Source organism: Telopea speciosissima, chromosome 1 (genome assembly GCF_018873765.1).
Source record: "Telopea speciosissima isolate NSW1024214 ecotype Mountain lineage chromosome 1, Tspe_v1, whole genome shotgun sequence".
Classification (NCBI taxonomy): domain Eukaryota; kingdom Viridiplantae; phylum Streptophyta; class Magnoliopsida; order Proteales; family Proteaceae; genus Telopea; species Telopea speciosissima.
The window spans coordinates 68169607-68225429 of record NC_057916.1 but is presented as its reverse complement, the minus strand read 5'-3'; the positions used below and the strand labels follow the sequence as shown (position 1 = coordinate 68225429).

At 39.7% G+C, this 55823-nt stretch overlaps 4 protein-coding genes and 1 long non-coding RNA gene across 5 annotated transcripts; 4 read left to right on the top strand and 1 right to left on the bottom strand.

The window, feature by feature from the left end:
• The first annotated feature begins 11013 nt into the window (after positions 1-11013).
• Positions 11014-17702, top strand: LOC122643846 (MADS-box protein GGM13-like). Its single transcript, XM_043837423.1, has 8 exons — positions 11014-11051; positions 11363-11580; positions 15662-15728; positions 15824-15985; positions 16166-16207; positions 16287-16328; positions 17332-17543; positions 17641-17702. Coding segments are annotated over exons 2-8 (714 nt in total). The 5' UTR covers positions 11014-11051; positions 11363-11392; the 3' UTR covers positions 17642-17702.
• Positions 17703-29405: 11703 nt separating this feature from the next.
• LOC122653556 (transcription factor MYB86-like) lies at positions 29406-30847 on the top strand. The gene is made up of 3 exons (XM_043847427.1): positions 29406-29538; positions 29615-29744; positions 30376-30847. Exons 1-3 carry the CDS (start codon positions 29406-29408, stop codon positions 30845-30847), a joined length of 735 nt encoding a protein of 244 aa, XP_043703362.1.
• Positions 30848-34345: 3498 nt separating this feature from the next.
• Positions 34346-44559, bottom strand: LOC122653550 (pentatricopeptide repeat-containing protein At3g09040, mitochondrial-like). The gene is made up of 3 exons (XM_043847413.1): positions 44194-44559; positions 37541-37720; positions 34346-34879 (listed from the first exon to the last, which is right to left on the bottom strand). Exons 1-3 carry the CDS (start codon positions 44557-44559, stop codon positions 34346-34348), a joined length of 1080 nt encoding a protein of 359 aa, XP_043703348.1.
• A 2055-nt stretch (positions 44560-46614) lies between these two features.
• LOC122658352 lies at positions 46615-47381 on the top strand. Its single transcript, XR_006332428.1, has 3 exons — positions 46615-46743; positions 47025-47123; positions 47370-47381. It is a non-coding gene; the product is annotated as an uncharacterized LOC122658352 (long non-coding RNA).
• Positions 47382-52603: 5222 nt separating this feature from the next.
• Positions 52604-55431, top strand: LOC122642167 (derlin-1.1-like). The gene is made up of 7 exons (XM_043835596.1): positions 52604-52662; positions 53335-53470; positions 53694-53767; positions 53936-54029; positions 54257-54385; positions 54894-55054; positions 55281-55431. Exons 1-7 carry the CDS (start codon positions 52646-52648, stop codon positions 55393-55395), a joined length of 726 nt encoding a protein of 241 aa, XP_043691531.1. The 5' UTR covers positions 52604-52645; the 3' UTR covers positions 55396-55431.
• The last annotated feature ends 392 nt before the right edge of the window (positions 55432-55823 follow it).

Below are 55823 nucleotides of genomic sequence, written 5' to 3'. Positions count from 1 at the left end.
AAAGATCCTCTTCTTCGTCAGACCAGGGAGGTATGCCTACTATTTTGGAAAGTGGATTGGCGTTAGTTTTGTATGGGGAGAGATTAGAGGAGTTTATGGCTGAAGATGATCACATGAATCTTAGGAGGGAATCTCATCAGCGTGGCCTTCCATCTTTGGATGCTAGCATGGGTCGCTCCATTAGGCGAATTGGTGGGGGAAGTAGTGATCATTCAGGTGGCACCCACAGAACCCGTTTCTCTCCCTCTTTGGGCCGTGGTACAGCAATGTTGCCCCTTCCCGAGGGGAACCTGGAGGTTGTGCTTCCTGTGGGTGACACCCACGTTGTTGATTCTATAGCAGAATTGACCTTCAACAATGGCAGGCTGGTGATTCATGCTGCGGCTCCTCACCATGAGGTTGAGGTAGCAGAGATTGATCATGGGGCTTTAGCAGCAGAAAAAGAGGACGCTCAGGTGTGTCATAAGCAGCGTAAAAGCTAGAAGGCCCCGGAGGGGGAGCCAAGTGTACGGAAGAGGTCAGACCGCTTAGCTTCTAAAAATATTAGTTTTTAATGAAGGTCCTCTTTTGGAACATTAGAGGGATTAGAAAGAAGGCTGGCCATCTGGCATTGGCATCTTTAATTAGGAGTCACAGCCCTGAAGTGGTGTGTATCGCTGCACCTAAAGTGGAATTGAGCAGCTTCCCCTCTCTTTTTTTCAATAAATTAGGCTTTGCTGCTGATTTGATCCATAACGACTGGGTGGGGTCTGTCCCTAACTTGTGGGTGGTTTGGAAGCTTGGTTTGTAGAAGCCTGGTGTGCTCTCTTCGTCAGATCAGCAGATTTCTCTCTCCTTGATTTGGAATGGCCAGTGGTGGTTGTTTTTTTCGTTCATGCCAGTTGCTTTCAAGCTTTGCGCAGGAACCTTTGGCTTGAGCTAACAGGTTTGAATGTGGTTTCGGAGCCGTGGTTGGTGGTAGGTGATTTAACGCCACTCTTTTATCTTCTGCGAAGCGGGGACCGGGTGCCTTCTCTATGGGCTCGGGTCTAGAGTTTGGAGCAATGATTGACACTTACTCTTTGTTGCCTATTGACTCGTCAGGCAGTAAGTTTACTTGGTCCAATAATAGGAGAAGGGGTAGGGTGGATGCAGTTTTGGATAGGAGCTTGTGTAATTCCAAGTGTCCAAGCTTGCTCTCAAAGTGTTCTCCAGAGGGTGGCTTCTGATCATTCTCCGCTACTCATCTCTTCTGGTCAGTTGGGTCGTCCCAATAATGCCCCGTTCAGATTTCATAAATTTTGGGTTGAAAGTCCAAATTTTTTGGAGGTGGTTAAGCACTCTTGGGCTATCCCGATCAGTGGCACCCCCTTGTTTATTCTTTGCCAGAAGCTTAAACATCTCAAGCCTGTGCTTCGGTCTTGGGCTTGTAAGGAGTTTCCAAATTTGGATGTTGCTCTCAAAGAGGCCAAGGTGGTTCTTGAGGATGCTCAGGAGGCTTTGGAGATCATTGGTGAAAATGATGTTTTGTTTGGGTTGGAAGAGGATGCCAAGACTGCTTATCTCAATGCCTTGAAAAATTCTGAAAAATTGTGGTGCAAAAAATCTAGAAACAAATGGTTGAGGGAAGGCGATCGGAACTCAATTCTTTCATGTCTCAACTTTGATTAAGAGATCGAAGGCGCTTATTTGTGCTCTTAAGGACTCTGAGAGTGCTTGGGTTTCGGACCCGGGGGAGGTTGCAAATTTGATCTCGAGTTTCTTCGAGAATTTCCATAAAGTTGTTCCCTTGGAGGAGCACTTGGACCTGCTTGACGTCATTCCACAGCTGATTGAAGACAGGGACCTAGTTTTTTTGGACGCAGTGCCGGACTCTAGAGAGATTAAATTGGCTGTGTGGGATCTTGATCCTAATAGCTCGCCTGGTCCTGATGGTTTTTAGGGTTTCTTCTTCAGGCAATGTTGGGATATCATTGAGAGGGATGTCTGCCGGGCTATTTCCAGCTTTTTCAAAGAAGGTATCATTCCTAAAGGGGTAAACAACTGCTTTATTTCCTTGATTCCTAAGGTGGAGGGGGCAGTGTCTCTTGAGAAGTTTCGCCCTATCTGCATGGGGAACTTTGTCTGTAAAATCATTTCAAAGATCCTTGCCTCTAGACTTGGTGTTTTGCTTCCTCGCCTGATCTCTGAAGAACAGGGGGCCTTTCAGAAAGGGAAAGTTATTTTTTCCAACATCGATCTTGCTTCGGAGTTGGCTAATTTGATGCACAAATCTGTTAGAGGCGGTGGCATTGGCGTGAAGATAGATATCTCTAAAGCTTACGATTCCCTCTCTTGGGGTTTCCTTTTCAAAGTGTTGAAGAAGTTTGGCTTTAGTGATCGGTGGGTGTTTTGGATTCATCAGCTGCTCTCCTCTACTCGCATCTCAGTGTTGGTTAACGGGGGGCCTGTTGGTTTCTTTGGTGTGGAAAGGGGTCTTCGTCAGGGTGACCCCCTCTCCCCCCCTCTTTTCATACTTGCCAAGGAGGTCTTGTGTAGAGGCTTGAAAAGAATGGTGGACTTGCTGCAGATTCTTCCCCTGAGAGGTCCTAGGGAGGTGGCTACCCCTGGACACTTATTATTTGCTGACGATATTTTTATTTTCTGTAATGGCTCTCTCAGGTATGTTCGGGTGTTGAGGGAGTTCCTGGAAAAGTACCAAAATTTTTCAGGCCTGAAAATTAATCTTGAGAAAAGTAAACTTTTTTGCGGTGCAGTAGCCCCCTCGAGAAGGCGTAGAATTTTTGAAGTGCTGAATATTTCGCTTTGTTCCCTCCCTACAAAGTACTTGGGTGTTGATATCTTCAAAGGGAGAGTTACATCGGCCATAGTCCTTCCTTTAGTGGATAAATTCAAAAGCAGGTTGTTAGGGTGGAAGGGGAAACTCCTCTCTCGTGCAGGTAGGGTGCAGCTGATGAAGTCGGTCGTGCTTAGCATCCCGATCCACAATTTCTCTATTTATTAGTGGCTTTCTTCCTTGGTATCGCTTATGGAAAAATGGATCAGAAACTTTATTTGGTCAGGTGATATTGAGTCGAGGAAGCTTGTGACGATCAAGTGGGATTTGATGTGCAGACCGAATCAGGAAGGTGGTCTGGGGATCAAGAAATTGAGAGATGTGAATTTAGCCCTGCTCTACAAATTGGTGTGATCCATCAATCATGAAAACTCCCTAGTGAGTAAGTTCTTGTGTGGTAGGTTTTTAGATGGTGATGGGAACCTTAAAACCCCTTCCTCTCCCTCTTCTATTTGGCTGGGAGTTAGAAGAGCTTGGTCTGTTGTATAGTGCCATGAAAGGTGGATTGTGGGTGATGGTACCTCCATTAACTTTTGGAATGATCACTGGTTTGGGAGTTCTTCGATTGCTGAGGCCTCAGGGTTGCCAGAGGACTGGTTTATTAACAAGAAGGCTAGAGTCTCTGACTTCATTAAGAATTCTTCTAGGTCTCTCCCCCGGTCCAATCTGAGGTTCTTACGAAAATTTTTGATGATGTCCGTAAAGTGGCCATCCCTACCTTCTTTGTCGCTGACAAGTGCTGCTGGGGTCCCTCCATCTCAGGCAAGTTTAGCTCTTGGTCTGCTTGGGATTGTGTTCGCAGTATTAATCCAGTTGTCCCTTGGGGTAAGGTGATTTGGAACAATTCTTTGCTTCCTCGACATTCTATCTTTGCTTGGAGATTGGTCCTCCAAAAGATCCAAACCCAAGAGACGCTGCGCTTGAAGGGCCTTCGTCTCGCTTCCAGATGTGTCTTTTGCTGTAGTGCTTCTGACTCTCTCTCCCACTTGTTCTTGAGGTGCGACTTCTCTATTGGCCTGTGGAAGTTCTTTTTGAATTTTTTTGTTGTTGGTTGGCCGAATTTCTCCTCGTTTGAGGATTTGCTTGCCTGGTGGTCTTCTAAAAGCAAGGGGGTGCCTATGCCGGATGCTTGGGCAGTTGGAGTGGTGCTTATTCCTTTTTTAATTTGGAGGGAGTGTAATTGTAGACTGTTTGAGGCTATAGAGAGACAGCCTGCTGCTTCCTTCCATGCCTTGCTCTCCTCCATCAAGGCGATCTCCTTCTCCTTCAAGCGGCCGGTGAGAAATCAAGTTGATCTACTCTGTGCCCATCTCCTTCATATCCCTATTCTTCCTTGTCCTAGGCAGGTTGTTCAGGAGGTGTGGTGGAGTAGACCTCCTGTTGGCTAGGTCAAGCTAAATTCGGATGAGTGTTCTCTTGGAAACCCAGGCAGGGCAGGGGCAGGTGGGATTTTGCGTGATTATACCGCAGTTCCTATTGGGGCTTTTGGTATTTTTTTGGGGATTTCGTCTAATTTCTTGGCTGAGTTCTCCGCTGTTCTCCATGGCATCCTCCTTGCCAAGGAGAAGGGTGTCACCCGCTTGTGGATTGAATGTGACTTGACTGCTGTTTGGATGGCTTTTCAAGGGAGGTCCATTCCATGGCGGGTGCGTCAGTTGTGGCTATCTATTTGGCCTTTCTTGGACTCCATTGAGTGGAAGATCAGCCATTGTTTCCGTGAAGCAAACCATGTGGCTGATTTCCTTGCGAAATACGCGGCTAAAGGTGCTTTTTCAGGTTTAGGGCGGCAGAGATTCAGATTTTGCTAGCCAGTTAGGTGGCTGTTGGTTAAGTTGTATGTAAGGTTTCGGTCCTCTCCTTGTTGCTGTATCCGACTGAGTTTGCCTGGTCTTTTCTCTTGTATCTTCTTTTTTCTTTTTAATACAATTCTTGTTGATCTTTAGCAAAAAAAGAACAGAGATGAAAAACATGAATGGAATGGGGACAGTCGACGGCTAGGGTTCGAAGAGAAGAAGACCAAAATCATATTATGCAAGGGTTTTGTTATGCGTTTTTTCTTCTTTGAGTTTTGAGTTTTTTTTATTTTACAAATGCCCACTGAAAATGCCCATTTGTTCAAATGCCCCCTTACAACTTTTCTAATTGCAAAATCCTCCCTACTTTCAAAACATTGTAGCACTTTGGTCCAATCCATTAGTCTGGGACGTTAGATGTTAGTTTTAGGGGATTTAATGACCAAAATACCCTTATGATAAAAATCAACAAAAATTAAAGAGTAAAGTGACCAAATTGCCCTCATCTTCCCCAAATAGTTTAGGTTTGAAATTGCAAATCGAAAAAACCCTAAATGGTTTCTAGACCTCTATGAAATTCAATCTTCTTCTTCAACAATTAGGTCTGCTGTTCAGGTAGTGGTTTTGATAAAGATTTGGTACATTGCTTTCCCTTTCTTCTTTTTACCTGAATTTACGTTTTTGAATTGATTTATCTATTTTGAATGAAGACCGAAATTTAGAACCTTTAGGAAGTTTGGATCTTTCCAGGCATAGTTAAGATCGTGATAAGGAATTGCAGATTTTAGGTTTTTCCTCATTTTCTTCTCTTTCTCAGTGTCAATAGTCCTCTTTGGTGGTATTTTTTTGTCACACTTGAGATTTTTTCAGAATTGGATCGAGTAGTGTGAAATTTTTGAAATTTGGGTTGCAGGAGTAAATGATTGATCTAAAGATATTAGGGCATGTTCTGTACTCCAGAATTGTCCATAAGTACAAATGCAGGTGGAAGCTTTCAGGTCTTCATGTTCTCTCAAGAAACCAAATTCGATCACTCAACCCTCTCCCAAGCTTAGACCTGGTTCCATGTCCGATCTTTAAAAACTGGAAAAGGTGACCCGTACGAGTGGGAACCACAATTATACTTTTTTTCTAATCCCTGGAGAGGAAAAACAACAATGGTACATTTTACAGTGGAAGAGGCCGAGCCACTTAAGGCGGGTGTCGATATCGTCTTTGGAAAGCGTGGATTTCTCGATATCTTCAAGAGAAAGCTGTGACAGCTCGTTGATTCCATCTTCCATGAAAAGCTTCATGGGTTCCTTCACCAGCTTCTTCTTCTCCTGTGCGTTTATCCTTTCCCTAAACTTCTCCTTCAACACCCAATACCCTTCCCTCTCTTCCACTCTCGCTTCCAGCCTTGATTAATCTACAGGTGATACAACCTTCTCTTTCTCCTTTGTAATTTGGACCGTCGATGCTCGAAATGGTGTTACCCTCCGCCAATCGGTGGATCGAGGCAGAGAAGGAACTGTATGCCGAAAATTGCAGCGATGAAGAAGACATTTCGATATGATGAACAAACAACTGTGAAACAAAGCAAAGAAAAGATGTGTGGTGTAGAGAAGGGTAAACTAACACAAGCAATGTACCAAATCTTTGTCAAAACTAGTACCTGAAACGTAGACCTAAAGATTGGATTTCAAAGAGGTTTGAAATCGTTTAGGGTTTTTCAATTTCAAACCTAAACTATTTGGGGAAGATGAGGGCAATTTGGTCACTTTACTCTTTATTTTTTTTTTTGTTGGTTTTATCATAAAGGCATTTTGGTCATTAAATCCCCTAAAACTAACTTCTAATGTCTCAAACTAACGGATTGGACCAAAGTGCTACACTGTTTTGAAAGTAGGGGGGATTTTGCAATTAGAAAAATTGTAAGGGGGCATTTGGACAAATGGACATTTTCAGGGGGGCATTTATAAAAAAGCCCATTTTTTTTTAACAAAACTAAACTGAAATTAAAAAATATTATACGCGTTTAATTCGTGTTTAATACGTGTATAATACAAGTGCACTTAAAAAATGAGTATTTTACCATATATACGAAAATATACGATAAAATATGTTTCTTTAAATTAAACGTTCAGATACGAATATTATACGTGAACTTACTAACTAAGCTTCCAACTAATAAAAAAAGGGAGAAAGAATGCCACCTGATCGTGCCACACATGCCGCCCTGATACAGGAGTGCATAAAATGATCGTCGCACTCCCGGTCATTTCTGGGGTTCCAGGGGAGTGCAATGGCCATTTCGTGCTTTCCTGTGTCAGGGCATATGGATGGCGTGTCTGGCACGACTGGGTGGCATTTTTTTCTCCCTTTTTTGGAAAGAGAATGCCACCCAGTCATGCAACGCACACTACCCCTGTGCCCTAACACAAGGGTGCAGTACAACCGCCATCCGATCGAGCAATGTCCGTCGCCCCTATGCCCTGATAGTTTGATACAAGGGCGTAACGCACACCACCACCCGGTCGCACATACCCTTGATCATTTCTGAGGTTCGGGGGGTGCAACGATCATTTCACACGCCCCTATGTCAAGGCACTAGGCAGCATGCGCTGCTGCGAGGGTGGTAGTTCTCTTTCCAAAAAAAAAAAAACATATCTCCCACTTTAATCTTCTTTTGTGGAAGACTTTTCTACGCAATAATTGGGGTTATTAACGTTTAAACATACATATAAAACACCCAACAAACCAATGCTCTCCCTCTCTCTCTCATACAAAAGCCTTCACAGGTTTATGTTCACATCTTTTGTAATAATGAGAAAAAACAGATCGATATGGATTCCCTAATCTGAAAGAGGTGCAGGAGCCATGAGCCCATTGCAACCAAAATGGTGGATGGAAGGGGACGTAAAACTGTAATAGGACCACTCAGATCCCCATTTATAGCAAAATACTGCTTTCTCTTATCTTGGTAGTGCCAGGATATATAATCATCATGCTCAGCTTCACCCAATTATAGGTGTCTCACTTGTCTCGATCGTGACCCAAAACGTCTGATTTGCTCCTTTTGGAGATAAAATCCTCCATCACATTTCTCACCTCCTTAATTTCTTTTGAGATTTTAGTTTCTAGCTAGCTAATCCCTCTCTCCTCTACAAAACCATTACATTCAACTAGAAGTTCATACATCTTCATTGTGAATCTCTCATCTTCTTCTGCTATTCTTTTCTTATGATGTCTTAATTAATGTCAATAAAGTAGGAGGGTAAGTGGGATTCCATTAGGTTGAGAAAGAAAGGTGGTAGATGAGGGGACCAAACATAATTAACCCTAAATTTTCTTCTTTAAGTAAGTCCTTCACATGTTACTTACTTTTCTAAGCAATGAAAAGAATCATGGAATTCTCAAAATATAACCTGTCACAAACAAATGATACCCTTGGCTTGCACTTGTTTTTGCAATTTCACCAATAAATGGTAGAGACAAAATACATAGAACCATTAAAAGGTTAAATTTTGTTTTTAAAGGAAAACCTTCACCAGGAACCTTAAAGAGACAAGAAAGACCTTCAGAAGTTCCTTAATTGCAGGTACACATTTTATACTGATCTACTAGGCTTCGTACTAGGCATGGATAGAAGCATAGGCCTTATAGTTAGTTAGGCTTGACTTAGTTCTTAATCTAATTGGATTTCCCTAGTTAATCCAATAATTTGAATCAACATAGTCTGTTATTCCTCTATAGTGGAAGGCAAAAGGGTCTTTAAGTTTCCCCTAGATAGGGCTTCCCATACGATCCTAATATCTTTCTCCCAGGTGGACAGATGATGTGAAATTTTGATTATATTTAGATAGAAATGACATGGTATAGAGGGTGGGCCTCGGCGCAACGATAAGGTTGCTCCATTGCTACCTAGTGGTCATAGGTTCGAGTAAAAATCATCTCGATCTTAGCGAAGTGGGGGTAGGGCTCCGTAAATTATGACCCTCGATTCCTAGATTCCGCAATAGCGGGAGTCTCGTGCACTGGATACACCCGTATCAAATTCCATACTTAAACTAAATCAAATATCCTCCCTAGCTTGTATTGTCATGCATCCCATATGTATAAATTAAGGGCAAGAGAACACTAACCCGTTGTGTAGCCCCTGCACTAGTGCGCAGGGGGGCAATGAGAGTACGCATAGAGGCATTTTTTTAATGGGAATATTTCCATTTTCATTGGGGCTGAATAATCTTTTCGCGGACCAGTTGTGTGACCTCTGCACTAGCGCGGAGGCCAATGAGGGTACGCATAGAAGCATTGTCTTGAATGGGATTTTTGGTTTCATTGGGGCTGGATAATCTTTTCGCGGACTAGTCGTGCAACCTCTGCACTAGTGCGGAGGCCAATGAGAGTGCGCATAGAAGCATTGTCTTGAATGGGATTTCTGATTTCACTGGGCTGAACAGTCTTTTTGCGCACTCCTATGTCTAGGCTCAGGAACTATGTGGCTTGTTAGCATTCTTTTTCTCATAAATTAATTCAAATATCCTCCCGTATATTGGTATGCATCCCATATGTATATATGCATGCCTACTACAGCACTCAATCTGATATTATTTTGCATTCTCCAACAACGACGAAATTTTCAAAGCTCTATTTTATCACTTGAAAAACTCCGCTTTATCAGAAATTTGACACGTGAGCAGAAGACCTTGGGGTTTACCACCCCCACAAAATTAAGCCACATCCGACTTGCCACATGGCAGATATTTTTAATAAGTTACATAATTTGTACCCACAATTATTAGTAAAATGATATATTGAGTAATTTGACATTAAGGATGATAACCCAAAATCTGATTCAGGGTTTGCTGGGTCTGGTTTAGCAAAATCAAAAAATGGTTTCAGATGCTGGTTGGCCCTGGGTTTACATTTTTTATTCCAGTCCAGATCAAACCACTATGCTATATATGGACCCTACTTTGTTATTTTACATTTTAAGTAAAAATAGAAATCAAAATATTGCCCCCTCAACCTAATGGTTAGGATCTACCAAAAAAAAAAAAAAAAACCTAATTGTTAGGATACTAAACATAAGTATATAGGAAGTAAGTACAAGAAATTATCCATTATGGACATATATGATGATCCATCCATTTAACCATCTTTTATGTACTTTTAATATAATTTCAATTCTATATCATAGTTGGAACACAAGGTTTTTTTACATGACTCGTATTTCAGAAAAACCTAGTGACTCGATCTTTTCAAATTCAATCAAGGTGAGTCACGTCTTTTAAATTTTTTATATAATAAATTTGTATAAATTAGTAAAAAAGTAAAAAAAATACAGAAAATATGGAAAAATCAGGAAAAATAATCAAGGAATCACATATCAATGCATTTTGAGTTTATACCATTGAACAAGAGAAGAGAACTGAGGAATTGAGAGTTTCTTTCTGTTTTAGAATATGGATTTACTATTTTACTCAACTATCTCTTACCTTGGCCTAGTCTACACTACTCTTGATCATGTTTTCCAAAATTTTGACTCGACTTGGGTGACTTGCCCCAATCAAAACCCGATTTTCCAACTATGCTCTATATACGATCAAGACCAAAAAAAACTCATGCACTTAAGTGAAACCAACAAGAAGTCAAGTGCTAGCAAAACCCTATTTCGTATGAACATGAAGGGTAGCTTTTGATTCTGAGTACCTCTTTTAATTAAAGCCGAATCATTTGACTAATTCAAAGCTTACCTAAATACTAATGTAGGTAATCTTGTAAAACAAGTTTGTTTAGTGGTGCATGCCATATGGTCTTTGTTGATTTACAATCAAAGCAATTAAGGACTGTAGAATAATACTCTCTCTCTCTCTCTCTCTCTCTCTCTCTAGTCATACACGTAAAAGGATATAAATGCTCTTAGAAGACCTCATGAAGAACCAAAATTCTCAAAAGGGAAGAAACTAATGGATGTGACACTCTGTCTCTTCCCATTTGAATCAATTTCTGCCAACTCCTCTTATACCCAATATGGAAAATTCTGATTTCCTACTCTCTGCAAAACTTACTATAATTAGGAAAGCCCATGAAGCTACTTGGCAACAACAGTGGCAGTTACCTTTTATTTGTGTTGAAATAATTGGACTAGTTCTCATTGTAAATTTACAGAAATGCCACTACTGCAAATGAAAATGAAATTGAACTAATTTCATTCTCTCTCTTTCTCTCTATACAATTTGGTAATTATATGGAAAGAAATGGGTTGGGTGAAGTGGGCATGTCTGGGTGGAAAATCTTCCTTTTAAACTTTGCTCTACAAATATCAAACCCTTTCATTCCACTCTCTCTACTACTCCAACAAGCAAAACCAGGCAAGAAGAGGTAAATTAACAGAGGCTGAAGAGTGAAGAAGAGGCCATATATCTTCACTTCCTTTCTTTTCTCTTCTCTTCTCTGGTGTCTATCTATCCTTTCATCTCCTCCTATATTACAAGCTAAACAAATATTAAAAGATGGTCTATCAATTCTATTGTGTTTTTAAATACTAGGTTTCCATTTTTTATTACAGTTCTTCTTTGAGCCTATTAATCCTTTATTTAAACTTCCTCCTAATTAAGCTTTCTTGCCAAAAACCAAAACCTCCATCTTTGTGCTTTTCTTTCTAGCTTTGATCGATGTTTGGTTTTCATGACTTAAACCAAGAAATTCAAGCATAATAAAAGAAGTAAAAAATTCCATTTTTTCTTGTGTCTTTCCCTATCAGGAAGAGAGAGAGATAAAGCTGCAGTGTTGGATAATAATGGGGAGAGGAAAGATAGAGATCAAAAGGATTGAGAATTCAACAAACAGGCAAGTAACCTTCTCAAAGCGCAGAGGAGGATTGTTGAAGAAGGCTCATGAGCTTTCTGTTCTATGTGATGCCCAGTTGGGGCTTATTGTTTTCTCTACCACTGGAAAGATGTATGAATACTGCAGCTCCCATTCTAGGTCTGTAAGCAGCTTCTCAATTTTCTCTTTTTTTTTTTTTTTTCTTTTTCTTTGGTGGATTAAGTCTATTATTCTTGTTGAAGTGAGATCTAGATCTTTTGCAGTATTAATGGGTGCAATTTTGAGCTTTAAAGGTTCATGGGTTCATATGGTCCAACCTTTCATTTTGATTTTTCTTTTCTTGTAAAACCTACTCTAAGACTTACCCTGTACCTTCTGCTTAGCATTGCCTAGGCTTGGTTGCAGGGTCTGATCTGGTAGACCAGTGATGATTATTTTGCAGTCTTACTGTTGAACTTACAAATTAAAGCACTGTAGCTACTTAAGCTAGGGTATATTTCATTGGGAAGTTTTTTTTTTTTTTTTTTTTTTAAATATATTCTCTCCTATTTTTTAGTGCCTTTTTGACTCCCAAGTGTTGCTACAATTACCGATCTTGATCTTCCAGTGACCCCTTTTTTTTTTTTTTTTTGTTGGGGGGGGGGGGGGTTGGAAGGTAGGGAGGAAGGATGGCTAGTTTGGAAATCATTTGATATCTTAAAGCCCTGGAACAACTGAATCCTGTGATCTGTAATCCAGGAATATTGAGTCTCCCATTTTTAATACATATTTTCAAGTCTGGGTCAGTCAACCAGAATTTCACCCATTCCTGTCCTCATAAATTGTTATAAAAAGAAGAAGAAGAAACACCATCAGATGTTGCGATATTGCTTTAATCTTCTTTTGTTTTTCCATTATAAGGTTATTTATTGGGTTAATGGAGAATGAATTGAGACAATTTTCATAGTATAATGGATGAATCTAATTATTAAACATTCCATCCCGAAGAAGGATGAAACTAAATATTTTATGCATCTTATTACATCAAACTTTTTTTTTTTTGCGGGTGGGGGGGGGGTAATTATATTACATCTATTTGGTGAATGATCAAATTTTGGTTTATGACACAAAATTATGTATATGTAATCACATACTATAGTAGCATTATGTGGCATGGTCTTGTTCTGTGCTGTTGAAACAAGCTTATATATGTGCATGGGAGGGGTATCAAGAGGGTATTTTGGGGAACATATTAAAACCATATAGGGGTTTGTGAACCCTAAGATGGTATGGTGAATATTCACCGTGTGGTGAAGGAAAACTTTCTCCAAGACTATACATGAAAAACCTCACAACTTGTGACGACATTGATCGATCACAATATATTTAGAGTATATATAAGATCCTTACTACGAAATACTAGCATTTGGCAAGACTACATTACATAGATTGTCACTCCAAATAGGATTAAGCTTAACTGACATTACCATGGAAGGATTAATATGGTTTACCCCCTCTCCCCCCCCCCCTCCAAAAAGGAAAAAAAATAAAGTGGTAAATTGAACTACTTATGAAAGAAAATTGAAAAATTAAGTTTCCCATTGTGTAATTTGAAAATGCAAGTCGATTATTTGATGCACTAATTTTGTAATGCTCATTATAGTCATCTTGAGTTCATATTTAAGAAGAAATTATAATGATTTGAACTAATAACTGTTATTATAGGCAAACTAAGCCAATGATAAGTGTTTATTAATGTGCTCTACAATTGTAGAGGTATATAAAGATACAAGACTTTGATTTCTCTTCCAACACATGAAGTAGAGCTGTATTTTACATATGAGATAGATCAAGAAACTGAAATCGTATGAGCCGACTATAGGACTCCTAATAGGATTGGGAATCCTATAGTCGGTTGATACGCCCCCTCAGGATGGGGATTCGATGCTTCGAATGCGCAGCTTGTCTTGAAGTTTCTTCATCTATCAACTTGTCAATGTTTAGATCTGCTCCTAGCTTACAAGTGACATCCTTTTTGGGTCATTTTGCTAAACTTATAAATAGATTTCTGACAGGACCCTTGATAGCCAGTGTGGAGAAGGATTTTTGTTTTTTCAATTTAGTAGTACCTCTTGCTCCTTTTGATCTCATATTCATGTTCTTTGTGTGTAGGCTAAATCAAAGGCTAATGAATTTCATAAAATTGAAAAATTAAATAAAATAAAACAAAGTATCTATTAACTGATAAACGAATTCACTTGATTCATGAACCAAGTTTACAGCCTTTCAATTCCCATGAGTCTTGCTCATCATTTTTAAAGTGAAATTGGACTTAATAGTACCTTCTTTTGCATCACAATCATTGGCAACATGTGAATTACTCTTAAATCAGTGTCTATGTTATATATTCAAATATGAATTGCTAAGGGTTTCCTCTTGTGTGGCATAGCATGCATTAAGTAGTGCAGTATAGTTGATTGTAAAACTTTGTTGATGCCTGTTATTTATTCTAAACCTCATATTGCATGAACCATAGTCTTTGTTTCTCTATAGTACATATTTGCCACCAAAATATCCAACCAGATTTTGGTTATTTACTAAGTAATGAAACCTCATTAAATTATTAATATTATTAATTTATTTTTTTGGAACTGGAGGTGTCCGGCCTTTGGCCGACTAATTCCCCCAAGGCTCGTGCACGACCCCGCAACACACACGAACCGGGAGATACTGGGGCCCCCATGTTCACCAGGGAGTTTTCCTCTCAGGTAGGTGGCCCCAAGGGGGGAGGCGGAGTCGAACTCAGGACCTTCAGCTTCCTTAGGCCTTGTCCCTTGGGGTTTAATTAAATTAATTTTGATAATTGTAAGTCAGTGTATATATACTACCAACAATTAAGGTTGCTCCATTGTGACCAAGAGGTCACGGGTTCGAGTCTGGAAACAACCTCTTTGTACATTATGACCCTCCCCAGACTCCGCAGTGGCTGGAGCCGTATGCCCTTTTTTTTTTTTGTATACTACGTATGGCTGATAAGTAGGCTTTAGACTTTATCTTTTTTTTTTTTTTTTTCTCGTGATTAGAAAATAAATGAAGGCAAAAGAGCAAAGTACAACATCAAAAACAAACGACGAGCCTAAGGGGTATCGATTCACAAGAAAATCAATTGTTCATTAAATCAACTCTACAATGGTAGAGGTTTATATAAATACAAAAGTTTGATTCCTATACTTACTAGGACCGGAACTAGGACTCTTAATACATGAAGTATAGTTGTACTATACATATGATATAGAGTATTAGATAAGATCATGGAATTAGAAGGCCGACTATAGGAAACAACCGACTATATGACTCTTAAGAGGATTGGGATCTTATGGTCGGTTGATATGCCCCTTCAAGATGGGGATTCGATGCTTCGAATGTGTAGCTTGTCGCGAAGAAACTGAAATCGAGCAGTAGCAAGGCCTTTAGTCATAATATCAACAAGTTGATCTTTGGTAGAGATGAACTTAACCTGCATTTTCTTTTTTGCAACCTTATCACGGATAAAGTGAAAATCAATTTCAATGTGCTTTGTTTAGGCATGAAAAACTGGATTGGTAGAGAGATAAGTTGCGCCACTATTGTCATACCAGAGAATCAAAGGTGCCTATTGAAGAACCATGAGTTCATGTAAGAGGGATTGGAGCCAAGTGGACTACAAACAGAAGACCAAAAACAGTTAACCAAAGGGAGATACACCAAAAACTAGGGGGGAAACAACTTACAAAAATGATGATACAGCAATACCAGAGGGGGAAGAAACAGAATAAATCAGTACAAGGAGAGGAAATATACTCTAGAAGTCCATTCAACAGGTTTCCCGTAATGATATGTAGAAGTAATATCCATATTTTAGCAATCTCATTGTTTTTCATATGAGATTCTATAATTGATCACTTTCTGGTCTTGAATGTATGAATGTCTGGTTCCACATGATTTAACATATTTGGCAAATGGTAGTTCTTAGTGTTTCATTCTCCATTCTATATCTTCATCTTTTATAACAATTCTTCATGACAAGATCATAGCACTTATCTAGGGACTTGTTAGTCACTGAATTTTCAAAATCACCAAGGGACAGTTACCTTCCTCTATATAACTGGCCTCTACTTGGGGTGCAAGATTTATGAATTAGTGAATAAAATGGAGATCCAATGAAAGAAACTCACCTGTTGGTAAATCTGACTAACATTTTGATTTCATTCCAATGTTATAGTATGCAGCAAATCATAGAAAGGTTCCAAAAAGTCTCAGGAACTCGTATTCAAGAGTATGATAACAAGGTAAAGTCAATCTCTAAACCCTATACCCAAAACCCTAAACCCTAAACCCTCTTATAGATTATTTGAAGTTTTTGATTATTTGTGAAATGTTGCAGCAAATATATAATGAGCTGACAAAGATGAGAACTGACACTGATAAGCTTCAGGCAAGCATGAGACATTTCTATGGAGAAGATTTGGCATCTTTACCATATAATGACTTGCATCAGCTTGAAGAAACACTAGAGAACTCTGTTAGCAAAATTCGAGCCAGGAAGGTAATATTTCTTAATTGCCTCCCTCAACTTAATTAATCTCCTTATATACAATTGCACTCACTTTCTGATCTCATAAGGAGGTTGGGTTTTCTCTCTCTCTCTCTCTCTCTCTCTCTCTCTCTTTGGATGAATTTTTGGGTTGAAGTCAGATTTTAATCCTCTTTGTTTCACACCTCACAGAACCAGCTATTGCAACAACAGCTTGACAACCTTCGTAGAAAGGTACGGATCTCTCTCTCTCTCTCTCTCTCTCTCTCTCTCTCTCTGTTGTTTGAAACTGATTAGTCTCTGTTATTTGCAGGAGCAAATCTTACAGGATCAGAACAGCCACTTGTACCGTTGTGTAAGTATAGCTATACTGTGATGCTTTCTATACTTTAATTATATTGGAAAAAAACATGAATAAAGGGAGAAAGAACGCCTTCTGGTCGCACCAGACACGCCGATCCTGTGCTGCACCCTTGGTCATTTTCGGGGTTGCATGGGGTGGCAGTCATTTTGCACACCACTGTGTTAAGGCGTAGGGCAGTGTACGCTGCACGACCAGATGACATTTTCTTTCCCATAAATAAAATAAGGTGTTGCCACGCCTAAACACAAAAAACCGCTTTGGGTGCCTGGAAATTACCGTTTTTAAATGGATGTAAGGTGGTAATTCTCAGGCACCCAAGGTGATTTTTGTGTCTAGGCATAGTCGCCAAGCCTTGCCCATAACCCGGTAGCATTCTTTTTCCCATAAAATAAAAACTAGTCTCCTAGCTTGTAGTCTATGGGCCCATCCAATATTATTATTTCACAATCTTATCCAATAGGCTCATTTAAGGTAGTGTTTAGTATGCATTCTTGGAATGCATTCCAAGCCGATTTCACATTCTCGGATGATAAAAGTAGTTGTTTTTATTGTCCAAGAATGTGAAATCAACAAAGAATGCATTCCAATAATGCATACCAAACATTGTCTTAATAAACCCCATTATAGAAAATCTTCTATGCTGTTTCTCGAATTGTTATCCCCTCCAATTTGCTGCCCCCTCCAATTCCTCACATGGGGGCGGAAATGACCATCCTAACCCCTGCCTGAAAACATTGCCCAAGGTAGGGTCCACTCCCCCTATTAGAGGAATTGGAGCAATTGGAGGTGCCCGCGAATTGGAGGTGATAATTACTCGCTGTTTCAGATTGGCCTCCAATCTCACAGATGTTCAGAACCCATTTATGATAAAGTTGATTTTAGAATAGTGTGTATCATTAGCAATGTTTTAAGGTAGGTTTTCATTGAAGTTTGAAGATGGAATTATGCAATTAATTATAGTGTTGGGCTGTGATGGTTAATAATAATCAATTAGATTCAAGATCTGGAGCAGCACCAACAAGCAGTGATGGAACAACAGAAGAGCATGGAGCAGCCATTATTAGATATGGGGCTTTATGGAGATGATTTGGGGAGAAACATGCTTCATCTCTCCCCTCTTTCCCCTCAGTTTCACCCTAACCGTCTTCAGCCCACTCAGCCTAATCTGCAGGAAGTTAGTCTCCCACGCCATGGTTTGCAGCTTTGGTACTCACCAGCTCCTTTCTTCTCATTCTTTCTCTTCTTCATAATCATCATCATTTATAAGCTTATCACAATTTGATTTTACTGCTTATTTTCGCAGAAACTTGAGATCCCATGTAAAGGGCTTTATCAGATCTTGAAGAAGGAACTTATGATGAGGAGTTTGTTTGTCAGATGGAACCTCCAATTGAACTAAATATTTGTCAAAGTACTATATATTTGGGCTGATTATTACTAGGTTTGTGTTGTGGAGTTTATGAACTAATATCTTATGTAGCATTGAAAGCATATAATTATGAGTAATTCTCCATATAGCTTAGTTATAGGGATCACTATACCAATCCAGATGTAAGTCTTACATCTTAACGCAGCAGAATGGCGATTTTGCAGAGGAAATGCATAGGGAAAGAGAAATCATACACACACACAAGACAAGATTTTACGTGGTTCCCCAAGAAGGAAGGCTACATCCATGACCATACGAATCCATTATTTTTGTGAAGCAAATATAAACCCTCACTCTCACATATCTTTCAAAGAGATAACAAAAATATGTAAGAAAACCCTAATCCAGAAAGTACAAAACTGTCCTTAGAGACTCACTCGGTCTGGTTTGGACCTAAACCAACATAAGGCCCCCACTTTTTTGCCATTCTGGCGCATTTCAAAACCGAAACGACTCGCCAAAGAATCACCACAGTACTTTCTGAATTGATATCAGACTTCACCAATAACACCACTTTATCCAAAAAAATAAAAAAACAGCAAGCACCCCCGACCCAACCTACCTGCAGGATTTTGGGGCTTAGGGCTGGGCAACCAAGGTTCTTTCTGGTTTAGGTAGCCAGGTCTTAAGGGTATTTAATCTTACGCAACTCAAATCCAGGCTAACCTGGTTGAATTGATCAAAAAAGGTAGGGAATTAATTGAACTTCTGTGGGGACTTTCTAAGCCCCTTATTCGATCACTACACATGTAGTACTGTGGGAAAACCTGTCTCCATCTATAGTATTAAAAACACTAAAATGCAAAGCAAATAATAATTTCTTGGTAAGTAGAAGAAGAAGAAGAAGACCTTCTGTGATAAGTACCAGTACTCCACTATAAAACTACATGAACTGACAAGCCTACTGATCAGACAGTTAAATTAAACTTGCAAAAAAAAGATAGAGAAATGGAAACAATACTCTCCAACTAAGGATTCTTTTTCCCTTGACTTGACAACTGAATCGAACTGGGTTAGATCTATGTCAACTAACATTCTTTCATTATGATATGGTTCCAAACACATCCGCATATAGAGGGTCCATGTTACCATTGACCGGGGGGGAGGGGGGGGGCTATGAGACAGGATCTTTATCTCCTTTAGTTCCCTGGCCGGCCCAGTTTCCCAGTTCCTCTAACAAGGGGGGCTGGAATGATCACCTTACCCCTGCCCGAACACTCTGTCCGGGTGAGGTCCACCACCCCTTATTTGAGGAACTGGGGAACTGGGCGGGACAGGGAACTGGAGGAGATAATTTTCCCTATGAGACATGCACGGTCATATACTATACGATAGAACCGGGTCAAAACCTATTCACACATTATTGCATCACCCAAGGTGTACAAGTTCTAGCTGGTTTTCTCTACTTGATGCATGAGGTAGGCTTGGGTCATGAGGTTTTACCCTTAGCGAGGAAGCATTGAAGATACCATCTTGTCTGACTTCGTGTAACGATCAAGCAAATACATTAGTGCTTCCATTTGATCTACCCGAAGATACGAGACTAAAGGGTGTGGTTTCACCATCGGGTTAACCATGTGCCTTTGCATCGATCGGTCCCATAGTTACCGCATGTGTGTTAAGTGAGACATGCAAGAATGTTGTGTACATGATGACATGATGATGAGTTTTTTTTTTTTTTTTTTGGTAAATAAAATTTCATAAGAAAAGATGCATGAGAAACACAAGGTTTGGGTACGAAGTATCCAAAACCAAGGAATGGAATATGACCAATCTGTCGTACATGCACTTGACAGGGTCCTCTAGGCTAGGGTATGGGCAAGCCCAACAATTTCCCTAGATAACACGCTATAAACACAGCTTACATTACAATTCCATACATGATTCTTGTGAGTGGTGATGGGCATGGCAGACAACACCATGTGATTACCCATCATGATTAACGATGCCCTATCTGTTCTCCACTTTCCAAAAACAGGCCTGGCAGACAAAGCACATTTTCCAACCCATTGTCGGTGACAGCATTTTCCGGCCTGATATCAGTAGCGGCGGTGTTGGCGAGCCAGCTACGGTTAGCAGAGTCCTTGAGAAAGACTGGCATGAGCGCACAAACCTCCCATCTCCGGGATCCAGTGACACACATCTTGGCAACCACGAAGATGCACCTACTACCAGCAACAATGAAGTGAAAGCTGAGGCGAGCGACGATGAGGTCGTGATGTGCTTCCAAATGGTGCCAAGTGAGGAGGAGGGCTTCCAAATAGTATATGACATAACAATACATATGATAATAAAACAACAGGACTTAGAATAAATTATTATACACTAGAATGGAAGCCAAGTTTGGGGAATGGGTGCCCACACAAGGAGAAGTGTGGGAAAGGAGTCACCACCTAAATTTAGGGGATCTAGGTCCCACGTGATGTGATCAGTATCTTATCTTAATAACAGACTTTGTTCTTGGTTTACTCCAAAAAAAAATGGTATGGTCCATCAGATTGAGGGTAATTAGTATCAAGTTACGGTTGAGGAGAGTGGGTTGGTATGGCCATGGAAGTGGAAGAAGAAGCATCTCAGAGGCACGCCGATGCATGTGGTGAAGCACTGTCTAAGAGAGATTTTGGACTGCTCTCGCATCAAAGGGGTGCAAGTCAAATCAGTCCAAGACCTGGTGTTGGCAAGAAGATTCCATGTTGTGACCTCCAGACCATAGGCAAAATCAATCATGGAAGTAAGGTGGTGGCATCCTCCACTGGGTTGGATCAAACTAAATATCGACGGATCATCCCTAGGAAATCCAGGGTCTTCAAGAGCAGGGGAAACCTTTCGGGATCATCTTGGCACTGTAATCAGGAGTTTCGCGACCTACCAAGGAGTGGGGACAAACTTTAATGCTGAATTAGCAGCCTTCTTTGAGGGGATTAAGGTTGCGAAGGATCTTCATATTGGCTATCTATGGGTGGAATGTGATTCGACATCAGTGGTCTCGTCTATTCTATCAGCTAAATTGCCTTGGAAATATGTGCAACAATGGTGGGCGATGGTAGCTTATCTTGATTCAATTCAGTGCATGGCGTATAACGCATTGTTACTGAGAAGTCAATACAATAGCTGATGCGCTAGCCAAGAAGGCAGCAATCCTTAAAGAGTCATGCATTTGGGTCTCAGTCCCGAAATTTATAGCCCATGCAGCTGTATGGGAAGCTATGAAACGCCCATATTACAGATTCTAACCAATGTTGGGGCAAGGTGGGTCTCTTATTTTTTGAACTAAGGGTGATTTTGTAACTTTATTTTATCATTAATATACATTGCTGATCTTTAGCAAAAAAAGAAGAAGAAGCATCTCCAGGCATGGCGAAAATGAGGAACCCAAAATCGTTTAGGCTGATACCATGTTAAGGTAATAACCCAGAAATATGTGATTTTGAATTGATTTGTTTCTTCATTGATGTAAGGATCAATAGATACAAGGAATACAAGGGTCAATCATCCCATAATTAGTCCCTAATTACCTCCCATGATCGAGTAATGTAAAGGAAAGAATATATTACCTAAGATAATATCCTAATCTATCCCTATGATTATGTTACAGAATAAATTATCCTAGTCATGAGATGACTATGAAAACTAATATGGTAAGAGTGGGGTATATTTTACCAAAAAAAAAAAAGGAGTGGGGAATCCCCAATTTTGAGTTATAGGAATTTAATGACATTATAAGTAATTTTAATAATTTTGGTTCCTAATGGGAAACACTATGAATTTATTTTGAGTGAGACAAGGGATGCACAAATTTTATTAATAAGGGCAATCTCATAATTTTAGGAATGTTCTATGATGTGAAATGATTGAAATAATGTATGGAATAAAATATTATTATTTATGGTATAGACCCTATTGTTTATTTGGTTTAAATGTAATACTATATATTATGGTCAAGTGAGTAAGTTGATAGTAATGCATAAGCACTAAATGAATAGTGAAATCACTTCAAAGTCATAAGCCAGGGGATTTAATTTGGGGTCATGATTGAACTATATATGGGTTGGTTCAACTTGGTTTAAGAGAAGAGTCAGATATGGGTTGAGTTGAGAATTGGTTATAAATGTTCCAACTCTTGTTTAGAGAGGAAAGAGAGAAAGAAAAATAGAAGGGAAAGGGGGAGAGGAGGAGCTATGCTTAGAAAGGAGGAATGAACCATGGAAGAACGAAGATTTCAGTCTAAAATTGAAAAAGAAAATGTTGTCTACCACTTTGGTGAGTGATTCAAACCATGTGTCTTCAACCGATTCATTTTTTTTTTAACCCGAATATTAACTGGGACCCGGGGAAGCCCCTAGATTTTATTTATTGAAAGGGAAGCCAACAAAAACAATACAAGGGGGGGGACATAGCTGCCTTAGCCAAACCCAAAGGAGAAACATCTCTCCAAAACACTCAAAAAAAATCGCACCCTTACAAAAGAGCAAAATATAAATATATAAACAAGCAAAAATAAAAACTACTTTCTAAGGACCGGAAGACCGGTCTTAACCTTCCAAAGAATTTGTCGAAACTCCCTTAGAGGTTCTTCCCCAAATTGGATAACCTTATTGGCATTTGTTTCACATGCTAACTTTGCCAGCCAATCTGCCGCTCGGTTACTTTCTCTAAATGCAAACGTGACGCATGATCTAGTAGAATTACATAATTCCATGATCTCCTGAAACCAGTACCACCCTTTCCAAAAATTGCACTTACCCTGATTGACCATTCTAACAGTCATTTCCAAATCCGAGTTTACAACCAAATCCAACAACTGAAGCTCAAAACATATTTTCAACCCATCCTGCAAGGCCCTTAATTCCGCAATAGAGTTGGTGCAGTCCCCATAAAAATTAGCGAAAGCCATCGAGACCACCCCCTCCTGGTTTCTAACAACTCCACCTCCACTGCCAAGGCTAGCGTTACCTTTGCAGGCACCATCAACATTATGTTTGACAGTGCCAAAAGGAGGGCACCAATAAACAGGGATGGGGGGTTTCCACTTCTGCTGAGTGGGCTGCAACCCAAAGCAATCAAGAATTAAAACTTGTCTTGAAGTGGCCGAGAGTTTAAACTTGACCGGGTGAGGAATGCCTCTCACCCAATCTTTTATCTTTTCAATAATCATACCCGCAGTATAATAAGCCTCATCATGCCTTCTATTATTCCTTTAAACCAATTCATATTGAAGGGGTTTTAGAGGTAAAAAATCATCTTGGAGATGAGTTGGTCTTCGGTGTTAGGTGTTAGGGGTTGAGTTCGACGATTTTATTTAGTGATTTAGTGGTTAATGTGTCTTGTTGTAGCCATGGAATCAAAAGAAACGAAAGGAATGTGAGATCCATGGTTAGGGTTGTGCCTATGATGTACTCTATTTATATAGGAGAGCTACCCCTTGAATACGATTCAGTTGTCCAAAGGAGCCCAAGAGATGTGTCTATCAAAGAGAAAAGACACAGAAAACTAGCGATTACCTACGTCCAAAGCATTTTGGATGGCAAGCAATAAAGGATTGCCGATGTCAACGACACACCGGATGACATCATATAATGCCCATCCAACGCTAGAAAAATCTCATTCAACGTTGGACAGAGAGTAGTGTATGCAATAAGGTTCCTGACAAACCTGACCTTTAGCACTCTTTGGCCGACGTCTAATGGCAAATCACCGGCGTAGAGAAAGCCACAACCGACATCAAAAAATCCCTATTTGACGTTGGCAAAAGGAAATCCGGGAATCAAGTCTAATACAGAGCAAAAAGAAACTTCACACATACCTAGGCCTCGCCACAACCCAACCTACCCTACCCGACTTTCCTCGACTCGATACATATGTGTGTAACAACCAACTCTGGATCCCCTCAAAGAAAAGAGAAGAGAGAGAGTTTTCTCCCCAAGGAACCCTACCCTTGTGAAAGAGAGAGTATCAGTGCCATTGTTTGCCTTAGCTCCCAGCGCCCTTCTCCACTCCGGCTTGCTATGTAACGACCCAACCCCTCCCTTGGCATGACATTGTCTGCTTTGGCCCAATGGGCCTCATAGCTTTAAAAAGAGTCATACCATGTAGAAGATGCTACTATTTATCAATAGCTCAGGATCTCCTTCCATAAATGATGTGAGAATAAGTTTGCACCCACTCACCGATCTCCCAAACCCCCTGGTACTAAGTTGTCTGTTGGTAGAGACACCTCACCGATCTCCTAGGCGAGCTGGTACTATGTCGTCTTCTTGGGGCATTATATTCTACCCCATACAAGCATAGTGTCCTAGCTGTGGCCCCACCACCAGTGTCAAGAGTGTGCTCTGATACTACTGTAACGACCCAACCCCCTCTTGGCATGATATTGTTCATTTTGGCCCATGGGCCTCACGGCTTTAAAATGCATCATACCAAGTAGAGGAGGGTACTCTTTATCAATAGCTCAGGATCTCCCTCTTTAGCCAATGTGGGACTAAGTTTGCATCCCCTCACCAATATCCCAAACCCCCTAATACTAAGCCATCTCATGGTGGAGACCCTCAATGATCTCCTAAGCGGTCTGTTATTATGCCATCTTCTTGAGTGTCACGTTCATGATATTGCTCTTCTAGATCCTCCATTAAAGGATGCATATGTCTAGTCCCTATCTCCTTTAGGTAGCTTTATAGTTAAATCAGCGTGGGAGTCTCTTAGAAGGCTGATATTAATTTTTTTTACTGCTAGCCTATGAAGAAGAGAGTAATTTTTTTCCACTAAAAGGGTCAATTGTATTAAGGAAAAAAAGAATGTAGAACAAGGAAGAAAATAAAAAATTATAAAAAGGACAAAGCCAGACACAACTACTAAAAATAGCTAAAAAAAACCTCCTCCCACCTTCGACATTCCCATCAGCAAGAAGAGGAAACAAAGCTAACAACTGAAAAAGCTAGAAGAACCAATATCTTGGTCTATGTTGGGTGTAGACAAACATATCATCCTTGATTGAGGGAGGGAAGTCCACCATCATGGAGGAGTACTCTCTCTACTTAGCAGCTGATTTTGCCAGGAAATCGGCTATTGGATTTTCTTCTCTGAAACAATGAATAATCTTTCACTGAATGGTCATTATAAATGATAGAAGTGCAGCAAATCATCTTTGACGCACGAACCATGGGACATTTCCTTTAGAAACAAGGGCTGACACACCAGCTGAATCATACTCGATCCATAGACTAGTAACACCCAACAACCTTCCATGTCTGGTCCCAATGTGATTTTCTCTTTCTGGAATTTCTAGGGCATCAAAACTAATTTCGAAGCGGAGTTCTTGGCATTGGTTTTGGGCCTCGAACATGGAAGGTTGTTGGGTGTTACTAATCTGTGGATCGAGTGTGATTCAGCTGGTGTGTTAGTCCTTGTTTCTAAAGGAAATGTCCCCTGGTTCATGCGTCAAAGGTGGTTTGTTGCACTTCAATCATTTGTAATGACCATTCAGTGAAAGATTATTCATTTTTTCAGAGAAGCAAACTCAATAGCCAATTTCCTGGCAAAATCAACGGCTAAGTAGAGAGAGTACTCCTCCATGATGGTGGACTTCCCTCCCTCAATCAAGGATAATATATTTGTCAACGCCCAACAAAGACCAAGATAGTGGTTCCCTTAGTTTTTTCAGTTGTTAGATTTGTTTCCTCTTCTTGCTGATGGCAATGCCGAAGGTGGAGGAGATTTTTTTTAGCTATTTTTTGTAGTTGTGTCTGGCTCTATCCTATTTTTATTTATTTATTTATTTTCTTCCTATTCTCCATTCTTTTTTCCCTTAATACAATTGACCCTTTTAGCAAAAAAAAAATAAATTTACTCTCTTCTTCAAAGGATAGCAGTAAAAATTATCAATATCAGCCTCGTCCAACTTTGGATGATGTATTCTTCCTTCTTCATTAATACTTTATTTTTGTTTTCCCATTTAAAAAAAATGCAAAGCATCAAGAACAACCTCGGTGTCTTCCCTTTTTTACAAGGTGATTGGTGGGGCCATATGTCTGAGATGGCAAATTTTCATCCTCTCAAGTGCGGTGCACTGCCCAGTGCACCATACTTGAGAATCCAACCGTAAAAACATGGGCGGTGGCATCTTTTTATCCTCTCAAGTGTGGTGCATTGGTCAGTGCACTACACTTAAGAGGATAAAAATCCCTAAGATTACCTACTAAATCTTTTACTATGTGGCTATCGAAGAAACTTTCCAACTATCCTGAAGTCAAAGTCATCTCCATGTGGCAAAAAGAGACAACATGCCATAATGATTTCGAGTACTGGGAACTGACTTTTTCTTTTTTCCTTTCCCTTCAAAAGGTGCATCGAACTCGTAATGTCTTTTGCTTTCACCATTGATGATTTTGGTGTAGCTGAAGCTGCTTGATAGCTAAAATTTTTGTTCGATGGCTTCAGGTCTGATTTAATCATTGTGAAACAATTTAAAGTCAGTATTCTTCGGTCTTTTCTTTTTGGATTTAGTTTTCTTCTTCTTTGGCCGCTAATCACTTCCATTCTTAGCTTGCAATACGTCCAAGCAAAAGTCACCCTTCATCTTCACATTAAGGGTGATTGATTTGTATCAATCAACAGACGCCCTCATTTTCACCTCCACCATCCATCAATTTCCTTCATTTTCTTTATTATTTATATCTCTATACATATATAAAACCTTGCAATGGTACCATTTGTAGAGATATCAATAAGAAATACTCTATTTCTATATTCCCCAACTTAGTCATCACCTATCAACAATGTATTTGGCCCTATCTTTGTGAGCATTTCAATATGAAAGCAATCTTCATCTTCAATGAAGCTAGGGCCAGCTACTGAAGTTAATATTAATGGCTTCCATGTGTATGAGAAACTAATAGAAATATAACTCTTACTGTTGGGGTTTTGATGATGTCTTGTAGTTCATTGCTTGCACAAATGTGCTAATTCCTGTTAGGGAAAGATTTTCCTTGCATTCATTAATCTCCTCAAGGAGAGTTTAAATAGATTACGTGCATGTATAATCCTAGAGTATCACACTTACTAGGAAAGAAGAGATTGAATCCAATATTAGTTTTCCAACTATAGGAGGATTGATATGGTTACTATACAAGATAAATGCAATATTAGGTTTCCAATTATAGGAGGATTGATATGGCAATAGCATGTGCGTCAATAGACCCCTCAAGGTGGAGAATCAGAACTACGAATCTTCAGCTTGTCTCATAGTAACTTTAACTGCGAAGTGCCAAGGGGCTTTGTGAGTATGTCAGCAAGTTGGTCTTGGGCTAGGATGAATTACACAAAAAGTTGACATTGCGCAACTCGTTCATACTCAAAATGAAAATCAATCTCCACGTGCTTCTTGCGAGAGTGGAAGACGAGGTACCATGGTGGGAGGCACCCGTATCAGGGTACCATGTGAGGGTGGTGGAGGGATGAGGGCTGAGGAGAAGTGGTGGATTGGGATTGGGGTAGGCATGAGATTGAGCAGGGTAATGAGAGTGTGAAAAATTGGCATTAGGAGGGTAAGAAGGGTGATGAGGATAGGGTTGTTGGGGGCGATAAAAGCAAGTGGTAGTTGAATGATTGTTACGATTGTAGATTGAACACCATTGATAACCACAACCACCATAAAGTCCAAAGCATCCACCATGACCACGGGCAAATCTGCCACACCCCCCACGCTCCCGAGATGAACCACGACCAGAAGAAGAGCTGATCTCACCAAGGGAGTAGGGGGATTGTTGAACGGTAATGTTAGTGGGAGTTGAAGGAGTAGCATCAACAACAGACAGTTTCCGAAAGTCACACATACTTTCATGGCTAAGCAAAAGGCCATGAAGTTCAATATAAGATGGAGGAGTGGGACGATAGACCATGTCCTGTAGGTCATCACAAAGAGCCCGTAGGACTACAAGTTCATAAAAAATTGTCTTGGCACGTCGGAGATGAGAAGTAACAGACTCATCAGGCATTTGATGGGTTTTGCAATTCCAGATATAAAGATATGAGTCTGGTCGAAGAAGCGAAACCATCCGCTTCATGAATGGTACTCCAACATTTATAATTGGTTTCTTTATCAAAGAGAAGTGGAACTAGGTCTTTAGAGAGGGAGGCAACGAGGAGGCTGACGCGTTGTGCATCTTGCTTTTGCCAGGTGGCAATAGTAGTGGGATCGATAGGTTGTTGGTGAGAGCCACCGAGAAAACTGAATAAGCCTTGACCCTTTAAAACGGGAATAATTTGTTTCTTCCAAACGAGAAAGTTGGATGTAGTGAGCTTGATCGAAAGAAAATACTACGCGATGGGAACATAAGCAGAGTGGCGAAAGAAGGAGAAATATAAGTGGACGGTGTACGTAGAGGTGATAGAATTGTCGTCGGCCATGAAGATGGATAGAGGGTGCTCGTTGGAGTAGAGAAAAAAGAAAAGAAAAAAAAAATGCTTGGTGGATCTTCAAGCTCTTGATACCATGTTAGGGAGAGATTTTCCTTGCATTCATTAGTCTCCTCAAGGAGAGTTTAAATAGATTACATGCATATAAAATCCTAGAGTATCACACTGACTAGGAAAGAAGAGATTGGATCCAATATTAGATTTCCAGCTATAGGAGGATTGATATGGTTACTATACAAGATAAATGCAATATTGGGTTTCCAACTATAGGAGGATTGATATGGTAATAGCATGTGCGTCAATAATTCTCATCTCAAAGGTTGTAGCATTTTTAGGGTTATATTGGTATTTTGGTAAAATTTCTATTTAGGGTTTTGCTATAAATTTGTAGCGCCGATTCTTTCTCTATAACCAATCTGAGAGAAGTGTGAGGGGGCTGTAGCATTTTTAGCATTATATGGGTATTTTGGTAAAATTCTTGTTTAGGGTTTTGCTATAAATTTGTAGCTATCCTAGTTCTTCCTCTATAATCAATCTGAGAGAAGTGTGAGGACGAGCCATTGTAACCCTATGAGCCATTGATAGTGAAGTAGATCTCATCTCACCATGGACGTAGGTCTGCTATAACCCTATTCTCCATTGATAGCAGATCTCATTTCACCATAGACTTAGGTAATCTTACCAAACCACATCCTCAAATCCTTGTGTGCATTCTGTGATCATAGTTGTTTGTGATTTAAATTCTTTTCAGCATCATTTTGGGTTTAATTTTTCTACAATCTAATTGGCAGACTCTTGGGCAGTTCTATCTAGTTTTATCCAATTTTCTTCACTTGCTTTCTCTTGTTCGTTAAGGATTAATACATATCAACTATATAAGAAATGTCTGCTATTTTATCTCTGTTGTGTTGTGGTGGGTTTCAGGAGAGAGAGTGTGTAAGTTGATATGTTGAGCATAAGATTCCCCTATAATTATGCCTACAAGTATGCGTGTGAAGAGTGAACCTTATTGATTGGGTCTAGTTTTCAACAGCAAGAAGGAATTGCTGGTGAAGCTTCAATGGAGGATTGACTTTCTGACATAGTTGGGTACGTGAAGTGTGATTGTCGGATTCTTTTTAAAGAGAGAAAGAAGGGCTAGGGTTTTCTTCCCCTTCTCATCTTAAGCTCAGTGCAGCAGCAGAGGCTCAGCTCTACAAACAAAAGGCAAGAAAAGGGCTAACGAAGATATGGGTCACCATTCTTGCTGCAACCAGGAGAAGGGGAAGAAGGTCTACTGGTCCCCTGAGGAAGATGAAAAGCTAGCTGAGTACATAAAAGTCCATGGATCTGGTTGTTGGAGTGAAGTCCCAGAGAAAGCAGGTCCTCTCTCTCTCTCTTTCTCTCTCTTGGGTGTGTGTGTGTGTCAAATATTAACAGATATGCTTTTGTGGTGTAGGGCTTCAAAGATGTGGTCAAAGCTGTCGCTTGAGATGGGTCAACTATTTGAGGCCAAATATCAAGAGAGACAGGTTTACCCCAGAGGAGGAGAAGCTCATTATCAGCCTGCATGGTGTTGTAGGAAACAGGTTTAAGGCACTTTTTCTTCCATCTTGTTTGCAATTAGTTTGATACTAGATTGACTATAGTTGATATTGCATCCTTATAATGACTAGTTTAAGGCTAGTGACCATTACACTTTGATCACAACCATTTCAATGTGTGTGTGAGTGAGTGCCACCTGATCATGACTAATCTTCTTTTAGGGCAAGAGCTACAAACCTTACTTAACCAAGCATAGAACTAGGAGGGTCCTTCAATGCCAAAAAAATAAGGTAGCTACAACTACTAGGGACCTACAACTCTTGTGTCCAACGGAAAATTATCCCCTCCAGTTCCCTGCCCGGCTCAATTCCTCTAAAAAGGGGGGAGTGGGGTGGACCCCACCCAGGCAGAGTGTTCGGGAAGGAGTAGAGTGGTCATTGCACCCCCTTGTTAGGTGCACTGGGGGGGCTGGGCAGGGAACTGGAGGGGATAAATACACATGTCAAACACCTACTGAACAACCCAAAACAATGGCCGGGTTTATAGATGATTGCCCTAGAATATAGCACAGGCTAGCTTGAGTATCCATTTAATCTTGTAATGCATGAAAATGGTTGTTTCATGCTTGCTGGTCTTTGAAGGTCTGAACTTATAATCTGCATTTGGGGTTTGTAGGTGGGCTGACATTGCAAAACACTTACCTGGGAGAACAAACAATGACATAAAGAACCACTGGAACGCATGGACGAAGAAGAAAATAAGGAAGCCACCAACAAACCAAGCAGCAGCCATGGCAACACTTGTAGCATCGAATCCAGAGCTAACGCAACCGGGTTACGCCTCAAATCCACTCAACTTAGTGAATCAAGAACTGATGACAAAGGCACCAATTCAAGAAACACTATTTTCTTCTCAACTTCCTCCACCTCCTCCACCTGCCCCTCCTTCGACATTTACAGATCCTACCATGTACTCAAGTTCTTTGACAGCTTCGGAGAACATGGAAGAGGATGATGAACTGGGGTTGGAATTCTTGCTTGAGCCTCACTCATGCCCAAGCTTACTATTTTGGGACCAACCCTTTGAACCACAGATGTGTGGGGAAAGAATTGCACCTGCATCTTCAAATGCTGCTTCTATGCTATGAGGCACCGTTTTTATGTATCGATACTCTCTCTCTCTCTCTCTCTTGTAAGCCTTTGGGCAGTTGTCTCTTGAGGGGTCCTCCAGTTTTTTCTGGAATTGGATCTCCCTTCCCTGTACATTCTGTTTTTTGCTTCTTTTCAATAAAGGATCTTACTTATCTCAAAAAAAAAAAAAACTCTCTCTTTCTCATATTCATTTTCATATTGAACTATAAATGATTGGTGATTTAAAGGGTTTGTGTATCAAATGTGTGTGTGGTTGGAAGAGAGATGAAATGTGGAGAATGTAATGAATCCAAGCATGCAATGTTTGATGGAGTTTGGAACAAAAGGGTGAGGAAATAAATGGGTCAAGCAAGCCCAACAAGTGACTTCAAATTTGGTTTAACGATACTGATATAACGTTTTGCCTTCCTCTTCTTTTTTTTTTTTTTTTTGGAGATAGGAGGGGTATCCGATTTTAGGCCGACTAAATCCCCCCTGGGCTCGTACATGACCCCCGCGCCACGCACAAACCGGGAGCTTCTGGGCCCAAGTGAGCCTCAAGCGGGTGGCCCCAAGAAATTATGCAGCGGCGAAGGTTTGATCACGAGACCTCGCTTCCTTTTGCCTTCCTCTTTATGTTGTATTAATTGAGATTCCCATTTTTCAAATGGGTTGCTCCTTTTCCTTTTTGTGCAGTTTGACCCCGTCTCGCTGTGCAGCACCATCCTGCCAGGCAGTTGGGCAGTAGAGGATCCAAATTGCCCCCTCCTCAGGCTTTTTCCCAAGCCATGATTGGGTGATGGAAGCAGTAGAGAAGAAACCCCTCTAGCAAGCTCTAGGTATTAGCTTACATTTGCTTAGGATACAAGATGTTTATTATGCACTGTGTGTGTGTGCGTGTGTGTGTGTGTGTGTGTGTGTGCATGAGAGAGAGAGATTTGATGAGGATGACACCATCAGAGCGCTTGAGAAAATTTTCTGGTTCCAACTTTGATGAACTAGTAATATTGAACCTTTCGACCTAACATCGATTGCCAATTTAAAATCCAAAGCCTTTTTGTTAGGTTATTTTCTGTCTTTTGGAAGGTTGAGATAGAAAGGAAATTAATTACCTTAGCAATCAGTGAGCACTGATATAGTGATCCAGCAACGAGGTTCATAAAAAATTATGGAATTACTATAGAAAATCTGCAAGCGATGATCCCTACTCCTCTAACCAGAAGAAAATGATTTATACTAGCTAGCCTCAGTGTTATGCCATTTATGATCAAGTCAGGAGAGGATAAACAGCTTCTTAATTATTTGGTTCTTCTCAGTGTTTATCATTACTTGTTATTTTATATGGCTTCATCGGAACAAAGTTATTTATCGATCTGTAAATATTGGCTCAATAAGGATCCTAACTAACTGCTGTAGATGGCTGTGGCCTGTCGAATCTTAGGATTTATCCCCTACCCCTTCTATATGCTATGATGCATCCCCCCATGATGTTGTTGATAAGATCGATCCCGTTATATTTGTTCTCTTCTTTCCCTGTTTTAAATTATCCCGTATTAATTTTCACGGGATCCGCTAACTCAGCCAGGACATAGTGGATTGGACATACTAGATTTTGTTAGATGGACAAATTGTTTTGACTGATACAGGTTTTCTAGAACCAGCTAAGGATTTTGAAGCTGAGGCGTACAGCTTCAAGAAGGGCTTGGATCATGCGGCTCATATTAATTAATATGGAAATTAGAGAAATTTGGTGCTGCAATTCATGAGGACTTTATTTCTTTTTTGCCTTCTCCCATGACTCCTTGGCCGTGGGATTTAGTGCCTCATTTTTTGGATATCTCTAATTTAATTATATCAAGCTGCAAAATCAAAGTGAACTAGGATCCTTCCACTCTTATCCTCTCAAACTTTCTAGCTCGTTTTGCCTGTACAGAAACTCTATATTTTTTAAGTTTTCTCCTAATAAATTTTTTTTCATTATTATCAGAAAAAAAAAAAAAAAAATAAAAAAAAAAAGTCAAGAGTGGATAAGACAATTTAGATGGTAAATGAAAATACCAATTGGTGTCTTATTTGAAAACCTTTTTTTTTTTTTTTTTTTTTTCCCAAAGGGTTGAGTTTCCCTCCATCCATAGTAATCAAGTGGGAATTTTCACGTCTAAGGATATCTGATCCTTTGGATTAGCATAGGGAAAGATATTTTCGATACTGTAATCAAGTGGGAATTTTCATGTCAAGAGATTTCTATGATTAAAAGTCCAATCCATAGATAAGGCAATGATAAGTGAAGGTTGTTTAGTTTTAAGGAGTATATTAAAGTTCCAAATTTTAGAACAAAACTGATTCCTTGATGATGAGCTACCTAGCTAGGTGAGGTCTAGATCTGGTCTCAAAGGCGCTATAGTAAGCATATTTTGGTGGCTATCCTTCCACCAAAATAGCCGGAGGAGTTTGTCTAACTTGTTACAAAATGTGGGTTAGGATTTGAAATATCGACATTGTGTAGATTGGGATAGAGGAGATAGACTAATTTTTTGAGAACCTCATTCGATCAGGTAGCTAGGGAAAAGGAGGTTTTTCTTCTATCCTGACAACTTTGCTAGAACCTTCTCAATGATGCTATAGAAAGACAATTTCTTTGATCTATCTAATTAAGGTTGTTAGGATGCCAAGGTATTTTCCAAGATCACTAACCACATTGAAACTCGAAATGGAGGAGATTTCATTTTTTAATTACCCCAAGGTATTCGGGCTAAAAAGAATGCAAGACTTGCTGAAGTTTACCTCCTGGCCTAGAAATAGACAATATTCCCCTAGAATATCCGTAATGGCAGCTCTATAAGTAATCACATCTGCCTTGGAAAATATTAAACAATCATCAGCAAAAAATAGATGGGAAATCTTTGGTCCAAATCTGTTTGCACTTAGGCCAGGGAGACTACTTAGGGATTCATTCCGAATGAAATGATGCGTCAGAAGTTCTTTTCACATGATAAAAAAAAAGTATGGATTAAGGGGGAAACAACACTCTCTTAGGGCGAAATATGCCAATAATGGAGCCATTAACTTTAAGGTAGTGATGCATGTATGACCGGAATAGAAGAAGGGGGAGTCGAGACAGAGGAAGAAGAAGAAGAAGAAGAAGAAGAAGCGAGAAAGAGTTTGATTAATTCTAGATGCTCCTTTTACAAACATCCCCTACATTTTATAAAGCCCTATCTACAATTAATTACCCATTTACCCCTAACATGCTAATTACCTATCTACCCCAAACAGATTAACCCAACACAAATTATCCATCTATCTATGATCATAACATTGCCAACCCCTTGAGATGAACCTTGTCCTCAAGGTTCTATTGAGAAACGGATATCCATGGACAACTAGAGCTGAAACTCCTCAAGGTTCTGCTGCAAAAGTTTGTAAATGGATCCCCGGATCAAACACTAAACGTACTCTAATTGGCAGCTAAGTGATAGCACCCTCACGGGAGAGATGATTGCCCTTGCCGATCTTCATTGTTGCGTCAATAATAACCCAATTGCTAGAAGGGAATTTGAGAACATGACAAGCACAAGCTCCAAGTAGAGTCTTCCAATCAACAGCATTGGGTTCCAGTGGCATATTTGAATGAAATCATGTGCTTCTTGTACCAACCCATCCCTTCCAAACAAATCAACAATGCAACCATAATGTTCTATCTTAGGCATGATCCTATATACTTCCCTCATCCTCTTGAAGTACTCAAATCCTTGATCCACCATTCCATAATGACTGCCAGCATACCAGACCCCAACGAAGGTAATCTCAGTGGGAACCAATGCCTCCCTATCCAACTGCACAAGGAGCTCAATTGCTTCCTTATCAAACCCATTAACGGCCAAGCCAAAAATCAAATAAGTCCAAGATATAACATTCCTTCTCTCCATCTCAAAAAGTACTGTATGTGCCTTTTTAACGCTCCCACATTTTGCATAAAGGTCTACAAGGGCATTCCCGGTATGCAAGTTACTATTTAAACCAACCTTCGAATGTACAAATGAGCCCTCCTACCCAAAGCCAAATCTCCAAGCTTAGCACAAGCGGTGAGCAAACTAGCCATGGTGAAACCATCGGTGCAACACCCTCCAAGCCCATATCCCCGAAAAGTGTCGAGCCTCATTGGGCCTCCCATTAAGAGTAAACCCATTAATCATAGAGTTCCCTGTCACGAGGGTTCCTTCAGGCATTAACTCAAACAACTTGTGCGTGCGCTCATAAAACCCACAGGCAGATACATGTGAACTAAAGTGTTCTAACAAAGACCAATGCCTCAAACCCATACCCATTTCTTATGGCGGTGTAGTGTATCTTCTCACCTTCTCGAGGGTAAGCAACTTTGCGTAGGCCTTGAGAAGAAAAGAGTAGGGGTGGGTGTCGAGTCTAGTGGAGGAAATCGCATTTGACGGTACAATTGAATGGCTGGTGCGAGTTTTCACTCTCGGCATACTCCAAAATGGTCGGTGGTAGCACAACAGTGAGGACGATGAGCATCACGCCTTCAAGAGATTGCTTGGCAGAGAGGTGTACGCCGAAAGTGGCGAAGTGTGTTCAGCCATGAGCCAAGCGGCGTACCACGGCCAATGCGCTTTCAATTTGGCCGAGGGTCTTTGGTCGAGCATCGTGTGTACTCGCTTTCCGATTTGGACGACGTTGCTCTTTTCCTCCATACCGAGAAGGTTCTGGAGTGGAGAACCAAAGTGTATATCCGTGAGCGGCAACCAAAACATACAAGACTCGCTGTAGGGATTTGATCGAACGCAATCCTCGCCTATGGGTGAATAAATTCAGGAAGCTTGAAAAAGAGATTTGAACAGGAGATGAAGACGATGCGAGGGTTGGAGTAGAGCAAACAGTCACCATTGTCTTCGACGTCACACATTCCGTCTTTCCTCGATCAAACACTAATCGATCCAAGTCGGTGGCGGTTGATGAAAATCTCACGGTGGTGGTCATCTAAACCAATGCCGAACCTGGTGGCTTGTGGGCCGGTTCGTTCTCCATTCGATGTCACGCCTACAGCAAAATATTGTTGTGGCTTGCGAAAATTAATTCGAAATCGTAAAAAAGCAGAGGGTATTTGCCACAACTTGGCGAGTAATCCGTTGATCTTCATATTCAGATTTGCAAAGAGTGACGAGGGTTTCGGTGGGAGTCGTGGTTGAGGTCGATCATCAAGCGGGGCAGAGAAGTGGATGAAGCGGAGGTTGGAGAAGGAGGAGAATGATGGAAACTAGTTGTGAGAGCTTCGGTGAAGGTGGACCAGGTGGTGAACGGTGTGGAACGATGTACTGCTTGGAACCATTGGCGAGCCGGTCCATCCATGTGAACAGTAAGATACAAAGAAACGCAGATCGTCGGGAGTGCAATGAAAATCAAAAACCTTTCGGCTTTGAATATCCAACCAATCGGATCGGTGCCGGCGAAGCGAGGAAACTCGAGATGCACGGTGCGGGCCTCGAATTGGCGGAGCAATGGTAAGATCGGGGTGGTGGATGATCCTGGAGTGAGTTTGATGCCGAGCGCAGATCCGGCGACGCCGAGGCAAGGCGTAAGACCTGGTCGAACTGGCCGGTGATAGCGGCGAGCGCGCGAGATATCGGCATAGCATAGCTGCTGGCCAACGATTGTCGCACGCAATTCCTGGAGAATGGCACCGTGAGCGGTAGATCGCTCCTGCAAAGCTTTGACAGACTCGTCAAGTTGGCACAAACGGGTACCCTCTCGCCATGCTAGAAGAGCCGAGAGCAGGTTGGACCAATGATGCATGTACGACTGGAATAGAAGAAGGGGGGAGTCAGAGACAGAGGAAGAAGAAGAAGAAGAAGAAGAAGAAGCAGAAGAACAGAGTTTGATTAATTCTAGATGCTCCTTTTACAAACATCCCCTACATTTCATAAAGCCCTATCTACAATTAATTACCCATTTAACCCTAACATGCTAATTACCTATCTACCCCAAACAGATTAACCCAACACAAATTATCCATCTATCTATGATCATAACAAACTCGACAGTGGTTATGAATTATTGCATAATCCACTGAACCCAAGTGTATGAAAAACCAAATCTAACAAGGATACTTCTAAGAAAACCCCTCTCGATCTTGTCATAGGCCTTGCTAAAGTGAAGTTAAATTTCCATACACCCTTTTTGCCCTTTTCTTTATATTTCATTGTATGTAAGATTTCATAGGCCACATAGATGTTGTTTGATATGGACCTATTACGGAAAAATGCACTCTGATAAGGATGAGAATACAGTTAAGTAAAGGCTTCATCCTGTTAACAAGGCATTAATTGGCAATTATTTTATTAAACAATGAGTAAAGGCTAATTGGTCGAAAATGGCTCGTGGTTTCTAGATGCTTTGAATCAAAGAGCAAAGGTTACTCATAACGAATTGTCAAGGGTCGACCACTCCTTTGACAATTCTAGCACAAAAGACTTATGTGAAATGGGGGGAGCTGATAAAGGGAAACCGTCCACACCCTTTCTGAATCTGGTTCAGTCACTGGTGTATCAGTATAGTAAATGTCGATGTCGTGCTTGCGCTTTCATTAGTTCTTGGCTTTGGGGGATGCCAAGTTAGAAGAGCGGGTGGGTGAAAACCAGGATTGAAGCGTGAGGAGGTGTGCAATCTCTGGAATTTTTTAATATAGGGCTTGATACCGGAGATCCTTCCCTTTTAGTGGCTATGTTGCAAGCTGGAGAGGGATGCTCTGACTCTAACTCCTCAATAACCACTAAGGAAGACCCTATATTCTCACTAGGAGCAGGAGATGTAGTTAACAATACAATCTTTGTAGCAGGGGCCAGAGCAAAGCTATCTTGAGCATTCAAGAAAGGTGCCTAATACAAGCTCCACAAAGAGTCAATACTTATAGGGATGGGGAAATTAAAGCCAGCAAAAGGATTGCTACGGTAGTTGGATATTAAAGTGCCTATAACAGTCTCATATAATACTAACCATGGAATAAAAACTCGACCGAAACCACCAAGTTAACTCGGTTTCCCAGGTTTTCGAGACGAGTTGAAGGGGGATTTTATAAAATCCCTGGATTCGATCGGATTTCGATGGTTTCGATCAGTTTCGACTGGTTTTGACCATATTTTGATGGTTTCGACACATATGCCAATCAAAACTAAGGGAAACTTGGCTCGAAACTAGGACAAATAGGTATTTATGCCAGAAACTACCAGAAACCAGGATAAACACTTAGTTATTATTTCATTTACCTAAGATATTATTCATAAATAAACAAATACTCCCTATTTGAATCCAATAAAAATAGTTACAAAATCAAATTCCAAAAGGAAAAAAAGTCTGGTCCTCAGTTTAAGAACAAAACCTGGATTTTTTACGGTAGGTGCAATTTTCAACTTTCAAATGCTAGGGTTTTTCTCAATTCTAAAAATTCCATAAATCTTAATACGGTAAACCATTACTAAAAACCAAAGGTGCAGTAAAATATTCATTTGTTTTGATGTCCAAAAAAATATTTTCATTCAAAGCGATTATGACAGCATTTCCACACACCAAATTAAGTTTGACCGGTACATAACTCCTTCAATATAAATCAGATTTAAGCAATCTTAGACTTATTGAAAAGCTATCAAAATAAAGCTCTCTAACAAATCCAAGAGTGCTTAAATCTCATTTATGTTGAAGGAGTTATGTTTCGGTCAAACCTTATTTGATACCATGTCCAAGTACAATATACAGTATCAAACTTGAATTAAAACCACAAGTAATATTTTTAGTGTTCTCTATGTGAAAGTAATACATGGATTGAGTTTAAAATGTAAAAAATAAGCAGCACAACAAGAATCAAGGCAAAAAAAAAAAAACAACTTCTGGGCCTCCAAAACCAAGGTTCGAGTTAGCCTGGAGAAAATCCCAAGTTTCAGCCGAGATACGATCGAAATCGAGACGAACTCGTTTTCTGGCTAGACGAAACCTAGTCGAAACCCGAGTTTTAAAACCTTGATACTAACAAAGTGTTACTATGCACCTGAATAAGATTGTGTAAGGTCGAAGGTTGTGCCACAAAAGGGGAATTTCCCCCGAGAGGTCACTTACTAATATCCATTGTAGAGGAGGAAACTAGTTAAATCAATACTTGGAGTTCCACCAAGAAGTGTAGATGGTCTATGAGATGGGTAGAAATCACACTAGGTACAATTGAGTCACCAAAAGTGCCTACAGGTGCCACCTGTTCAAAAGGAGGTGGAGATGTTGTAGGATTCACCAGTAGTGAATAACCTCTAGCATTGTTTTCTCCTGAGGGGGCGGTGTGAGGGAAAATGACATGGCGAGGGATTGCCACGTATCCTTCACCTCTCTTTTCTTTTGGAAAGAAGAAGAGAGAGGTGAATTGTATGTACGAGTCGCCACCTAGAGGAGGGTTTAGGATCCAAGATTGTAAATGTAATGATTCTCATGCAATGCTCTTTTCAGGACAAATGATCCGTCAGTCTGGGTACGGATCAAGTTACGATACGGGGAAGGTATTAGGCACCCCAGTTCGCCCGGACCTGCCGGTCTTTCTATTACTTGGTAGGATATAGGGTTATTACATGCTTTTGGGGTGAGAATATAAAATGCAAAGAGAAGTAAAGAAAGAATAATATACAAGGGAAGGTTGTGGGACATACCTGAAGTTTTGGCTACATGGTAAGAGTTAGTATACATGAAAGTAAAGGTACATAACGACAGAGACAGAAAATAGAGGGATAATATATGAGGATCATGACATGTGAGTAAGAACCATGAGTGGTCAAGACATGACAAAGATAAAATGACCTAAAAGATGAAGTATAAATAGCCTGACAAAATTTTAAAGAAATGACGGAGAAAAACCTAATCAAGGTGCATGCATGCAAAGGGTTAAAACATGGAATAAAAAAAGATGTTATGGGGGGTGCAACATAATGCGTGAAATGTGACATATGAAAGATGTAATTCTAAGCATTCAAACCTTGCTTATGTTCTCACATACTCTCTCAAACTCCTACTCTCTTTCTGCCTCCAGTTTTTGTTGTTCTGAGAAAGTGTTCTTATCACTACAAGAAAAAGCCTTTTTGGCTACGGTTAAAAATTTTACCGTAGCCGAATATATATTTATAGCAATGGTAATATACCATTCGTCGCCTTATGTAATTTATAGCCACGGTAATATATAATTTGTCGTCTTATTTAATTTATAGCAACGGTAATATATAATCCGTCGCCCAATATGATTTATAGCAACGTGCACCAATATAGAGTCGCCAAATTTCATTTAAGGCGACAGAAAATATATTTGCGTCGTAAAAAAATATTTAATACGACGGCTATAAAATGTTGCGGAAAATACGATTTGTTGCCACAACATACTACAAAACGTCGCCAAATATAAAATGCAAATATACACGAGCGTTTCTAGGAGAGAATATCAAATTGTCCCACTATTTATAGCAACGGTAGTATATCATTTGTCGCCTTATTTAATTTATAGCAACGGTAATATATAATCTGTCGGCCTAAAATATTTAATACAACGCTTATAAAATAATCGTAGCGGAAAATACGATTTGTAGCAACGACATAATGCAAATCGTCGCTAAATATGAAGTGTAAATATACACGAGTGTTTCTATGGCAACGGTAAAAGTATTACCGTAGCCAAATATTGTTTTATAGCAACACTAAAACACAAATTGGCGTGGATGGTTATTTAGGGTAACTAGATATTATTAACCGTAGGAGCAATTTTTGTTTTTGGCGCCATTTCCCTTTCCCGCTTTGTCTTCCCCATTCCCGCACGAAACCCATTTTCTCTCAAAATCTCTCTCACAATATCTCAATCCAGGCATTCTTCTCTCGCTCTCCTAGCTCTTGGAAACCTATTTTGTTCAACCCCAAACCTAACCCCTCCTCTACAGCTCGCCTCCACCCTCTGAGCTACGCACACAATGCAGCGTACGGACAGTCGAACCCCTTTTCTCTACAGCCCCTCTACACGCACGACGCAACGTCTGTGGAAGGTGGACAGTCGAGTCCCTTTTCTCTACAACCCCTCTCCCACCCTTGTGCGTAAACAACAGAGATTTGAAAAAATTAGGAGCAGACGATGATTCCAGATTAGGAGAGGTGTTTTAGACTTGAGAAAATCAGAGGTAGGTTTGGTTCTCTCTCGCACAATATTTCTCTCTCTCGCTAAGGCTGACTACAAGTTTTTGATTTCAGGGTTTATCTAGTTTCTTCCACTGGGTTTTTGTATTGATTGAGATTTTTGCTAGGTATCTGTCTCTCTCTCTCTCTCTCTCTCTCTCTCTCTCACACACACACACACACACACACAGTCTGAATCTTTAATTCCGGACAAGCATCGTTTGGGATTTTTCTATCTTTACAAGCTATGACTCTGTTGTTGCATTGCTCTGTGAATGGCGTGGGATAATAAGGATGCTTTCACTTTATATATTTTTTTCCTGTTTTATAATGATAAATCTGAGATGCTCTGAGGCACCATATATCTTGTTAATTTGATTTTTAATATTTGTATATGAGATGGGGACTGAGGCACTATATATCTCCTTTAGGTTATTAAAATCCAATAAGGTGTTAGACTAAGTTGAAGTGATTAAGAAGTATGGTATTATGATAGTATATATAGATTAATTGAGGTAAGAATATGTGTTAATTACTCAACACATCAGAACCAATTCTACACTTGGAAAGGAAAAAGAAAAGAAGAGGTAAAGGAATTGATTGGGAGTGAAGAGGAGCTGCTGTATTGGTGAGGAAATTGTATGACATTGGGTATTTTGGATGCCAAACTACAAGAATTGAAGATAAATTGAAAGTTAAAAAGGAGCAATGCTCAGTTGTTGGACAAAGAATGGAATAGGGAAGAGGATAGAGAACTGAAATCAAGTTTTGAGCTGGGATTCTAAGTTAGGTAGAGAATCAGACTTATGTTTTGAATTTGGTAGGAAGTCGTAAAAAGATTTGTTTGTAATTAGAGAAACTAGGGTGCATGGTTGAAGGTCTGTGCGCATTAAGGGAGGAATTGGGATTTGGGACTGCTAAAGAACAAAGAACTTATAATATGAAGAATACTAAAATTTTCATCTACATAAGAAGAAATTTATGCAGAATATATTAGATATTTCATACACGGATGGAAATAATATGCGGAACAGAGTAAATTACTTAAGAATATTGTATATCCATTTTCACATACTTGAATTTGAATACACATTTTTGTTTCTTCAATGTCTTTGTGTTGGGCAACCCCTAAATCTCTTCTATTGCAATATGTGTATGTGTGTGTGGGGGGGGGGGGGAGGATTGATAGGAAACCTACTACAGAATTGAAGCAAGCCTATGAAACTGTAGCTGTTAATATGTAGGAGAAGCCCTCTCCATTAAATTGCTTATCAAGCCATCCCTAGGTTTTGATGAATGAGAAGGGGAATAAAGTATTCCATTGCACTTGCTACTATCTTTTCATGAAGTGATTATTTGAATGGAACTTCTATAGGTGTGTTTAAGATATCAAACTTCTTTCAAAATCCCATTGTCTTATTCCCAAAAGTTCATTAAGTTGGGGTAAAAGAGAGTTTTCAAAGTTATTAAAAGTGACTAATCATTATATTGTTTTCAAGAGTTGTCATTTTCTTGTCTGTGCTAAATTGTTGTAGTTGGGTAATATAATATGCCTTTCAGTGTTTAGGGGAAGAACTTTGGTCTGCTATATGGGGTTTTTTTAGCTGGTCTAGCGAAATAAATTATACTGTTTTGTTTTGATTTTGTAAGTTTTTGTTTAAATTTGAAATGAAGCTGGATTCCATTTTCAGTCTTATATAGAGGGATATTTTGGGTACCATTGTATGTACTCTGTTAGGTTTTGAAAGAGAAGGATGGGGGTGGGGGATTGCATACAGCTGTGCCAATTTTTGGGGAATGGGAAGAGGAGTAGAAAAGCTCTTTATGTAATTGGGGCTCAGCTTGACTTGGAAATGGGACCCTAATAAAATCTGTAGGAACTGCAAGGCATGACTATGACCCACCCCTCAGAGTGGTTTTGAGCTTGAAATTCCCCACAACACCCTTCCCTTCTCTTTTGTCTCTTCTCTCTTCCCCATGATAGTAGTGAAAAGCAAAAAATTATTAATTACTTGGCTTCCTCTCTTTACCAGTGCCTTTGTTTGGTTAGTGAGTTCACACAGATATTGATAATAGCTCTAAAGTTTGAGTTTGTAAACTCTATTTAAACACTATGGACTTGATTGCTCTAATTAACTATAGAATTCAATTGCAATATTGCATCCTGACTAGATGGTTTATGAAAAAGAGGTTTGCATTATATGTGCTTGTGATTAGGAAGTAAAGGTGAGTGAATAGGGGGTGGGTTTGGGAGCTGGTAAATAAATCATAGATGGGGTTAGAGACTTTAGAAAGGAAATAAAAGCAATTCTGTCCTCCACTCTTCTTCACAGAGTTTCTAGGTTATTTAACTTGTAACACAGTTACAAGATCCAAGAAGCTATATTAGACTGGGAGCGTGGTCCAAGTTAATTGATTTTGCAAGTCAAATCCATTTCATGGGTTGGCATGCTCCATCGCCCACACCCTTGTTGTTGAAGGTTGACACCTCCATACTAATCTCTTGTGTATGATTTTATTTCCGAAGGACCCATCTAGTTCAACTTGTATTCCCCCCTCTCTCTCACTGAGTCACTGCACCTTGCCCTCTTAAATTTTCAAAGAAGAAAACAATGGTCCACATAACCTACAGCAATGTTTGAACAGTCATCACAAAGGCTACAGCTATTTTTGTACCATTTTCATACTATAGCTTTCACAAGAGGACACAAGTCACACAACCAATGCACTTGTCCCATTATTTTAATTAACTCTTCTGCTCTTTCTCCTTCTTCTACAGTAATACTGAGCATGGAAGTCAAAAGTAGGTGAAATTTTGGAAGTGATTGAACACCAATATATGGTGACAAGTTTGTGCCCTTTTCCTTGACAATGATCTACTTTATAAGGACTCTTAAAGAGTCATAACAGTTCTCCAAAACATTTATATGTGACAAAAGACAACCTTTAAGGGAAAGGAGTTTTTTGCAATTGAACAAACTTGGATGATGACTTGACAACATGGACCATGATTATTTGTTGAGGTTCCAAAAATGCTAGAGGGTGATAGGGTGGTAATGAAGAAAAGTGGAATTTTATAGTACTACAAAAAAAAAAAAAAAAAAAAATTCAAAACTATAACTTGTAAACATTTTTTTCTTTTTTCTCCCTTTCAGGGCTTGCAGATTACCACAAAGCAAGGAAGAAGAGCTCTAGGGCTGAGTAAGTATAGCTCCTCAATATTTGAATAAAGACCAACTTTTCCAACCAATGAATCAAACCCTGTTTGCCCTGCTAGTCCTTGGATGCTCTCCAAAGGCTTATGTACCCTTCCTGCAATCACTCTACAGACTATTAAAGCCTTCCTCACAAATGGGGTTTCTTCATAGAGTTCAATAGATTCAAAGACTCTTCCACTTGTTGAAGTTGTGAAAACACCAATTCCTCCCTTGATCTCTTTCTTTATGGAGAACCCATGTCTTATAATACGACAAACGCTGCACTTATCAGAAATACACATATTGGAGGAACCATTCATTCCAAGGGAACATGTCATAGTAGTGCCATAGAATTTCACCTATTTTTTGTACTTGTTAAAGCCACTTTCTTATACTTCAACATGTAGTAATCAATATTTGGTAGTAGATCACCCCCATTTTCTTGGCTCTTTTTTTCTTATTGAGCTACCATGCCCAAGAGCTTCCAACATGTTCTGACAGTGATTGTTTATTGTAAAACAGGTTTAAACAATGAGCGATACCGAAGTACATGGCAGTACTAGTGCAAGTGGTTCAGGTTGGTTAATAGACTATGTTATTCTTCAAAATTTATGTCAAATATTGTTGTTCTCAATATATACTAATGGTTTTTTTATCTTGAACCATTAGTGATTCATGTCACAACAACCCCATTGTTGTACCTTGTTGCATTCATATGGTTTAACCATTGATTATCGGGTTTAAAGCAAAATATCTTTCTTTTTTTTTTTTATTTGTGTCGTTTTACCGATTTCCTCTTCATTTGTGGGGTGGTCAATCTAGTCTAGATTTGGGCAGATCTATTTTCAGTCAAAATTCTTTAATGGCTTCTTTCTCCTTCAAAATGTATTTTTCAATAAAAACAAAAGATTTTCCTTTTTCTTTCCTTTTTCTTTCTTAGCCATGGATCTTAAAGTTGAATCATTTCTTGATTTTCAACAATAGGTCATTTGGCTTACATTAAAGTGGCCCTTAGGTCTGTAAATCGAGTTTGTGGATGGGTACAATGTCAGTCCATTAGCCCGGAGGTCATATCCTCCACACATCGTTTTGAGTCAAGGGTTCGAACACCAACCCTTGGGGCTTATAAGCAAAGCCCATTACTTTCGCTTGGGTCCACACACGAACTTGACTGATTTATTTCAAAACATTGTCTTTCTTTCTTCAAAAAATACGGCATTCCATCATTGGGTTGAGATAACAATGGACTAGGGTTACTCCTTGATAACGGAACGAGTTTGGCGTTAAGCCAAGGGTAGGTAGTCTAAGTCTAGGTTGTTTGGATATTAACTAGTTTGGTATTCCAACAAGACTAAGGGCCTACATTCAAAAAGAAACATATACTCTTCTCTCTTTTTTGTGGGTACTGTCATGTCTTTCTCTACTGGCCTTGCCAACAATATCAACCTAAAGCATAATAGGTAAGATACTGAAGAAACATATACTCTTCTGTTTCCTCTACTGATTTTTTTCTTTTTCTGTTCCTTAATTATTTCTTTCCTACTGCTGTGTCTACATGCAGTGTTGGTTTCTACCAGATGGCTAAGATTTTGGTCACTCCAACCATTGTCTTGGCCGAGTTCATTCTCTTCAAGAAAAAGGTTTCCTTCAATAAGGTGGGAGTGAACTTTGTCCATTTAAATGTGTTGAGTGTAAACTAGTATCTAAAAGAGGAGGGAGGGGAAGTAAAAATTTGTTTTTGGTGAAAGAACATAAAGAAAACAATGTTCAAAAGTCCTGCAGATGATGTGCATTTCTTACTTCCATAAATGTCTTAAATCCCCAAAGTTCTTACTTATAGGCTGTTTATTGGACTGCTCTAGCTTAAATAACCATATTTCTTTTGATAGAAATCAAAGCCATAAAATCTCAAGGGCAGCAAGGGGTGGGGAATGTGTGCTCAGGTATAGGGCAGGAAGGGGGGGTGTGTGCTCAGTTGTAGGACAGCAAGGGGGGTGCGTGCTTAGGTATTGGGCAGCAAGAGGGGTGTGTCCTCAGGTGTAGGGCAGCAAGGGGGGGTGTGTGCTGAGGTATTGGGCAGCAAGAGGGGGTGTGTGCTCAGGTATTGGGCAGCAAGGGGGGTGTGTGCTCAGTTGTAGGGCAACAAGGGGGGGTTGTGTGCTCAGGTATTGGACAGCAAGGGGGGTGTGTGCTTAGGTGTAGGGCAGCAAGGGGGTGTGTGTGTGCTCAGGTATTGGGCAGCAAGGGGGGGTGTGCTCAGCTGTAGCGCAGCAAAGGGGGTGTGTGTGCTCAGGTATTGGACAGCAAGGGGGGGGTGTGTGCTCAGGTGTAGGGCAGCAAAGGGGGGGTTTGCTCTGCTTTGCTACACTCTCTCATAAAAAATATTGCTTGTCTGTACCTTTCTCTGTAGAGGGCCAGAGGTCTTGTAGGTCAATAATGATTTTGGAGTGCAACAGAAGTCCTCAATGGGCCAAAAAGGGTAAAGATTTTTTCCATCTATTCACAAAATAAAAGTGAAGATGGTGGAGATAGAATGCGAACTGATTTTTATCCATATACGAATTCGTATACTTTTTTTTTTTGTTTTCCTCTTCTGTTCTTTGGTTTGTGATTTGATGGGAGTGGAGGTAGTTTTAATTTTTAATGGAGTTTCTTTGAAGGGATATTGTTGTTAAGTTCTTGTCATCCTCGTATTGATGAGGGGTGATTGTCCTTCCTTCGGAATGCTATTTTTTTCATGTTCATTGCACTGGACTCCTGGGTTTGTTATCCTTGGCTTGTAACTCCTCTGTACTATTTGCAGGTTTTGTGGGTCAGGGAGCTACTAGGGAATAAGCTTTCACTTCTCTCTTTTACTCTGTTTCCAGAACGAGTGGTAAAATATGCAGATGCCGAAAGGAAGGTAATTCCAGCATTTTCTCTTCTACTGTCCTTTCCTAAGTTGCTTGGATTCTTATTCTTATTCTTCTTGTAGTAGTCAAGAGGTAGGAAATATGATGATATACTGTGTTCTTTTCATTTCTTGGCATCCAAACATAGCCTTAATGTTGTTGCTTTGCTGCTGATTTATTGTAGCTGGATCTCATTGAATTCTGGATTCTTTTGTTCCTCTTAATGGTTATGAAAATTTCCTGGGCAATGGATGTAGAAGTTCATCTTCATAAGTGCCTCAAAGGACATCTCCAGGGACACCACGAGCTCCTCATCAGCTCAAAACACCTGCCTATTGTTATGATTGTGAACAGTTTTTTTTTCTTGGACACAGGCTGCCTATGTGCCTTGTTATTCAACTTACCAGTCATCCATTTTCAACCTACTGCTCATAACAAATACTGAGAACATCTGGAATCAAATACACTTTCTTTAGAATTCTTGAAGGCTATGTTTTATGGAATATCTGAATTTTCTTTCAATTTGTAAAATTACATAGTCAGTCAAGGTCTAAAGTAGCTTCGGGAATAATTACTGTTTATGTAGGAAGCACTTCTGCTTTGATCGCTCTAGCTGGAAATTCTTGTTGTAGTTGACGTATGCTATGCTGTTGTCTTTCTTTATTTATTTTAGTCATATGTATACTACCTTGTTAAGGCCTCACTTTGAGAGTTCCTTGTCAATACTCGAATTTGTGGTTTCTTTGGAATTCTTGAAGGCTATGTATGGACCAGTATACTGATGTAATTACAGGAAATATACTGATTTTATTTTTTTTTTTTTTTTGTTATTTCAGTTTTGGCGACGGTTATTTTTAAACCGTTGCCAAAAAGACTAACTTTATTGCTCTTAGCGACGGAGTTTTTAATATTTACAACGGTTAATTCTGTTGCTAAAAATATAGCTTTTCTGCAACGGTAAACTTTGTTCCGTTGCCATAATATTATCTTCCTAAAAACCAAAATTAGGCAACGGTATTATTTTAACCGTCGCCAAATATATTTTTCCCAACGGAACCCCTTATTCCATCGCCTAATTTTGGCTGCGCCATTTCTGCCAACGGTGATTGCAACGGCTTAGAAAACCGTCACCAAAAATGAGTTTTCTTGTAGTGTATACTCCTATCCTGATTGATTGAGCACAATCCGAGTGTATCCCAACGTGGCCCAATAAGTGAGTGTAACAATTATTGGAAGGGGCTGTTTCATCTTGGAGGCTGATTCACATTACCTAGACTATACCATAGATGGTGTCTATAGTCTTAAGGAGAGTGACTAGTGGCATGACTCAGTCCCACTGTCTTCTCCTAACATCTTCAAATTTATGGTTGAAGTAGACATGCACAAGACAGTTCATGAAGCATCACTATGCTGCAGTAATTTCTATTAGTGGCCATTTAGTAAAAGATAAGTCTCTCTCATAATATTATTGTTAAATTTTACACCACCTCCCTACCCCCAGAACAAGGGTTCAAGGTCCTAGCCATGTCCATGACAAACGAGAAACAAGGAACACCCTTCTCCTATCTATGCAACCCTTTCCTACCTTCTCTCTCTCTCTCTCTCTCTCTCTCTCTCTCTCTCTCTAGGCATTCCAATCCTCTCCAACGACTTGCCCTCCTACAACCCTCCTACCAGACACAAATAGGGGTGAAATGACTGCTCTACGCCCTACCTTGGTGGGGTCCACCCCTGTTTGTCTGGTAGGAGGGAGGGAGGTGGGGCAGGTCATAGGAGAGGAGCCGGATCCCTCTCTACAGTGTCGTTCTTACCCCCCCCCCACTATCCTCATTAGGGGTGTCAATCAATTAGTTCGGACCGGTTTCGGATCTAATTGAGTCGTTTTCAATTTGGGAATGGTGAATTAGAAACCAAACTACTTAGGTCTTATTTTGTATGATTTCTATTTCTATTTCTATTTCTATTTCATGGGGTGATTTCTATTTCAGAAATTGTTTGGTTTGATTTTTTTTCACCTTATTTCAGTGAAATAGAAATTTTGAAGTAGGTTGAGACCTATTTTAGAATTTCTATTTCATTTGATTTCTATCTTGCTCTTTAATGAGCACATGGTTAATATGATGGGTAAACAAATAATTTCATATAAAAAATTAGAACACCACCCTTATTCTCCTAATACAAATATAGAGAATCTATTCTCAGAAATTGAACTACCAAATGGATTTCTTATTCTTGCAAATTTTCAGATTGATGCAACCAAAACAATCTCGATTTTTTACCAAAAATCTATTTGTTAACTATTTTCATGAAATCAATCTGAAATTGAAATAGAAATCATACCAAATGAGCCCTTAGGAAAGTTCGGTTTCATTTTAGTTCTAGTTTTTTTTTTTTCGGGTTTGTACAGGTTTCTTGAATCGGTTTGTTATTGGGTTGGTTTCGGTTTTGGTTCGATCCGGTTTGGGTTTAATTTAACATATATATTTGATACAAATTATGGAAACAAATTGCCTTTTAAATGGGTTTCGGACTGTTATCGGTTTCTTATCAAGATAGTCAGTTTGGTTTCGATTTTGGTCTGGGCTTTGAGTCAGTTTTGGTTTCGGTGTCAGGCTCTTTCGGGTTCCAAGGCAGTTCGGTTTCGAGGCACAATAACCCAATCTGAATCTGGCCCGATAAGGCCTCAATTCGATCCAAGCAATTTTTTGGTTCGATTTGGATCGAATTACCTTGTTTGGTCCCAATTTTGGCACCCCTAGTCCTCTTAGGCAACCTGGACCTTTATCCTCTCAGGTTCCCTGCCCGGTACAGTTCCCTAGTGTCTCTAATAAGAGGGGATGGACTCCACCCGAGCAATGTGTTCAGGTAGGGGATAAGGTGGTTAGTTCTGCCCCCCTATCAGAGGACTGTACGAACTGTACCGGATATGGAACCTGAGAGGATAATTTTCTTAGGCAACCCCATCCTTCAAACACCTGGATCTTTATCCTCGTAGATTCCCTGCCAGGTATAGTTCTTACAATTCCTCTCATTGGGGGATGGAAATGACCACCTTATCCATTACCCGAATACACTACTCGGGTGGGGTCCACCCCCCCTTTATTAGAGGCACTCGGATTTGTACCGAGCAGGAAACCTGAGAGGACAATTTTCCTCAAAGACCCTGTCTGGCTGCCTCTCATTATACGCTTGGAAGTCTGCAGGAGCAGTTGGGGGTCAAACGCGTAGCAGACGTTAAAAGGGTCAATAGAGGAACCTTCCTATTTTATTTTAGAGTTCATTTTTTTAGGTGATTTTTTTTAAGACTTCGAGACTCCGCAGTAGGGGTGTCAACGCCAGGCCCGCACCGCGGACCCGATCCCACCCGGCCGTTTAAAGACCGAACCGCCCGACCATTAATAAACGTGTCGGGCTTCAGCCCGACAGTTTATAAACGGTCGCTCCGCCGGAAGTAACACCGCTGCGGTGCCCGACCGACCCGCCCGTTTAAAGGCCCGACCGAGCCCGACCCCCTTTGCCCCGTTTAAACCCGACCCCTAAGCCCGATTATTATTACCTATTCTACCCCCAACCCCGGAGAAAATTCCCAAACGTATACACGTTCCAACTTCCAACTCCCTAACAAGTAACAACCCGTAACCTAACCTTCCTAAATGACTAACCATTAACCCTAATTATTTACCAAAAAAAACCATTAACCCTAACTAACCTTCCAAATTCCACCTCTTTTTTTTTTTTTTTTTCTATTCAATCTCACAAAATCAAAATTTCAGTCTTTGAGTCTCACACACCACACGGCAAAATTGCACTTCTTTTTTCTTTTTTTCTTATTTTTTTAAATAGGACATGGGACATGGGACATGGGACGTTATAGTTTGTGGACATGGGAAATGGGACTGATATTACTTTTCACACCGTTTAGTGCCCGTTTAGAGTTAAATAGGGCATTAGCCCGACCGAGGCCCGTTTAAGACCGTTTACCTTGAATAAGGCTGTCCCGATTAAAGACCGAACACCGACCGACCGACCGAAATTAAACAAGTACCATGTCCGCCCAATGCAAGCCCGAACACCTAAACGGTCGGACACGGTGCAGCCTATAAAATTGGTGAGGCCCGTCTAGGCCCGACCGAGACCGACCAACCCGACCGGTTGCACCCTACTCCAGAGTCGAGACGCGAGTAGGTGGTGATCAAGATTCTTTAAGATTCAGCAACAACCGATCCTTTCACGGACCATTGGACCACGCAGTCAGAACATGGTCGGACCATCCAGCTCCCAACCGTCTATTTGCCAAAGATTCCATCCATATATGTTTGAACCGGATTATGGAATTGTTCAGAATCATAATTAGTAAATACCCGTATTATTCGCGTATCAAAACATTTGAATGAAAAAGACATATATTTGTGTATTAAACTTCAGATACGGTAAAAAATGTGATTTTTTTTGAAATTCTGGATTCACTCCATCTGATGCGAAATTCAAGAATGGAGATCGCCCATGATTTTCAGAATTGGGGAATTGATCTTCAAAGAGGGTTATGTTAATAGAGAGAGAGAGAGAGAGAGTTGCAAAGAAAAATTAAAAAAAAAAATAACAAATAATAAATGGAATGGAAAGGGCGGCGGCTTAGGTTGGGTTAGAGAGAAAGATATAGAGAAAAAAAGAAGGTTGAAAATCTTGCATAAAAAATAAAAAGAAAAGAAAACATTATTCTAGCTACTTGAATTAATTAAAAAAAATGAATTAAATAATCTAACTACTTAGATTCATTTGGGGTCCTCTCCCATGTTTGATCATGTAGAAATATTTTTTCAATGATGTATTATTTATCATAAAATTAGTTTCAGCTATGAGATAAACTTGTTTACCAAAAAAAAAAAATCAAATAAATTTCTTTAAAGCCTTATTTTGAGCTTTGACTTGAAATCCCAATGATACATACATTGTAAGTAAATTTATAACCATGTTTTTTATTTAGAGAAAACCATATTAAACACGTATTGTATCATTGCCATATGTTTTTTATTATGTCGGATATTAGAAAATACTATTATCATCCAGTCTGTTTAATTGCCATATGTATCTATACCCGTTCAATTGCCGTTCCGAACTTACCAACTATGGTTGAGACCATCCACGTTGTTGGGTCATTGACTTGTGATTTTGGTGTGGAGACCAGAGAAGTAGACAAGTGAGAAGGAAAATCAAATGCAGAAGAAAAAAAAAAAAGAGCTTTTAATTTGTGATGAACAAGAAGGAATTGAGAAAGAAATGTCTTCTTCTTCTTATTTAATGACTTGTTTGAATTGTAAGAATTAGAACAGGAAGAAGATTCCTCGAAGTCTCTCAATGACCCAGAAGTCAAAGTCTTCCTCCTTAGTGGGTTTATGGATTTCCATGATTAATATTCCAACCAATCACAATATTTCAAATTACCATTACAAATATTAGTGATTGATTAACTCTATTCTTCCACTCCTCCAATACCAATTACCATCACCATAACCATCTCCACTAGCTGACTGCAATGTCTACACCAGGGGAGTAAGTACTCTCCCCTTCTCTCTACTCTCTAGTGTTTAATCTTCTAGTTTTGGTTTTTGGGCTAATTTGATGAGTTTCTTTCCTTACTTTCTGATAGTTATTGATGCAGTCATTAGTTGAATGTTCCATGAACAGATTCTTATTTCCTAGAATTTCTGTGATTTCAATGTGTGGGATGAGTTTTTGCTTCTGGGTTCTTAAGCATTTTTCCCTTCTCTTCCTCCTTGGTGAACAGAATACACAATTGACCAATTAGGAAGGAGGGAGGGGAGGAAAGAAAATCAAAATAAAACAAAAAAATTACACCAAGGAAACCCCTATAAACTTTTGTTTTGGAATCAAAATTCCAAAAAAAAACAAATGCTTTTCACCTTCTGAGTTACTGATCTCTTTGGAAACAGGGTTACCCAGAAACAACCATAGTTCAAGCTTGTTTGCTTCATCCCTGTGTAAATTAGCTCTGATCATATTTGTTCATCCATTTGATATTCTCCATTCTGGGTTTTCAAGTTGTAGGTCTAGCAAATACTAGTTATTTGCTTTTACATGGTGGCTTGAATGTCACCTGCCCTATTGGATTTTCCAATTTTTTTGATACAGGTTTTGTAAGGCAAAAGAGGTGATATTCACATATAGTGTTTTTTTACTTGTTTTTTTGTCATAATTTCTCAGATACTACAGATCTCTACCACCAGTGATCAAGACTTATGGGGTACTCTGTCTGATGACCACTAGTGCTTACTATCTCCAACTTATCGATCCTTGGAACCTCGCATTATCTTATGAGAGTGTCTTCAAACGTCTACAGGTACAGTATGCTGGCAACACAGGCTGCTGATCCACTTTTATGAATTTAGTTTAAAACCTAAAGTTTCAATATAAAGAAGCTAATAATAATTTTAATGGCATATCTCTTCCTCTGGTCACATAATTAGACCATGACAGAATTTAATTAACTGGATTACAATATAATTTTGAACTTTATTGACCATGTTTGATCATAATTTGCTCTCACTTGGTTTGATGAACAGATATGGAGGCTTATTACAAATTTCTTCTTCCTTGGTTCATTTTCACTCCCATTCGCAATGCGTCTTTTGATGCTGTAAGAAAGATCTTATGACTCCTCTTGCATATACAATTTCAATTTCAACTTCAACTTCAAGGGAATATATCTGAGATGATGATGCCTGTTCTCTGGGATTTGATGTCTTTTTACCTTTTTTAAAGACTGAATTGTGTATCTGATACTTTTGAGTCTTGAACTACACAGTGCAAGATATGGTGTTTTATTGGAGAAGGGACCGTTCGACAAAAGGACAGCAGACTTCCTATGGATGATGATCTTTGGGGCTCTATCTCTCTTGGTAAATCCAAACAATTTATTCTCTTAGAAGAAGTCTGAATTTAGTGGTTTATAAACAGTATAGCTGCTATGGAGATGAAATTTGGGCATGTTTTATGATTATAATCATCTCTTTTATTGATGATTTTCATCTGTAATCATTTGAATTTCTTTACAGTAGTAGGTTATTACTGTTGCTTTCACTGATAGGGCAATGACTAGAGTAACAAAGACTAGCCCATATTGCAGGTGCTTGCTGCTGTTCCACTTCTGCGGTCTTCCTTCATGGGAATTTCTTTGGTCTTTATGATTGTCTATGTTTGGAGCCGAGAGCACCCAAACGCACGAATCAACATCTATGGTGTTGTGACATTGAAGGTATGTAGTCCCCTACCATTTTCACACAAAATAAGCAATCTTAACAATCTGTTTGATACAATGTTTGTTGAGGAGCAAGTACAGAGAACCACAAGATGAACCCTTTTAGTCTAGTTTGTCAATCTAGAAGATGGTAACCTAAATATAGTTGGTTAGCTTCCCGTAGCTTTCAATGTTATATTTACAATTGGCAAGTGCCTGAGAAAATACAGAGCAAACCAAAACTCTATTATCTAATAAAGGGTGAGAGGACATCTCTCATTGCCCTTGCCATGAACATGACAGGTGAGTACTTAGTTGTGAAGACAGGACTTGGCTTCACCATGATGATCCAATTAGATTAGTGTCAGACTTCATTCTATTCTGCTTAATTTACACATTGAAATGCTTCAGAATTAAGGGTTCCTTACTGTATTATTGTATCCTTTCCATTTTGATCTCCCTCTTCTAAGTCTAAAGTGTTTAACATGATAGCATAAATTGCAGCAACTAATCTACTGGCTTGTAGGGTTTCTACCTTCCCTGGGCAATGCTTGCATTGGATTTGATCTTCGGAAACCGTTTGATGCCCGATATCCTCGGAATGGTTGTAGGCCATCTCTATTACTTCTTGACAGTGCTACATCCTCTTGCTGGTGGAAGGGACATTCTAAAGACTCCTCTCTGGGTGTATCCTTGCTATAGTTTACATTGCTTTTGTGAAACCATGAAATCACATTATCAAATTTGGAGTACTTATATTTGGTGGAACAATTATATTTTGTTGAAACAACCCCCCCCCCCCCAAAATATATATATATATATACTCTAATACCTGTTTTTAGCTTATTTTGAAGGTAATTAGAACATAGAAAGTCTATTATTATGAATGTTGCTATCCTTAACATGTTTGCAGTCATAAACTGGTTGTGTTTTGGGGTGAAGGAACCCAAATCAACAGTCCAGTGCAACCCAATCCTTCTGCTGGTGTCGCGTTCAGTGGAAGAGGTTATCGCCTTGGTGGCCGCTAGCTTGTTTTATTTTGAGGTTAATGTATAAGTCAACTTATGCTCCGAACATTATGCAAGAAAAATAGGGAGAAAAAGATATATAAATTCATCATTATTTTTGTCTTATTATATTTAGACGAAAAGACAATAGACTACCAGTTTGTTTGGGATCTGAAACTCTTCCACTTGAAGCAAATTAGTTATGACTCAACTCCACCATCCAAGGATCAGCCCATTCGGCTCACCCAATGGTTTACCTGATAAGATCCAGGCAAGTGGATCTGACCCATCGAGTAACCCATATTTTTCACATCAATTGGTTTTATTTTAATTTTACGAAACCAATCCATCTTCGACACTTGGTATCAAATAATATATAGTTCCTAAAGTATTAGAAATTATCAATTAAATAAGCAAGGAATTGAGAAGTAAATTAAAATAGAGTTTTT

What these genes read in the sequence shown, in the direction of transcription:
- LOC122643846 (XM_043837423.1), top strand. Translation starts at nt 11,393, where the DNA reads ATGGGGAGAGGAAAGATAGAGATCAAAAGGATTGAGAATTCAACAAAC. An exon ending in GCAAAATTCGAGCCAGGAAG is followed by an intron (nt 15,986 to 16,165) that starts GTAATATTTCTT and finishes CACACCTCACAG; the next exon opens with AACCAGCTATTGCAACAACA. An exon ending in ACAGCCACTTGTACCGTTGT is followed by an intron (nt 16,329 to 17,331) that starts GTAAGTATAGCT and finishes ATAATCAATTAG; the next exon opens with ATTCAAGATCTGGAGCAGCA.
- LOC122642167 (XM_043835596.1), top strand. An exon ending in GTGTCTTCAAACGTCTACAG is followed by an intron (nt 53,471 to 53,693) that starts GTACAGTATGCT and finishes TTTGATGAACAG; the next exon opens with ATATGGAGGCTTATTACAAA. An exon ending in GCAATGCGTCTTTTGATGCT is followed by an intron (nt 53,768 to 53,935) that starts GTAAGAAAGATC and finishes TGAACTACACAG; the next exon opens with TGCAAGATATGGTGTTTTAT.
- LOC122653556 (XM_043847427.1), top strand. Translation starts at nt 29,406, where the DNA reads ATGGGTCACCATTCTTGCTGCAACCAGGAGAAGGGGAAGAAGGTCTAC. An exon ending in TGAAGTCCCAGAGAAAGCAG is followed by an intron (nt 29,539 to 29,614) that starts GTCCTCTCTCTC and finishes TTTGTGGTGTAG; the next exon opens with GGCTTCAAAGATGTGGTCAA. An exon ending in CATGGTGTTGTAGGAAACAG is followed by an intron (nt 29,745 to 30,375) that starts GTTTAAGGCACT and finishes TGGGGTTTGTAG; the next exon opens with GTGGGCTGACATTGCAAAAC.
- LOC122653550 (XM_043847413.1), bottom strand. Translation starts at nt 44,559, where the DNA reads ATGACATGTTCCCTTGGAATGAATGGTTCCTCCAATATGTGTATTTCT. An exon ending in CTCTTCTTCCTTGCTTTGTG is followed by an intron (nt 37,721 to 44,193) that starts GTAATCTGCAAG and finishes AGCTTGTATTAG; the next exon opens with GCACCTTTCTTGAATGCTCA. An exon ending in CTAAAAGGGAAGGATCTCCG is followed by an intron (nt 34,880 to 37,540) that starts GTATCAAGCCCT and finishes GGCTTTGGGTAG; the next exon opens with GAGGGCTCATTTGTACATTC.